The sequence below is a fragment of the Clarias gariepinus genome, chromosome 3, assembly GCF_024256425.1.
Source record: "Clarias gariepinus isolate MV-2021 ecotype Netherlands chromosome 3, CGAR_prim_01v2, whole genome shotgun sequence".
In the NCBI taxonomy this organism is placed as follows: domain Eukaryota; kingdom Metazoa; phylum Chordata; class Actinopteri; order Siluriformes; family Clariidae; genus Clarias; species Clarias gariepinus.
Window position 1 is genome coordinate 31,416,199 of NC_071102.1, and position 60,948 is coordinate 31,477,146.

Consider the following 60,948-nt stretch of genomic DNA (forward strand, 5'->3'; position numbering starts at 1 on the left):
GGCATACGTCCATGAATGATGATCCAGGCTGAGGTGATCGTGCAGCTAATGGAGCATCAAATTCTTGAAATATGGCAGATAACTAACAGGAGAGATGCATCTGTCTGTGGGAATTGTATACACAATCATTTAGCAACACCACTTGCACATTTCAGGCACTCGGCCAGGAGTTATTGCCACATCCCCCATAGACCTGACCTCGCTCCAAGCCATTTCTACATGTTTGGACGGTTAAAGGAGTCCCTGGGAGGCCAACATTTAAGACGTGAAACAGGCAGTCTGATCATGGCTCTGGTGTACTGAAATAATTTTCTATCTTGATGGTAAAAAAGCATTTATGAAAAGCTAGAAGAAAGGCATTAGTGAAAATTCACAAAAAAAAAACAAAAACAAACATGACATATTTAGATTTTGATTATTTATCATGTATTGATAGTGTATTAACAGATCAAATAATGATTTGTACACATGTTGCTAGGCAATTTAGGATTAATTTGCATACATGACATTTAAAAGGTTTCATTTTTTCCCGGATTAGCAATATTATCATACTGAAAGTCCTAGGTTGTTCATACATGAGTATTTAATTTCCCCTCTTATTCACTTCACTACACTAGTACCTGCTTTTATCTGATTTCTCACTGCCTGTTTTTCATTTTATGCCTATTTTTAACTTCTTTACATGTTCATTCATTTATTCTTTTTCAGTAGCCTTGTTAGTCTGTAGTACAGTATATTATGGATAAAATATTTTGCCCAGCTTCCTCTTAAATACCTCCTTTATCCAGTATTCTAACAATATCTACAATCTTGTATATTTAGTGCAAATTTATTTATCATTTTTGTAATGATTGCATAAGCATGAACAGTTTTATTCATTTGTAGTGATGTGTAGTTTTCAGATTTTTGTGATTTATTTAGTTTCAAAGCATTTTTTTAATAGAATCCTCTGAAGTGCTCTGTGTTCTTACTTCTCCCTTTCATAAAGTATATACATTACTTTAAAGCCATGGTTATAAGCACTTTGTCAGAGATATCCATTCCCACATCAGTAATTTAATCATCAATTTATCTCTGTATTTAGAATTTTGTACTTTGCTACTTAGACAGGTGTGCTAGGTACTGGAATCTATGCTAGTCTAACCTGATGTTAGCAAAGAAAGAGGTTAGTTAAATATAGCAAATTAATGTTAGCAAGTGAATAAATCTTAACAGTTCAGGTTAAACACATATTTGTCTTACTGTACCATAATTAAGCATTAATGCAGTTATACTAAATATCAGCATAGATGTAATTCAGCTGTAATCACAAATAGTGCAGGGAGTCATGCATTTAATTGTTTAAGAATTTTATAGATCTTTGATTAATATTAAAATTAAAATTTTGTACGCAATATTGGTAAATGATTTTGCTTCTTATACAGGAATAGATCCCATGGAAGCTACTCTACACTTACTGATGGCTAGCTGTCATAACACACAATGATTTGGGCATTTGTATGTTCCCATTAAAGGTCCAATTGATGAAACTGGCTTCTGTTCTTTTCATCTTTCATAGTATAAGTCATAGATTGCATCCATGAGAATTTTATCATTTGCAATGTCACTATACTGTTACTAGAATTGAAATTTTAAAAGGGTGAACACATGTGAGTGGATTGATACACACAGACGCACACACACATACACACACATAGTGCTGTTATACAGTACTTAATATTGGCTCTCTTGGAATACTGCTTGAATAATTAGATTAACAGGCTTAAATTCCACACTGTAATCTGGTGGTTCAAGAATTAATGAGCGTATTTAAAGTGCAGCAGTTTTTGTTAACCTGAAAATTCTATTTAACCACCACACACACACAGACCAATTTCCCCTTTTAAGTGAAATTATAGACAATATAAAGCAGGCCAATTAGACCACATGAAACACATTTTGAAAGGCGTCATATGGCATGTTCCCTGCCTGACAATGTTAAAAGCCCTATGTGACATACGTCACAGCAGTATTTTCTTAATTTGTTTTATATCAATTTGTTCACCAAATGCAATCAGAATGGGTTGAATTTAAAATATGCATAACCTTATTAAAATAAATGTTTTTACATCTTTAGAATTGTCAAATAGAATGAAACTTATTTCAGTAAAAAAAAAATATATATATATTACCTAGGTCTGTCATGTGTTACTCAGGCCCACCACCACATTGAAAATGATGTCACATGTATGCACTGGGATGTTGATTAGATGTCACTTAGGGATCTCAAGGATAAAGCTGAATAAGGACCTTTCAAGAACATTTACATGGGATGGGTTCTTATGGGCCACAGCTTCTTTAGTTCTTGGTCTGGAGGAAATTAATATGAACAACTGGGTGCTCTTTTATTAGAAAAGTTTCCAATTAGAAGTATTTTAGGAACTAAAGAGCCCTTAACTTTTTTTTTATTTCAATTCAATTTTATTTGTATAGCGCTTTTAACAATTGGCATTGTCCTAAAGCAGCTGTACACAATCAAAAGAATTATTTAGGCTTGTATGGAATTTGAATGTGTATGAATCAAAATGGTCAGATAGTCCCTGGTGAGCAAGCCGGGTCCGACAGTGGCAAGGAAAAACTCCCTGAGATGGTAGTAGGAAGAAACCTTGAGAGGAACCAGACTCAACAGGGAACCCATCCTCATTTGGGTGAAACAGAGAGCAGGAATTGATCTGCATTCATACAGTGTGTTAGTTGGCAGGCAGTTCAGCATAACAGTTGATGTCAATTGATGTTAATATGGAGTCCAGTTAGTTATTAAAAACTCAGGTAGACTTATAGGAAGTTCCAGTCCTGAACTATCGAACCGTCAAGTCCTCAGAGAAACAGCTGCCAACACCAGTCGAGGCCAGAAACATCTTCTAGGTAGAGAGAACCATCCCAGATACGATACACATCCTAAAGAGACACACGGGGCATCCATGTGACGAGATCGTAACTATCATAGGAATCTATTTTTATTAAAAAATTTTATGAATGAACCTGTATTAGGCAGCACAATGGCATAATGGTTAGCCCTGTGGCTTCATACCTCCAGGGTCATGGGCTTGATTCTGTTTGCATGGAGTGTGTATGTTCTCCTCATGAATTGTGGGTTTCCTATGGGTACTTCGGTTTCCTTCTACAAAGACATGCCGAATACGCGAATTGGTGTTTCCAAATTGCCCATAATGTGTGTGTGTGCTCAAAATCTCCTGGAATTCTTTATATACCCTTTAGGGTCTTTAGCTTCGTGAAGAAGTTCTCCTTGGAGCCCTCTCTGGTTCTCAGAGGGACAAATTTTTATTTTTATTTTTATAAAAATTAAAATTTCTTTTAAATGTTTTTACTTATTTTTCCTTCATTGAGATATTGATTTATTGCTGATTAACACATTAGAATATAACAACTCATGTTGGATAGCAGTTTCCTACATTACCCACAATGCTTTTCTTTCTGGTGAAAGTGCTGCAGTGGAATTAGGCCTTCACTTGATCTCTACATAAACATAGTGATCCTTTACTCAGTACAGGTCTCTCACCTTATCACCTGCACAGGTTGTTCTATCAGCGCTATCGTGCTTGTGATTTTATAGATCATTATCTAACCAATTGCATTCTGGGACTTTGAGCCCAATGTTTGCACCAACGCTTTACTACAGTACTTCTGCGCTGGATTTCTCATTACTGTATATATATATATATATATATATATATATATATATATATAAAATGTGTTTGGCAAATTGCGAGTGCTTCAAGATCTTAACTACAGAAGCATTTGATGTTAGGTAACCTGACCATCCTCCTTTATGTCCCTTGTGACATCAGTGCGACATGCAACCAGGACGTCTCACGGAAATAGAATAGAATAGAGTCCAAAAATAGAAATGAAAAAAAAAAAAATTATGTTCAAAATTATATTTATATCCGAACACATTTCGCGTGTATGGAGGTTTTGGCGCAACTGTCTTTATGCTTTTTAGTCTTAAAAGCGTGTTGATGAATTGACACCCTCATGAGAATGTTATAGTTCTAGGATTATATGATTATATTTTTTAAGCTGATTTATTATTAAAACTTTTTGAATTTACAGAAAGGAAGTCTAACCTCAATTCATCACGTGAATATTTCAGAAAATAAACGCACATCTATCTATCTATCCATCTATCCGCTCGATTCTTTTCTTTCTTTTTTCTTTCTTTCTTCATTTCTGCCCAATTGGCGCCTTAGCGCGCGGCTTCTTTTTGCTTGTTTGTCAGCACAACAAACACCTGCATCCGGAGACAGAGCGGCTCTGCGTGCGCGGGCGAGAAAGAAAAAGCGAGCTGCGCATTTTTTTTTCCGTCCGTCAAACGCTTCTTTATTCCCCGGCGCTCCCATAAGCACGCCGAGCTTAACGACTCTCTGGATGACAGCGAAATGATACGGTGTGTGTGCAGGGAGGAGGAGAGGAAATCAGCCCGCGTGCCGCCACCCCGCCGCTCGGCACCGCGCGCACAGCAGGTAGCTCCATCCATCCCGCGGCGCAAAGCGCAAATTACAAACAGCTGTTGCACTATTGTTTAGAGTGCTGTCTTCTATAGTGCCACTTTTTTTCTTTAAGCATCCTCTTTGTGTGTGTGTGCGCGCGCGCGCTTGATGACATGCAGGAGGCTGCTAAGCTGAACAAACCACAAACACTTTTCCAGCAAACGGAGACAAATCATAAACCTAACCGATAATCATTTTGGAGGAAGTTAGCTTAACCAAAGAGTTTCTTTTTAAACTCAAATTCTAAACACTGTAGGCTGTATGTTTCCTGAAAGTTTTCTGAAATGACAGGCACTCTTATATACAGACACCTGGTTATGTGGATGCTGCTCGGCCACATTTACTTTTTTTTTTTTGGCTTACAGAAATCAGTGAGATACCAGGCAGAGTTTTGCCCAGTAAATAAATCTACAGTAACTATGCATAAAATTTTGGTAATAAAGTCCATATTTTTCGTACAAATTTATTAAAACAAAATGTACAGACTTTATTAAATAGGAAAATGAGCGCAAATCTTAAAATTTTAACATAGGCACCGTGGGCATCAACCAGTTTCCTCAAACAGTCGTGGATGGAATGCACTGAAGGTCGTCTGAAGGAAGTTGTTTGGGATATTGCTGAAAACCTCCTGAATCCATGCCTCCAAGTCCTCCAGTGTGCAAGTCCTTTTTGCACAGTCACACAGGAAAAATTACATGGAGTGACATCTGGACTTTGAAGGCCATTCATGAGGTCCCTGTTGTCCCGGGCAAAGTCTAGAAAAATGTTAGTCTGACCACGTGCGCACATTAAGAGCAAAATGGGGTGGTGCAACATCCTGCATGGAAATAAGGTTGCCAATGCTCTATAGCCATTAAATATTAGCTAGTTAATTATCACCCACTGTATAATCAAGACTGATAAGTTTGTGAGGAAAATGACACCTTCTTCTTGTCCCGTTAGGAGTCGCCACAGCGGGCTATTTGTCCCAAACTCTAACTCTTTCTACCACATCTTCCTTTGTCACTCTAACCTCCTGCATGTCCATAAACCTCTTTCTGAGCCTTCCTTTTCTATCCAAGCGTGGCAGCTCCATCTCTTTCTTCTCCTGATATACCCATCATGCTTCCTATGTACATGTCCAGACCATCATAATTTAGCCTATCTAACTTTGTTTCCAAATTGTCCTACTTGCAGTGTCCTTTTAATATACTCATTCCTAATCCTGTCCATTCTTGTCACTCCCAAAGCAAATCGCAGCATCTTCATCTCTGTCACCTCCAGCTGTGCATCCTGTTTGTTTATCAGCGGCAACGTCGCCAAACTGTACAACATTGTTGGGCTCATCACCATCTTACAAATTTTCCCTTTCATTCTTGATGATACCTTTTTTTTACTCAGTGCTTGAGAGTAACAACACACACAACTGCATGCACAGCATATGATCCCAGATAGCAAAATTATTATGACCCACTTCTGATACAAATCTACCACACTGGTGTGGCCCATATACCACATGGAAGATGCCAAAGGCACTCCTGACCAATTATTAAATATTTATAGATTGTGTGAACAACACATTATGACACATTTATTAAACACATTATTACCTGGGCAGCTGACTTAAAAACCTTTTAAAAAACCTTTTAAAAATCTTGTCTAGAATATTAAATGTATTATTATTATTTAAAATGTATTATTATTATTATTATTATTATTATTATTATTATTATTATATAGAGCACATCTTTGCTGGACATTTCTCACATAGATGTGGTACCTTTAATCAGTTTCACAAAGTTGTCTGTAACAAAAATGAGGCCAAAAAAAAAAAAAACATGTGGGGAATACTAAGTACCCCTTACTGCCAGGGGCTACTAATCATTAGCTCTTAATTAAGTAATCATCAGCAGGCATCCAGACCTGTTTAAAAGCAAGTTTTGGCAGTTTGCTGCTGGTCTGAAGCATTCAGGTGTGTGTGTTAACGCAATGCAAATAGGGAAAGTGTCAGGGTTGACCACTAGAGGGCGCCGTGTGCCAAAAGACTTTTGGACTCTTGGACTTCATGTCCCAGGATGCACCTCGGTCAGGTGATGGTGCACTCAACTGAACCGAGTTGGCTCATTAGTTTCTGTCAAAATAGTTTTGTTCTTGGTTCAGTTTTTGTTACTGTTGAAATGCTGTTTTGTTGGAGTTCTGGTTTGCCATAATTTCTAGGTTTAGTTTGTTCATGTTTAGAGTTTTGTGTTTGTTTATGTTTGTTTATTCTTATTAAAACCTATAAGTCTTAACCTCTGCGCTTATGCCATGCCTGCAACAGCAAATACCACACAATTGTGACAGAACAACATTTTCAATTTGGAAATTCCACAAGTGGGAAGCACTCAAGACTGCTTGAATCCCATCAAGCATGGGGAGAACATGCAAACTCACAAACTTACACACAGGGGCGAGTATTGAACCTGGCTGGGAATTGAACACAAACCCGTGCGACAGTGCTAGACAGTAAGCCACTGTACCACTGTTGGAAATTATTTATTTTCAACTTCCTATTGCAATATTACGTGGTGTACTATCTACAATCCAAAAGCAGTTTTCTTAAGAAGAAGAAGATTGAAAAAAAATGGAACTCAGTTAAATCCTAACACCTTCATCCCAAGGTCAGATCATGAAATGCTCAGAGAAATACAAAATGCTCAGAGAAATACAAAAAACCCCCAAAGCTATACAGGTCAGGGGTGGATCAGTGGTTAAGGCATTAATAGGCATGAATGTTAAAGTCCATGACAGAACAATTAGAAGAAGATTGAACAAGTATGATTTGCTTAATAGGATTGCCAGGAAAAAAAAACTTTTCAGTCTAAAAACAACATGAAAGCATGACAGAGGTTCACAAAACTGCATCTGAACAAACCACAAGGATTCTGGAACAATGTTTAATAGAAAGATGTAAAGGGCTGATGATTTGACCATAGCAGAGCTGTGCATGAGCAAATGTCAAAAAACATCAATGTGATCTCCTGTCAATAAGGCAGGCTGAATATCTTATTTCTAAATCAAGACATATGTCCTATGAGCATGGGGACAAGGCTGGGCGAACACTTGCTCATCAGCTAAGACAAAGGATTGCCAATCAGTCCATCCCTGTAACCAACAATGAGCAAGGCTTAAAAAATACTGATAGCCTTAAAATGTATGCTTGTTTCCAAAATTATTATCAGTCACTATATACTTCTGATTTATGTGTCCATCTTCTTTCCCTGGAGGCTTTTTTCAATAATATACATATCCCTTGCTATAGATCTAGTGACGGTTGCTGAATTGGAAGAAAATCTCTCACGGTGGAAGAGATAGCCTCAGCAATTAGATTTATGCAGAGTGGCATATCACCGGGAACGGATGGTTTCCCAACAGATTTCTCTAAAAAGATTTCAAAGCAGCTTTCTCCTTTATTGTTATCAGTTTTTGAAGAGTCACTTTCAGTAAAATCCCAACCACCAACCAAGCGTCAGGCAGTTATCTCATTAATCCTTAAAAAAGACAAGAACCCTCTCGAGTGTAGCTCATTCCGTCCAATCTCCCTTCTTAATATCGATGCCAAAGTGCTTGCTAAAGTCCTTGTACGGTGTTTAGAGTGGGTGTTGCCCTCCATCATATCACCTGACCAAACAGGATTTATTAAGAATCTTTATTATTTTTTTAACATCAGACGACTTTTGAATATTCTTTATGGCCCCTCTCCACCTGACACACTGAAGGTAGTTCTCTCATTGGATGCGGTAAAGGCATTTGATCGTGGAATGGGCTTATATCATGGATAAAACTTTTATACACGTCTCCATGTGCGTACTATAAAACAGCATATCTGCTTATTTTGAGCTTCAACGCGGCACGAGGCAGGGATGTCCTCTGTCTCCACTTCTATTTGCCGTCGCAATGAAACCACTTGCTTTAACTTTAAGACAAAGTGCCGATATTCAGAGTATTCAACGGACAGGATTGGAACATAAGGTTTCGCTTTATGCAGATGACATGTTATTATACTTGTCACAACCCCTGACAAACTTACCTAAGTTAGTGACTCCACTTACAGAGTTTGGCAAAATATCTGGCTATAAAGTTAATATCCAGAAAAGTGAACTAATGCCTGTTGGTGATGGGGTCAGTCTGTCATCTTTAAGCTCAATTCCCTTTAAAATTAGCCCTAAAAAAATTTTAATACCTTGGGATTTGGGTTACGCATGATCATAAAGACTTGTTCGGAGCCAATAATCCACCTCTTTTATCCAATCTAAAACAAGATCTAGAGCGTTGGGACCACCTCCATCTTTCATTGGGTGGAAGAATTAATACAATAAAAATGAGTGTATCGCCCAAGTTTTTGTATATTTTTCGAGCTTTCCGTTATTCTTAACAAAATCTTTCTTCTCCAAATTAAATAATCAGATTTCAACTTTTATTTGGAACAAAAAAACCACCAAGAATTTAAAGAAGTATCCTGCAGAGACCTCGTACAAAAGGAGGGATGGCACTTCCAAATTTCATGTATTATTACTGGGCAGCAAATGTAAGAGCGCTGATGTTCTGGTTAAATAATGACATTAATCCCCCTGTTTGGACAATTCTGGAGGGGGCCTCAGTTAGGCCCACTTCTCTAGTAGCATTATTGTGTTCTAAAATACTATTTATTTAACCAGTCTCTAGTTTGACCTCTAATCCAGTTGTTATACCTTCATTTAAAATATGGAATCAATTCAGACTATCGTTTTCCCTTAAAGAGTTACCGCAGGCTGCCCCAATTGCTAAAAATTACATGTTTGTTCCATCTATGATGGATGATGCCTTTAAAGTTTGGGCTAGAAAGGGTTTGGTCTCATTGTCCGAACTTAATATTGATGGAAATTTTGCATCCTTCAAACAGTTGGTACAGAAATACTGTTACAATGATGAGACGGCCTACCTGGAGGAGATTGTAAATCTGGAGAACTGGTGCCAGAGGAACAATCTCCTCCTGAGCGTCAGCAAGACAAAGGTGTGGACTTTAGTACAAAGCTGAGAGGAACTACCAGACCCCCGACCTGGTTTGGAAACAGCACCATGCAGGACAGACGAGCTCTACAGAGGGTGGTGCGATCAGCTGAGCGCATCATCAGCACCAAGCTCCCTGACCTGCACTTGATCTACAGCAAGCGGTGCTGGACCAAGGCCAGAAGGATCGTGAAGGACCTCAGCCATCCCAACAATGGACTGTTCTCTTTGTTGCCGTTTGGGAAGTGATTCCACTCCCTGAAGGCCAACACACAGAGACTGAGGGGGAGCTTCTTCCCGCAGGCGATTAGGTCTCTCAACCACAACACAACACAGGAGTAATATCTTTTAAAACATTGACATTGACTTGACAATCATGAACACATTCATGCAATACATATTTATATATCTGACCATTGCACATGACACTTTCTCAAGTCACTTTTTATGCATATTTGCACAGCCATTTCCACTTTAAAATTTATATATATATTTTATTTCCCTTCCCCCCTATATTTCTATATTTTGTAATATTTTTATTATACCCTTACTTGTACAGTTTATTTTACTAGTTAAATTTTCTTTCGTATTTCTTTTTATTAATATTTCTTTCTTATATATATATATATATATATATATAGTTTTTTTTTTCTTTTTAAGGTCACTGGCGGTCGTACAAGCATTTCACTGCATATCGTACTGTGTATGACTGTGTATGTGACAATTAAAATTGGAATTTGAATTTGAATACAACATTCCCAAATCACATTTTTATAGATACTTGCAGCTTTGGAACTTTGTGGCATTGAATTCTAATAATTTTCCACTATTCCCTCCACTTTCTTTATTAGATTCAATATTTGAATGTAAATCAGTCCAAAAACAAATTATACACAGGATTTATGAAATGCTTAATATGTATGATCCAACACCCTTAGATTTACTCAGAAATAAATGGGAGACAGATTGAGATGAACCAATTTTAAAGGAAATCTGGCACAACATAATACAGGGAATTTTCTCATCATCTATTTGTCTTAGACATGTTGTAATACAATTTAAGATTGTGCATCGTCTACATTGGTCAAAAGTAAGACTTTTTAAGATTAAAGCTGATATAGACACCACATCTGACGGATGCAGGCAGGCTCCTGCAACTCTGCTGCATATGTTCTGGACTTGTCCAAGACTCTACATGTACATGAAAATTAAAATATTGGCCTTCTGCTCCCTTTTGGCTAGGAGATAAAGTTTGACTAAATGGAAAATCCCTGATCCACCAACATTTAGCCACTGGATAAGAGAAGTGATGTACTGTCTTAAACTGGAGAAAATTAGGTAGACAGTTAGAGGGTCTACTGGCACATTTTATAGTATTAGGCAGTCTTTTTTAACTTTTGCTGAGGGCATAAACGCAGATAATATTGTACTGGACATAATAATTTTTTATGAACATCTGATTGTTATGGCATCCTTGTGTTTGACTGGTGTTGGGGGGTGGATGGGGGGTTTGGTTTTGTGTTCTCTTTTGTTGTGTTTTTTTTTCTGTAAAAACACTGTTTTGTTTTTGGCATCATTTTTGTTAAATAAATAATGGCACGGTGAGCAAAAGTTATATGTTGTTTGTGTGAGGTTGTATTTGTTTAATATTAAAAGCTGCTACAGATGATTTTTATTATGTTTCAACACAGAAACATACAGAATTAAAAGAGTAATGCGTACTAACGTTTGCACATGACTGTATTATTTTGTGTGAAATTGTGCGTTAAATTTCCGTTGTCTTATAAAGGCCTTTACAGGAAAAAGGTCTTTATTGTGAGCTGGTTCAATCATGTGCACTTACAGTTTTAAAAACATTTTAAATGTTCATTTAAATGAACATGCTATTATAGTGACACTAATAATGAGTGTGTTACTGTGTTAGTAGTGTATCAGATACAAAAACAGAGTGGTTTTGAGGTGGTGGCTAACCAAAACGTTCCATCTAGCAGCAGCAGCTATCATGTGGAGATAGTGGAAGACACACACACACACACACACACACACACACACACACACACACAGATTAAAAGCCATCCAAATGTCTAACTGTGGTTAAATGGTGTCCCCTAGTGTTTTGTACATATACTTTATTACATAGGGGAATAGGGAACTTTTATTCACAACTATAAAACATTTTATTCATTTGGCTTTCATTGGAACATCGGGCAGTATTACTTATTATCATATGTAGCTTACAGAATAAATAAAGAAATTAGTCAGTCAGTCACTCAGTCATGATCTATACAGCTATATCCCGGATTGCGTGGGGCCTGGAGCCTATCCCAGGAAACTTAGGGCATGAGGCAGGTCACACCCTGAACAGGGTCCCAATCCATTCCAGGGCACAAAAACACCACAGGCAATTTAGGGACACCCATTAGCCTATCAAGCACGGGGAGAAGATTCAAACTCCATACACACAGGGGCAAGAATCAAACCTGGCAGGGAATCGAACCTGTACTCTGGAGGTGCACAGTGACAGTGCTTAACACTAAGCCACCATGCCGGAGATGGAAACTATTTAAAGTTATTTTCAACTTTCTAATGCAATATTACATGGTGTATTATCTATAACCTAAAAGCAATTTCCTCAAGTGTACTTATAAAGAAAGTTGAAAAAAAAAATGGAATTCAGTCAAAATGATCCAGATTTTTACACTCACCAGCCACTTTATTAGGAACACTTGACCCCTGTTCATTCATGCCTTTAAATTCAATCAGCTGATTATTTGGCAGCAGTGCAATACATAAAACCATTTGTGATCTCAGCGACTATGGCTAGTGCATGGCTGTTAATTACAGGTGAGTTGGTTTAAGTTTTTCAGAAACTACTGATCTCATGGGATTCTTATGCAAAAAAAAAATGTAATAAATTGCAATCGTGCAAAGGGGGAAAGCAACACCAAAAATCTTGAGCTGGATGGGCCACAATAGCAGAAGACCACATGTTGTTTCTCTCATGTACTGTGTGCCACGAACAGGAATCTGAGACATTCCACCAAAAATGTCATCTGGTCTTTTCTGGCCATTCTCCTGTGCCCTCTGTCATTAATAATCAGTTTCAGCCCCCTGAAGCATTAACAGTTTTGTGTGTGAAAATCTTTAAAATACTTTACCCAGTTTTTACCCTGGTTGTGGTCACTGAGATTTTACACTGTATGTATAGCTGTATAGAGGTGTTCCTAATAAAATGGACGTGTGTAGTTTTGTTTCTAAATCCTGACTTCCTGAGCTGTCTTCGAAGGCCCTGACACACACACGCTATGCATTTTGCTAAAGATCACCTTTACTCACTCACTCATTGTCTATACCACTTTATCCTGTTTAGTGTCACAGGGACCTGGAGCCTATCCCAGGAGGCTTAGGGCACGAGGCGGGGTACACACACACACACACACACACACACATACACACTATGGGCAATTTCGAGGATCACCTTTACGCGTGATGAAATCAATAAACAAGAGCGCCCTCTGGTGGATTGTTACTTTAACAGTCATTAAAACACGTTGGGCAGGTGAGCTCTCTATCACGTGATCCTCGTGACTCTGACGTCGCCGCGAACTTTTCACAACAGTTTATTTCCCAAAACTTCCTTCTCCGCTAAAATGGACCGTTTGCGCTTCGTGTGCTGCTGTCTACAAAGTCAGTCCTCAGAGGAAGAGGTAAGACACTCAGGCCAGGTCTGTTTATTGAATTAAAAAGTGGAAAGTAATTATAATATTAAAGAATGAACACTCTTACCTGTATAGACTCTGTGTTTAATCAGTGTGCACTTGAGTAGACGTTTATTAAGGATCAAACACATACGTCACGAATAAAGAAGTCAGTGTAGCAGTTATGTGTAAAATAATTCAAACAAAAAAGTTTTATATTTATTTGCATAGATACATACATATACATATATATTTCCATAACCGCACCTAAGAAAATGAACACAGTTCAACACAGTGTTTCAAAGCAAGAAAAAAAAAAATACTCAGAGAATGCTTTGCTGTAAAATAAATTAAAAACTGTATCCTATCACTATTTTTCAGACGCAGCCTATACTTGGAGCGCCAGCATCTGCACGAACATTTCATTCATCCCATAATGGTAAGGCTGATTTAAAACGATCTGTCTTCATTTATTTTATAGAAACAACTCTATATATAGATAACATTTTATCTTATTCTGCAAACATGTTTTTGCGTATCTGAACACTAACACGACACACACAATGTTCTTGTTCAGATGGGCAGTGCGGAAGTGGCAGGGTTACTGTGCGGCATGTTGGTGTGCCAGATCTGGATCAGCGCTTTACCGACTTTGCAGAAACCTTTAACCATCAGCAGGAACACTATGAGTGTATGCAGGAAAAGCGGAGAGCTCTGCTGTACCGCTACCGCTGTGCCCCTGACAGCAGCCTGTCTGAGTGCCTGCAGAAGATTAAAGATGAACATGGTGAGTCAGAGCAGGGTGATGCCGAGCCTCCAGCAGGTGGCAGTGGGAGATCAGATTTAGGAGATTTAATATATTTTAAACAATCTGTTGTAAGCACAAGTGTTTCTTTTACATCCTGTTTAATGTATTTAATGGCGGGTGGAAAAAATGCATGCAGGATCAGGGTTCCTCTCAAGCAAAAACTAAGAGGGGTGAATACTTGTGCACACAACTGAGATTCTGATGTTTCTTTTTCCACACTTGTGTTCCCCTTAAGGCATTTTTTTATTTTATTTTTTTAATTAAACTTTGTCTGTCTTCAACCCCATCCAGACGAACACCAGATCAGTCTGCAGATGAAAGGCTTTGACTTCAGCTTGGCTGTAACACCAGACGATCCGGTGCCTGACAAGCTGAAGCAAACGCGGGAGAACATCAAGGAACTGTGTCAAGCTGTCAAAGCCATCATGGGGGCCGAGCTCAAGCTCGAGAAGATGATGACCTGGCTGTTAAACTCAGAAAAGAGCCTGAGTGAAAAGGTGAATACGGAAGCTAAGACACACCAGGATTCTAAACGACTGGGAGACAACTTAAAGGAGAATCTGCATGAGACGTCGAGAGCCAAAGTGCTCAGTCCTCGCTACAAGGAAGAGGCTGGAAAACTTTTCGACGAGGTGGCCCTGCTGTCTGGGGTCCAGAATTAGTTTCTCAGCATGAGAAACAAAAACGGACATGATTAGAATGAGTCAAGGATAATTTAGGAAATATATACAGTATAATCATGTACCTGTTCAATTATCCAAGCTGATTTGTTTAGATGTTGTTGATTTATTTTCCATAACAGCAGCTTGGAAGGTAGTTTCAGCTGCAAAAATCACAGGTATATATTAATGCACTTTTGTTCTATTATTGTTTCTATGGTAACAGCTTACACAGGGACTTGCATGAAAGAGCTCTGCATAGACATAAAAAATGTAACTGTTATGGTTATAGGCGGCACAGTGGCATAGTGGTTAGCACTGTGGCGTCACACCTCCAGGGTCAAGGGTTTGAATGCCGCCTCAGGTTTGTGTGTAAAGTTTGCATGTTCTCCTCGTGCTTCATGACTTTCTTTCAGATATTCATTCCTGTTTCCTCCCCCAGTCCAAAGACATGCAGGTTAGGTTAATTGGCTTTTCCAGATTTCCCTTAGCATGTGTAGGCGTGTTTTGGTGCCCTGTCATGGATTGGTGGTATAGATAGGTTAAGCGGTATAGAAGATAAATGAATAATATGGTTATGTTTTATGTAAGAAGACATATTTAATATTTATGGAAGGAGTCTCAAGTGTCAGCACTTTGCAACAGGCAGAGGATGTTGAGGAAAGAGGATTTTGCTTTTATATATTCCACCATTTTTGGAGAAGCACATTTGTGAGGTCAGACACTAATGTTGAATGAAAAGGTCGGCCTCACAGTCTCACTGAATGTGAATGAATTTATGTAGAGTTTGTCAGTAATTAAAAAAATATATATATTTTATGATAATAATCCTTTAATATTCCTTTTACTTATATAATTTGTTCCATCATTTGCTGTTAGTCTAGATAAATGAGTTTGAATATGTAATAGAACATTTACCACTTAAACCAGTTATAAAAACAATAACTGTATTTGCAATGTGTTTCAACAAGTTGTGCATCCCTGATAAAATAGCATTATGTGTTAGATTTTAATGTATTACTATTTGTGACATGATTTTATAACAATAATCAGCTTTAGGATGTTAATGTCCTGTCACGAAGTACATTACAGCATGGACATTACACGAAGGAATGTTTATTTTCCCATTACAGCATGTCCTTACATTATGTCTTGCATTCTAGGCTGAAATTGACTGACATTTGCATCTAAGAAAACATATAGAACTTTACAAATTCTTGGAGTTTGTGTAATAAATGTTAACATGTAGATTACAGCTTATGTATCATTTTAAGGACATGTACTGTATATAACAACTTATTTAAGTATGTTTGTGTAATTAGATAAGGAGATCATATATACATGTGTAATATTTATATGATTGTGTGTATGATTAACAAAATTAAATGCCTCTTTGTGGAAGAGGAAAGATATTGATTTTAGTGAATTAGAGTAGAATTTCTACTTGTTATTTTTGCTGAGTTTTTCCTAGTGTAGAGAAAGTAGGCTTATGATAATAAAAAGGAAAAATGAAATGTAGCTGATGCGGATGGCCGTCTTAGTGGTATTTGTATATTTCTAGGATGATTTGTGTTCCGCATGTACTGTAATATCCTTTTTAGGAAGCAAGTCTCTGTTATGGTCTTTGGCTTTTACTGTAGCTGGTCAGTGAGCAAAATATTGGCAAATTTTATATATAAATATTTATATTATACATTTTGTAATTTTTTAACAGGATCAACAACTGAGGAAATACATAATAAGCTGGAGAATAACATCATCTGCAATGTGCTTGTGTACAACATATAAGATTATTTCTATTTATTATTTACATTAGTGATCATATTTTTACTGTAATTATTATATACAGTATGTATATATACCGTATATATATATAGCAAACATATAAATTGTTCTATAAATGCACCTAAAAAGCAAATATGTTTGTCGTGGATGTTCATCCAGCAATTTGTATTGCTTATAGTAATATCATATGGTTGTGTTATACAGTATGGTTATCTGCAAAACTTTGCATCCTCCATGGGTTCTGGCTGAAAAAGGGAGCATACAGATTGTTACCTTTACAATTGCACTTGCACTGATACAAGGAAAGCAGAGATCATTCTTTCATTCATCTCCTATACTTCTTATCCTGTCATGGGAAGCCTGGAGCCTATTTTAGCAGACTTTGAGCACGAGGCAGAGTACACATCTGACAAGGTTACAGTCAATTGCAGCGTGCACACACGTTCACACATAACAGGCAATATGGAAATGCCATTTAGTCTATTCTGCATGTCTTTGGACTGTAGGAGAAAACAGGAGTACCCAGAGGAAACCCACCAAGTAAGGGAGAACATGCAAACTCCACACACACAGACTTGAGGAGAGATTTAAACCATCAATCTTGTGAGGCTACAGTGCTAAAACAACAAAAAATGTATATAATAAAATATCTTTTCTCTTTCTCTCTCTCTTTCTCTCTCTCTCCACACACACACACACACACACACACACACATACTATTATATATAAACTATATCTTTAAATCCAAAATAAGTTTAACAGAAAAAACATACTCAAATACAGAATAGAATTAAATAAAAAAAGTAAAAAATAAAGCCATTAAGCTTATTAAAATAATAAAACGAAAATAAAACGTTTCTACATAAAGTAGATAAAACAAGAGGATGCATTTTCAGTAAAATTCCGATTTCATCGTTTCAATTTCTTTTATTATACAGAGATTGTACAGAGCATTTGAGACATACTTATTAAAGTTTGCTTTTAATTAGAAATGATATTTATTCAGTGTCTGAAAACTATACTAAAATAATTTACATGTGCACACTAGCTTGTGTAACTGACTTAATAAAAAAAAACGGACACAACCTATCACATTGATGGAAATTTAAAAGTCCCGCCCTTTCTCGAATCTGATTGGCTGCTATTTGTAGCGACTCGCGTGCGCTTTATATAGTCCACGCCCATTGGTTCATCTTGTTGTCTATTACAAAAAATACCCGTAATCTAAGGTAGTTTGAATTGTGAAAGCAGTGGAGATGAACGCGGTGATGTTGCTGAATTATTGAGGCGGCGCGGTTGTGAAGTAACGGATATCTGTCTCTCGGTGGGAAAGAGAGCGAAAAAACCGACAGAAAAGAAGGAAATATGAAGATGGCATGAAAGTGAGTATTAGCTTAAGCACTGACTATGACCTTAGCTAGATGCTAACTCGTTAGTAGATAGATAGTGAGCAGTGAGCCACATGGAGCGGCTGCACCGCCCTAACTGCTGTTAGACATTTATGGTAAAATTAATAAAACTGGTGTGTACGATTAAACAAATAACGTTAATGAAGCTTTATCTCAATTATTGGGTTAAACTGTACAGATAACTGGCGAGTGTAGAAAGTCAGAAGCAGATGCTGTCATACAGGCGTCTATTTAAACTTCATAACTTCATGTTATTCTTTCTCCATGGGGTGTGTTTAAACTGAGTAAAGTGACCCTAAGTTTATATTATAGCCCTTTTTATTTGCTCAGGTTTAGTTCCAGAGCCAGTGTGAGCTTTTTACGTCTTTTAAACGTCAGAACTATTGGCACCCTGCAATATAACAAGCTTCTTTCAGGGGGATATTCACATATTTCTGCATGTTTTTGCATATTCATTGTTCCATCTTAAACACTTACACATCAAAACTTGTTACATTAACGGGGAAATCTTCTCTAAAACACTTTATTAAATAGAGGAAAAATTTACATTTATATACGAGATTGTATCTTCTATTCACTTTTATATCGAATGCAAACCTCAGATAATCAACAATGCACTGAGTAGTTGGTTAAGGAGGAAGTTACTTGCTTTTGTAGAAATCACCAAAAGTTTAATAAGAGGAACAAACAAAGTTGGAACAAACAACAGTAATCAGTGATTGGTTGTTGGGAACAGTGCTGGAATGATTTGGTTACCAGGTCGATGCTGACTGATGATTTGGTTCCTGGGAACAACACTGATCAGGGATGTGGTTACTGGAAATGACAGTAACTGGAGTTTGGGGCTAAGGAATGACTGGTGGTTGGGTCCTGTAAACGACAATGGCAGCCATATGACTCCCAGGTAAGGACGCTAGCTTATTTTTCGTTTCTGGTAATGACGCTGATTGGAATTCGGTTCTCAGGGACAGTGCTAATTGGAGTTCGGTGTTCCAGGGACGGTGCTGACCAGAATTCTCTCCCAGTTGACAGGCGTTCATTTCCCAGAGGACGACACCAATAAACAGGCGTTGGTTTCCAGGGGAACAATGATGAAGGGTGTTTGGTTCGCAGGGGTATGCTACTGATTGCTAATGGGCACCCTTGGTTTCCCAGGAAGGGGGCTGACGTGCGTTTGGTTCCCGGGGTCTGATGGCCATCTGGTTCCTGGAGGACGCTCCTGACGGGTGTTCAGTTCTTTTCTCGGGTCACAATGTCTATGGGTGTCCCAGGGGACGATACTGACAGGCACTCTGTCTGACCATTTTGTTATTTTATGTTATTTTTTGCAACAAATTCCTAAGCATGAGGTCATAACATCTTTTTCCGTTATTCTGACTAACACCCCCCACTGATATCTCTTATGAACTTATTTTTTTTAGCTTTTTATACATCTTAATTATAATTAATAGTAATCATAATTTACTTACTGTGCCTTTCTCTCGTCTACATGGTGTGCTGTTGTGGTCAATTGATCCTGTTTCTTTTTCCAGCTCAGCGGTCAGTTTTGGTTTGATTAGTACGAGCAAGTACTGCTCTGGGGTTAAAATCCAAACACTATCCGCTAAAGATTGTCAGACATGTTATTTATTTTGTTAGTGATTTTAAATGTTGAAGATTCCAGGGCTGGAGGCTTTACTGAGGGCTCTATCATCAGAGCTCAGTCTGACATCTGAATGCAGTGTGTGTTTGTCTTTTTTTTTTTTTTTTAGTTTAATTTAAAGTTATCTCTAGTTTCATCTGGTGGGAATCAGGCTCATAAGAATAGTTTCGTAATGATTCTTCATGCTTGCTGCTGGATATGAGGATATTTGTCTGGGGAAGAGAGGGAGAGATTATTTCTGGCTTTATATAACAATATCATCTGGAAATTAAATTAGAGAGGTGCTGGGCTTCATTACACATACTAAAATTATCACACCCTCCAGTGTGTGGTAAAGAGATTAGACTTTTGATGTCTATGTGCAGCTATTATTTGAAGAGTCCAAAGACATTGGTCTCGTCTAGTTAGCGTAGACTTCCTGTTAGCTGAAACCTGTTTAGCTGAAACCTGTCTCCTTTGTCCTCTTCCATCATCACCAATGCGTTTCTGTCTGCAGAACTGATTCTTACTGGATGTCTTTACGGTAGGAAATACATTTTCTTGTTTAAAATACTTACCCTCAGGCTCGTCCTGATATTTTGGAAACCGAAAATGCATTTCTCGTCATTTTTTTTATGGAAGATTTTTATGTCTTGTGTTTGTGCATTAGGCCAAACCAACTGACATTTCAGCGTCCATAAAGTTTTTCATCCTTTTATATTATATGTAGGTTTTATTCACTGCTTTTATCCAGGGACTTTAAGCAGCACTGATCTACAGTACTGTGTGTGCATGTCTGAGACAAGAAAGAAGGGTGAGTGTTCTGTGGAAGAGTTGGGTTTCTAGCTTCTACAAAAAGCAGTGTTGTGTAATAACACCAATAATAACAATGCAGAGGCTTTCGAAAGTGTCGCAATATATGAACACTTTGCGAAATTGTGTTGCATTCTCGCAAGAAAATGAGCACGGTTAAGAAATTTATTAAGTAATAGTGTGGCTGAAAGCCAAGACTAAACTGACCTCTGTATTTTGGCGTGCATTGCAGCATTCGCTGTACGAGGACGAGAGATGGAAACGTGTGATAACGCAGTCAATAACACCTGCCGTCCCACACCTGTTGATAAGCAAAAAGGCGCCGTGCTGTTTAGTTGTAGGTCAGGCTAAGTCAATGAAAGTACAGGCAAAGTAAACAGTGAACTTCAAGGACTTAAGCTTTAATCTCATGTCCTGTAGGAATGAACAGTATACAGCACTATACAGTCTGTATGGCGATTATATTAAAGAAATGGGAACCCGTTTTACTATGACAGGCTGCTAAAAAAAAAAATTATGTACCAACCTCAGCAGCAACCTCATTTCCCCTCGTTTGTTCCAACCACTCAACATTCAGCATCAGCTGAATCAAGGTCAAGACTTTTGCACAGTACTGTCTAATACAATAATAAATGGGATCACGTTTACGTCCAAAGGTTTTTATAAAAGTCAATGATTAATAAGATAATGCCCCTCATTCCTCAGAGTCTCATGGTAACAAACACAGATTAGAACGGCATCTCACGGTTAAATTGCCAGATGTGTGAATTCAAAGCTTCATTGCAGTGAGTGTTATTAAAAAACTTTACTAGGATGTGCATTACGATGTGTGTAATTGTACTGCCTAATGTGTGTGCCAGGAGGAAGTTGGTTCTTTTGTTTATGCAGGTCAACCAAAGTTCAGTCCTATGTTGTAAAGGTCCCAAATTTTACTATTTTGGAGTTCCCCAGAGTGTGTGTGTGAATTAAACGCTGAAAGACCACTCAGATAATGCACTTTTCCTATTTGTGCCAAAGACTTCCCTGTGATCACATTGGGGGGTATCTGGTTTGCTTGTGTAAATCTCGATCAGTGCTAATATGAAAGAGAGAAAAATCGTGTTTCTGTTTTATTCTTATACTTTTTTAATTTATTTTTGTGCACACACTGGAGAAACATCAGAATGTTTCACTCACTCTCTGTCTATAAGGCAGTAGAGTTTTACTCGAGGCCTGGAGCCTATCCCAGGAGTCTCTGGGTACTGGGTGGGAAAGCACTCCATCGCACAGCACAAGTAAGCATGCGCGCACTTACTTACACTACAGGCAGTTTGGAAACGGCGGTTAGCCTACTGTGCATGTCTTTGGTAGGGTTGGATCCCGAGATCCGATGCCAATATGGACTAGGACTAAGCTTTTTAAAGCAACACGAGTGTCCATTTTGTTTTTCACATTCCACTTGGGAAAATAAGACTATTCCCGTGGATGCAGCGTGTGCGTGCAATATAGTTACACTTGCTCTGACGGTAGCAGGTAGCGTTACCTCGCTAAGCTAAATGCGCTTAAATTTACACAACTAAAGCTAAACGTTCAGTACAGTGCGCTGTATTTCGACGCAATGACCTGCAACGAATGTCTCTCAACAACTGCATGTAAAGGGGGAACACGTCAAGCCTAATGAAATATTTGAGGACACCAACCCCAGCAAAGTCAGGAGGTGTGTCATATTTTGCCAAAATAAGCCAATATGGTCATATTTCTTCAAAAGAAATAGCCGTCCAAACCTGCTTGGTCGTGTGTGAACAAGAACATCATACCAACAGTCGAACCAAGGCGGTGGTACAGTTGTGTGATGGTCTGGGGCTGCTGTGAAGCTTCAGGGCCTGGACGATTTGACTTAACTGGTGCAACCATAAATTCTGTGCTCTACCAGAGAATCCTAAAGGAGAACGTCTGGCCATCAGTTTATGACCTCGGGCTCAAGCAGGAGAAACGTCAGCAAGTCCACCACTGAAAGGCTCAAAAGCACACAGCACAGCACTGTGTATTTAGATAAGGTTTTGTATCTACAGGTCTGTAAATTGTACAAGGTTATAAAGACTAGCATTATTTCTAAAGTCCAGCTGCATATGTTGGATATACAGCGTCCTCTTTTTTTATTTATTTTTTTCCCCCTGCCAGGTGCTCTTACTTCCTCTGCTCTCGTCTCTTTGTTTGTCCGTTCACTAATACGAAGGGTCCTGGTGCTTTCTTCCTGCAGGCTGCCTCGTGATTCGGCCTCACATGAACCCGAACCTTGTTCCAAGCGGGCAATTTCTGCGTTTATTCAGATACTTTACGTCACTCGCTGAATAAGATTCAAGCTCACGCAGCAGCCTCGATGCTGCTCTATTCAGAGGGAAAAATTTCCTGCTTTTCTTTTGTTCTCTTTTTTTTTTCTTTCAATATTCCTGCTCTCAGACAGCGTGTAGAGGTCTTTAAGAGTTTAAAGCAGTGACCTCAGGGAGTGTTTGTTTTTGGGTCATGCTGGATCATTTCCTGCAGGAACCTTTGTAAGGAGGGGGATCTTTTAGAGAGGTGTGTGTGTGTGTATTTGTTTGTGTCAAGTTAATGCTATGCATCTAGCAGTGCAGGAAAAAGCAGCCAGGCTGGATTATTCTCATTCACACCCTGGCATTGCTCAAACCTTTTCCCCGCTGTGCTCTGATTGGTGCCAGTGCCTTCTAAGTGCTAATCTGAAGTCAGGTGGGTGGGGTATTGTGTGAGTGGGTGTGAATGTGCAACAGGAAACAAGTCTAGTTGAGCAGGGTTAGTCTGTGGGCGTGCTGTGCCATCTCGCGTCTCCCTTCAGCTGGACACGGTGAGCATATTTATAATTAAACCCTCGCCGCTTCTCTGTAGGAATCCTCCTGTGTGTTAGCGGCGCGAAGCAGTCAGGCTCTCTGGAGTACAGCGTGGGCGAGCGTGAATATTTCCATCCTGCTCCTGCGTGGTGGAATGAGTCAGGTTTTGATCGGCGTCCTCGCTCTGTAAGTATAAAGCATCTGGAGGAGAGTGCTTATTTAGGAGCCCGTGAAGCTCAAGCTCTGGAGTTTCCTACGTTCTGTTCGAGCTGCTGTCTCATTATCCTTTTGAGTGGCTGAAACAGCCTGCTGAGGGCACAGTCTTCCCAGTCTGAGGCTCAGAGCATGGGCTTAAGTGTGTGTGTGTGGGGGGGGACTGAAATGTAGCTTTCTGTGAGAGAAAGATTAGTATATGATGAAATGGCAGAGCTAAGCTTGTTCTCTAACTGTGTGTGTGTGTGTGAAGTCAGCGTGGTGCAAAGAGTGCGACACAAGTACGAGACTCAGGCTGAAGAATCTGGTGACGAGGACGCATTTGATTTCTTACTGTTGGCAGTTAAATAAAACTCCTCAGATTTCATTTGTATAAAAATAATTTCTTCTTGTCCTACTATTGCTGACTTGGACCTGTAATGGGTAAAGAGTAGAACACAACAGATGCAGACTGTTAAAGGAAAATTAATTAGTGATGATATGATGTGATGCCATTATCACTCTGTCGATTATTTTTCAGTGACGGCAATGACAGTTCGTTCCTAAGTGTTGGATTCATTATGCACTACATGAACTTGTCACTGCTAACAATCCTTTATTTGGTTAAAGAAAAAAAGAAAAGACGCAATAGATTCATTAATGTTGAACATACTTAAATGTAAATAATATTTTTACTGCCATTATAGTTGTTATGAACAGCCTATGTGTTTTTTGCTAAGAAATGTCTCACAGGAAATTTCACCATACCCGCGATCATAGTTTTATTATTAAATTATGTTTATAGAGCATCTTGCCTACAAATCAGTGTCTGTCGAATTTTTGACTAGTTTTTATTCATACTGACATGCAGCGATCTTTAGACCCGTTATAGACTCTCTCTCCTCTACTGTGTGCGTCTGCATAGAGAGTTCGTCTGCGAGAGAACAGGAGCGTGCGTGATAGTACAGTGAGACTGCATTCCCAAGTGCCTGTGGGGACGTTATTTTTTAAAGTAACTAATTACATTACAAACTTCCTGTCTTTAAAAAGTAATCAGTTACATTACAGCGTTACTTTCTGGTAAAAGTAACTAGTTCGAGTACTTTTCTATTGCAGAAAATGAAAAACTTTTTTGTGATTCCTCATGCATGCTGTTTTAGTCAAGACCTTTATAATTATTCTACCATTATCACTCAGCGAAGTTTGGCCCATAATCTTTTAACTACGAAGACCCCTATTTCACCTACGTGGTTTCGCGCAAGGGTCGTAAGTACGGTTCTTCATGATTTTCTGCGAGTTTTGGCGCTGTGATTAGGTTTCCATCTTTCCGTGCGTCGGCCCTCGCATAGTCAAACGGCATAGGTGGAAATGGGGTGTAACAGCAGGAATAACAGAGGGGGGCGGGGCTTGTAGGACAACTTTTACACACACACACTAACGGATTGGGAATGAGTACCGTCTAGATTTTCTGACTAATGGATTACATTTCTGAAAAAATAACTAAATAACCGAGTGCGTTAGATTACTCATTGCATCAAAAAAGTAATCGAAGTTCTTGTTACTTTGTAACGCGTTACACCCAACACTGCCGGCTGGACTATAACCTTCACTCTCGTGCTCTGTCCACACTGAACTTACATGCTATCAGGCAGATAAGACAAAACAACAGAAAAGATTAATTTGACATTTAAATAGGAAAAAATGAAAAAAAAAAAAAAAAAAAGACCTTTCCTTACATGCAGTCAGTCCAAACCCTGCCTCCTTTACATCACATGCTATCGATAGTAGAGATGGGGAAAATTTTAATTCAGTTACGCATCAGGATTGTTTTTTTTTTTGTTTTTTTTTTTTGGTGCAATTTGTGTATTGTCACACCGCCTCCAAAACGTAAAAAAAAAAAAATTATACATGTTTACATTTTGGATGGTAAAATTGTGCTGTTACTCCATAATTCTACAGGTGTGCTGATGTTTTTTTTTTTTTTAAATAAATTGTGATGCTTAAAGAATCACAACAAGAATTGAATTTAAATCAGCACTTACTGTAGGTCTTGTGATTACAGCGTATCGGGGGGGTCCCTGGTGATTCCCATCCCAATCCCTAATACAGAGATCGAGTCGAGCAGTGAGTTCTCAGTGAGGTCACACAGCTGGATGCGGTAGATTCATTATTAGATAGTTTTAGCATGGCTAAGTTTCTCTAGTTTAAGTACAAGTCACTACAAACTTTTTGTCCCCTAAAATTTTGGTTTGGCTCCTAAATATTTTTTTAGTAACGCTGGGTAAGGACTGTATTTTTAGAATGCAAACAAATGACAAATTAGTTTGCTTAAATTTAATCTTTGACTTTGCCTTTTGACGGGCTGACCGGGCTCTCGGAACAATTTAAAAGGGGTGAATTCATTTTTAATTTGTATACATATTTAACATAATATATTTCACTTTTAGTCCCCAAGTATAAGACTCTAACAGGCTGTTTCTTCTTAGAAAGATTTCCTTGACAACATTTTGTCCTAAGCTCTCAGAACATTATGATTCAATTATCATATTAAATATTCACGGCATATCATTCTATTTGTATATTCACATGCCTATATACAGTATAACTAATAGATATGGAGGGGAAAAAATATATTCAGCCCTGTATCACGTTTTTTTTTTTTTTTTTTTTTTTTTTTTTGGCAATTTAGGTATTATTACACTGATTCCAAAGTCTATTTATTGTTATTTATTGTTTTTTTTTTTTTTATGTTTCCGTTTGGGGTGGTGCTCTAAACTAATTACACATGGGCAGGTAACATAGCGTTCTGTGTGGTAGGAGTTTGCTATAAATTTGTTTGGGATTGTAACAAAATCTAAATAAATGAATATAAAATTTGCATATTTATAACAACATTAAACTAACAGAATTGCAATATAAAACAGATCGGCATTTAAGTATCGTGGTAATATCGTATCCGGTCATCTCTGATGATTCCCATCTCTAGAAAATTTTTTATGCATTTTTAAACCAAGAAGGGATTTGTACAAAAATTAATATCAGAGTAAAATACCTAAATAGCAGCAACAACATGATCTGGTTTCTTTAAATGTTCCATATTTCAGTATTAAATCCATTTAATTGATTAAAATCCAAGTAACATTTCGATTCACATGATCCCAGCATGTGCTTTCAGTATCTTAAGACGTTCAGTCCATGTTCAGAGCAGAGTCCGGATGAACAGGTTTGCCGTGGTGATGCTTTGACATGTTTATATGAAAAATGAGTAAAAAAGCAAACATGACACTGTTTGCTCTGCACTTGATTGCTGCTCTGTACCTGCTTGGTTACTATTATTACAAGTGGATGAATCGCTTTTCTTTTCCAGCACCAAACTAAACACCATGTCTGCACTGGGCTGGTCTTCTCTGCGTGGTTGGTGCTCACGTCTTATCTTCTTTTCTCAGCCTGTTAAGGAAGTGCGTTCTTGCAGCAGCTCAGCACTTTGTGGTTTCCGTGCTTCTTCCACAGAAGTAGTATTCCAGTAAAATAGAAATAAATCTAAATAGAGGTCAGTGGAAAAGAAGTTGCACAGAAATTATGGCACAAGTAGAATTACTCATTTTTTTTATTTTATGCAAATTTATTTGCAGAAGGTGTCTTGATTTGAGAATAGCTAAGGCTGCGGAGGAAAACTTTTTAAAAGTTTCAGTGGTTTAAAACTCTGGTTACCACACACTGGGTTGCAAACCACAGGTGGATCACAGTTGGGGCCCTTTATGGTTTATGACTGCAGTACACCCTTGAGCTAGTTAGTTTTCTACCACTGTTATGGTTTCTGGCATAATTTTGCTTGCAGTTAGAATGAGAGAAGAGAAAATATAATTAGATAGTGTGTGACCTCCACCTAGAAATGCATTTATTAAGTGTTGTTTGTATAGTCTAGTTTTATTGTTGACTTTTAAAATGAACATATTATCAATAGAACATAAATATGAAGTTGGGATTTATCATATGTATCCTACTTCAGAAATGCCTATCTTATTGTTCAGGGTAATAAAGTGACGTGTAAATGCATTAAAATTTATCAGTTAACATGCATTCATGCACATATGATTTTATAATGACCACTGAGAATTGGGTCATTTTTAAAAAGTGTGTCCCTTGAAAAAAAGTTTAAGACATCAGAAATTGAGATCTTTATGCATTTGATGTGAATCACCAGTGACGACCCGGTGCAATATTATCATGACACCTTGGTGTCGATCTGATTTGTACGCTAGTACTGCGATTTTAGAAATATCCTGATTTGATATAAATTTTTTTTTTAATTGTTTTTTTCACATAATTCTCTCCTACCACACAGGATGTTGTGCTGCCTGCCAATGTGTAAATAGTTTAGAACGCACCACCTGTGGGATTATAAAGGCACTGCAACATTTTACCACCTCAAATACAGAGGTTAAAAAATTAAGGAAAAGTAAAGAAATAAAAATGAAGGAAAAATATTATCTTGGAGTCAGTGTGGTAATACATTAATCTAGGGCTGCAACTAACGATTATTTTGATAATCGATTAGTTGGGCGATTATATTTTCGATTAATCGGATAAAACCTAACTGCTTCTTTCATTAGATATTTCGCTTAAAACTATTTTTAAAAAAAACATAAATCAGGGTATTATTTATGTATAAAAATAAACAATATTTTTTTAATAAATAAAAAAAAATGCAAAAGCCACATATAGAGTTAATAATGTTTAATTTGGACATTTTAAACCTTAAATGAAATGTAGTATATAATATATACAGTATATATATATATATATATATATATATATATATATATATATAGTTAAAAAATACACTGATATATTCAGTTGATAAGATATAAACAGCTAAAATAATGTAATTTTGTATAATAAAATGATGTATGCATAAGTAAAACCACAGTAAATTACAAGTTAACTTTGTAGTGGACTATAAAAAAAACTGTAGAAATGCAAAAAGCTAATAGTCACAAATATACTGTTATTTGCATTCGCTGAAAATCACAACAATCACTAAATGTAATATTCTACTGTTATTCACACCGTGTAAATTAAGCTGATCTAAAATAGCGCCATGTAACTAATCACTGTTGCTCATGAGGTGATTGCGCAATGTGATGCTAGCGAGTAGCACGTGAACAGATCTAGCGCGCGACTGTCCCGAAGTTAGCAAACAGTTTAAACTAAAAGCACTTAAACTATACAACTTTTACACGATGGAGATACAGTTTTTACTGACTCTGCTGACGTTTCGCTATCCGTAACACCAACACGTTTTCTCTTTAAGTGTTTGTGCATGACATGCCATGAAAGCTCGGTCTTGCATAGCGTGCAGGTTACCGTCTTCTTAGAGGCGTTTAATGTAAATCGCTCCCATACCTTGGAGGACTCAGGGCGCGCGCTTTTTCCTGCCGGCGCTTCTGTAACCTCCATCGCGTGAGCGGCTGTGTGTATTTGTGCATCTTGGGGTCGCGCTTCTCAGTAACGTGCGCAGCCCAACTAATCGATAACAGCATTCGTTGACAACGAATTTCATTATCGATAATTATCGATTTTATCGATTAGTTGTTGCAGCCCTACATTAATCACGATATGAGTCAGTAATGTAACTTGGTTGTATAGAAAATACAGAGAGTGAAGTACAGAGCAGGGAGGGTTGAGTTAGACAGTTGGTACTGGTATTTAGAGTCAGACTTACCCATGCATCAAACACAGTTTCTTTTCCATTTTTGATGCAATCTCGCTGTCAGAGCTCAAGTTTTTGCTCATACTGATCGAATACAGACATCCTCACAGTAACTAAAGCTCGTCTTGCTAAATTTCTCAGTGTGGATGTGTGGCCTGGACGCCTCATGTGTTAACACTGAGAGAGACATTTAATAAATTAATCCCAGCATTCTGAAATGTCTCTGGAATTTGGTTAAGAAGTAAATACTTCTGGCTTTTCATAATATGAAAGTGCTATCTTTGTGTAAACAGATTCAGATTTACATTTAGTTTCCAGTTTACTAGGCACACTAGGGGGGGATCAGTCACAGTGCTATGGTTTGAAAATTTTGACAAGGTATAATAAATGCAGTGTCAAGGTGTTGGATACGCATTTACAAACACAAGTCAATGGTAAAGATTGAAGCAGAGTCACAAACGCCACAGTTTTGGAGAGAAATTACCTCAAGGTGTTTGCCGTCATCCGTCCAAAGCAGAGATCATAAGCATTTGATCATAAGCATTTGAAGCACAAAAGTAGTTTTTGGTTTGATTTAAGTACGGAACCCACCCGGAAGTTTGTAATATCGCCTGACAATGCAGAAATTAAAAGAATGGACATGTATCGACTCGATTTGTCTTTCTCATCACTGCATGGGCATGAATTAATGGGCTGTTACGCTGCCGCGAGCAACAACAACAAAAGCGGAGAAGCTTACTGAGAGAGATACGAGATGCGATGTGTTTACTGATGTGTTTACATGACTTCTTAATCTTTGACAAACATCGTTATAAACCATCTAACGTTACAAAGGTAAGCATAATATAGTTTTCCGACTACGTACACAGTTTGCAACTAGACAATCACCTTAATCCATTGTTTATTATAAATGGGCGATTAGGAATTATACAGAGACGGATGTACACAGAGAAGAAGCCACTGTGACCCCACAGTCTGGTACGTTTGCGTATTTTGGAGCGTAAACAACTGTTTAGAACATGACGTCATCTGCAGATGTCTGTGCAGCACGTGGCGAGCTCGTCCTCTGAAACACAGTTTTATAAGTGTGATGAAGCAGGAAGGCAGGCGAAAGGGTCATTCTCGACGTTTTCCACAAAATATCAATAATATTAGGTGTAGTGTGTACGTGTACTCCTGTAACCAGGTGCATACTGCCTCCTGCTGTATCGGAGTGTGTAGGTACACAGGTGTACAAGGCAATCATGGCTAGTGTGAAAGCCCCTTAAATATTCCTACCACACCAAGAGGTATATCCTGTGCTAACTCCTCCAGTAATATAAGTCATGTCATTTGGTCCATCACTCGTTCTCTCTCTTGCCTTTTTTTATTTTAGGCTAAGCATCTCACATTGTTCTTACCGCAATTTCATTCAGATTTTCCGATCGAGGTGTTTACTTGATGCAGTTTGATTCCCACTTTATTATTGTTCAGATTATCAGTGGACTTTTGGGCTCCATATATGTAATAGTTACAACAGTAGTGGTTGCTGGAGGATAAATAGTTAAGGATTAGGTGTGGTGTTTTATTGCTTATCCGTGTTTTGTATGCAGTAGACATGTTATCAGAAATTTGTTTCCCTCCTGTTCTTGCCATTTTTTTTCCCCTTTTTTTTATAAAGTGATTAAAAATGTTTTTTTTTTTACATCTGTCTAAATTTTGCATTCACTTCACCATCAGCCATTTCCTGACTCATCTCTGTGTGTGTGTGTGTGTGTGTGTGTGTGTGTGTGTTTTTCCTCCTTATTTTTAATGCTTAAAGGTCAGACAGTATTTTTGTAGGATGTGTCTAATAAAGCTGAAAGAACAAGCAGCCTTGTCCCTGCCTTCTTGTAAATCAGCTAGCATAAGTCACAACGCATAAACACAGACATGGTCAAGGCGTTGGGTTGATCAGGCTTTTCCGGAGGACAGATGGCATGACCACAGTGGAGTGAAGGAACTCGATTGGCGGGGGGGGAAATCCTACATATCAGTTCAATTCAAAATCTGATTTTCACTGTCGTGTGAGCATGAATACATAAAACAAGATTGATCCTTTTGTGTCTGTAGCTTCTTTCCAAACAAAACTGGTCTCCTCATCGTTTAGTGGCAGTGCTCCTACAGTATACACACACTATCCATGGCAAGGCAGCAATGACAGGCAGTGAAAAGGTCAAATGCCGGGCCTTAATGAGGTCTCAGCTTGTCTCTTTTTGTTATCACGATCTCATCCGTTCTCATTAGCCAGCCTGCCAGTTTCCAAGCCTGAGGAGAGACACCATCGGAGCTGCAGATTGCCCCAGGCAGAGGAGGTGGCATTAGCCCTTTAAACCAGACACTCTTCTTTTAGTGTTGGATCTCGGATACTTCAACACGGTCATGAGGTTCATTTCCATTGCAGCTGAAAAATGTTTTCCAAACTCTTTAGTTCTCTTTCCACAAAGCACAAATGAGTCACAGTGGACAGAATGTTTTGGTGTGTTTTGTCTCTCAGTCACCATCTGTCATGAGTTACTCAGTGATTCCTGGTCTATCGAATGAAGTAGAGTCAAACATCAGTGCTGACACGTCACATATGCTTGATATTTTTTTTCATAAGCATCGGTTCTCAAACCTGGTTCTTCAGGGACCTCCAGGACTGGGGCTGGGGCTTTCTTTGATTTTATTTATTTGTTACAGTGGTGGAACTCAAAACCCACTTTAAGCAACGTAGATATCATATTTAGTAGGCCTGCACGATATATCGGAAAATTATCGTTATCGCGATAATGGTATGCGCGATATCTGTATCGCAAAGAGTTGCGATAAATGAAATTTATGTGCCAAGCATTTGTGTCCAAATATGACCAATCAGATGGGCCCTTACTTTTATTATACCCGCTTATATCTTTATACTTATATCTCTACACTTAATAGTATTTTCTTATTTAATTTTTGTTTAATAATGTTTATTTGTTTAGCCTGAATTTGATTTAATTGCATCAGACGAATATCTATTACCTGTTTATTTTAGTATTATCATTACATATATAAATGATTTTTAAAAAATGGCCAATAATAATAATAAATGCATTTCTCTAGGGAAATGTTATATCGCAAGAAATATCATTATCGCAATATTCAACAACAATATTGCATATTGGATATTTTTCTAATATCGTGCATCCCTAATATATAGCTTTTCAAGCTTTCTGAAGTTAACTTTGACGTAAAGTTGTTCTGTAAGTGGAAAGATCAGGAATAGAAAGCTCCAAGTTTCCTTAAAAAAAAAAAAGTTACTATAAACAGTACCAGTTAAAAGTTTTGATACCAGATTGGATTTATTTTTTAAATTCAAGAACAATACTGGATTTTCAAAACTATGTAATAAGTCACACACCAGGCATTAGGTAATTAATAACAACAACAGTACACATGAAGGTTATTTTAAGACATGAAGGTCAACTGTTCTGGAACACTTCTTGCAAGAACAGTATTATCGAGTGCATTTGAAAAACCAATCAAACACCATGATGAAACTGGTTCTCATGAAGACCTTCCCTGGAAGCCAAAACTTACCTCTACTGTGGAGAGGTTCATTTAGAGTGATCAACCAATTAACAAACAGCACCTTAGATTAGAGCTGTTATAAAGGCTTTGCAGAGCATAAGTGGCTGACACATCTCAATATTAACTGTTCAGTGGGGATTATTGCATATTTGGACGCCTTCAGCATTGTTTTACAGTGTAGGATGCAAAAAAAAAAAAAGGAAACATCAAGGAATTAAAAGGCGTGTCCAAACTTTTGACTGGTAGTGTGCATGTTTTAAATAACCTTTAAGCTGCAGGAGGAGTGATTTCATTCCTTAAACACTGAAGCATCCTTCTTTGTAAGGCTTTTCCGTGCGAGATGAGTAATGCTGCTGTCTGTCTGAGATTTCGAAGTTCTGAGCACCCCGAGAGATCGAGATCAGTCAGGTCATTAGCTCCACACTGCGCTAATTGGCCGATTTGCCAACGTACCCAGAGAGACTTGGTGTAATTAGGCCTTTGTAAGTGTGTGTGCTCTGTCATCAGAGTCAGAAGAAACACAGTAAAGACTGTGTCTTCTGGGTAACGACGCATACACACATGCAGCAGGATATGATGCCTTTTGAGGCCTTTTATTTGAAGAAGGATGTGGAGCCTACTCAATGTTGGAATCGCTGGAAGTGTGTACAGTATGTGTCCGTCGTACACCGTAGCGGGACGGACGTCTATGCTTCTCTTCCTTGTAAGCTTGGACACGGGGGAGCTTTATGTTGCTGATGTAAGTAGTGAAGAAAACGATAGTAAATAGGAACGAAGTACTCAGTTCGCTTTCAGGCAAAAGAGGTTTAATTCCGCATAAATGTCTGTGATGTTGAATTAGCTTATCTAGTATTCAAAATCATAGCGTTTCCTGAAAACAACCAGCATCATTGTAACAGGTTTCAAACAGCTTTTGTTAAAACTGGAATATCAGATGTTGGTATCATGGATAATATATTTTCATGCTATGATGCTGTTTGCGGAAATAATCTCATCTTGCCACTAACGACAGTTTGGTCATTTGCGGGCATCTAGAAGCCACCAGTGTTTTCGTGCATGCTAATTGCTAATACTAGCTTTTTTTAGTACACTCACTCGAGGCGCTAGTTTTTCTAAACTTTTTCTTTCTTGTGTCGCTATACACCTATAATGAGAGGTTGCATATAATACAGTAAGGGTTATAGGGTTTTCGATACATGGATCGCCACTAAACAATCGTGATACTTAACCTATTTGATTTATTTGTTTCTTTTCTTTTCTTTTCACTCTATGGTTGTGTAGCAGACTGTTGCTTCAATTGAACAGGGCTAAGAGGAAAGGGCTTTTTTAACTGGGTGACTTGTTTTATGATTAAAGCATATACTTTTTGACTTGCAGAAGCTTTTCACAGCATGCCTGTATGTTCTCATGTGGTTAAGTAGCGGCACGTTATGGAAAAGTTAATCCGTGGTGGTAATGCATGGCAGAGAGTAACTCCACCCGGTTAAGACCATGCCGTTTAAAAGCTTCTTCCAGTGACGTGACCATGATGTACCTCGCTATCGTGAAACATTTGAGTCTTCAATCCTGGTGTGTGTTAGCTGATCTCAGGCAGGTCACAGCAGAACATTGCTGTCACACTTGGGTGTGACCGAAAACGCCTGAGCTAGGTTGGCTCAGCCCACGTTTACTATTGCGAGAAATTGATTCTATCCTGATTCATCTCAACTCAGGGAGTGAACCAAGCATGATGTGTTCTGTAATTTGGGTTGCAATTTGTGTAGCTCATGAAGCAAAGGTTTGTTTCCTTTTTTTTCCCCATGACTGTATATATATATATCAGTGGTTCTCAAACATTTTCTGTCATTCCCCACTTAAGAGGGTGGGCGAATTTTCAAGCCCCACTTGTCAACAAAATGATAACGAAAATGGCCAAGTGTACTATTTATTGAAATATCAATTTCTAAACCAAAAAAATCAAATAACGCCAAGTTCAAAACAGATAAAATACACATGCAATTGTTATAACAGGCTTACTTCGTCACTTATCTAGAGCTTTCTTTCAAAGAAGTCGAGTGGCTTATTAACGTGACTGGGGCGTGTTGTTTCTAAGTGTCTTCCTACTTTGTTGGGTCTCATGCTGTCTGCTGCCAGCGGTTTAAGACACAAAACACACACAGGTCTCTCCTCTGCCCCCACCATCACCACCATGAATCCAAGCGCAACATAGGCTTCATCATAGGCTTTTTAGTTGATTCGGCTGATGATGCTGAATCACCTGCTTTTTTGGGGTTCATGTAACAAATGTATCCATTGACGATATTATGCTCACTACATACAGTATGCTACTGACCCAGTGTTATGCTCTAAAATGCCCCCCCCCCCTGCCACGGATTGCCTCCCCTACATAATCTCTTTCAAATAATATATTAGAACATAAATTCATAGATTTATGGTTTACAAATTACAAATTATAACAAACAAATTTAATTATAAAATAAGCAATATAAAAATGTTGTATAGGGGAAAAATATATAAATTATATATATTTTTTCATATAAAACATGTATATTTTTATATTGCTTATTTTATAATAAAAATCGTTTCCTATAATTTTTCACCACAAACAATATTTTAGTGTAATTTGTAATAAATAATTTGTTATTTGTACATTGACAAACCAATCCGTGGCAGGGGGGCACTTTAGCGCATAACACCGGTTTGTGTCTGCGGTAAAGTAAGTTTTATATTCGCACCCCCAATTCAATAGCTGCGTAAATAAACCCGCGAATAAGATACCCAGATATATTTCCTCTCTACATTGTCTTTCAGCTACATCTGCCTTAAATTATACAAGTTTAAAAGCATAAACACCATTATTCTCTACAGCGCAACGAGTGATTTAGGGATCATCGCAAAATGCCGCACACCAACAAAAAGCGTAGAACGATATTGATCTTCCCTTCTGTTCAGCGCCTGAAGGATCAAAAAGCAATTTGTGACCACACTGGAAACTAGAAATGCCAGACTGGTACTGCCTGATAAAATATTAATTTTTAACAAAAATACAGAAACATCAGCATACACATTGGAATAAAATGAAATTACATACATAATACCGAATGTTTCCTTATATATTGTTCCTCTGCAATTAACATGCCGACGTTAAACCGTTATTGTTGCGCTATGGTTCCACTTTTTCTCTGATGTTATTTTAATTTACTTGTATTAATGATCCATTTCTTTGCATGTGATTGTTTAGTTTCGAGTGTCCGATCTTTATTGTCAATAAAGAAAAGCATGAATTATAATAGGTACTTTCCTATTATTTTCCACTAATTCCCTCCCGTTCATTGCGCCCCACCTGTCATGTATGTATTCCCCACTAGAGGGGCGCGCCCCACACTTTGAGAACCATTGATATATATGTTTTCATCAATGATTGAAACTAATGATTAGTTTGTTTTTTTTGTAAACTGACTTATTAGCAGTTTAAAAGCACTCTCAGTGGCAGCAGTTCTCTGGACTACCTTTAAGGTTAAGTATCTACTTTTGGTCCCAAAAAAAGGCATTGTGATTTTTCTTATACTTAAAAATGAAAAGATTTATGATTCAGATTAACATGCTTCATCCAAAATGGCTGCTGAGATGCAGTTACCCATAGCTTAGGGCAGTTTTTCTTTTTTAATCTTTTTAAGATGATTCGGTTTGTGGTTTAATCATGCCCTCTGTAATCCCTCATCAGTGGCTTTATGCTTTGTGTGTGTGTGTGTGTGTGTGTGTGTGTGTGTGTGTGTGTGTGTGTGTGTGTGTGTGTGTGTGTGTGTGTGTGTGTTTTAGGTTGTCAAGTATTATTATAATTTTTTTTTTAACACAACTTGACAGACCGCTTATGCAAAGCAGTTTTCATTCCTGCTTTTCTTGTACGCAAGGCCGACACGCATTTACCTGTCATGAACGAATCAGCTGAGCTGACGAGGTGACGAGAGATTAGAGGCCAGTCTTCTAGAAAAGGAAAGGAGTTAAACACAAATCTCTTTTCAGTCTCTCTTTATTAAAATTTTTATCTATTATTGTTCCTTCCCGGTCACCAAAACAGATCGTAGGCGTTCTTGTCATCGCTCGAGGGATGTGTATCGAGGGTGAGGCCATTGCATGCAGAACAAGTCGTGATGGTGCCAGACTGAAAGTCTCTGATGGAGACCTGGTCTGCAGGTTTAGAATATTTGTCCATTTAAAAAAAAAAAAAAAAAAAAAAAGAGTAATGAGAATGAGACAGCAAATGAACTTGAACCAGATATCAGAACTGGATGTGTTTTTCTTAAAGAATGTCACCAGAATGTTTTTTTGTTTGTTTGTTTGTTTGTTTTTTTGTGCAGGTCATCTGCTTAAATATCATAGACTGTTCTCTAAAAGTGCAGACAACTTCCTTCACCTCTAAATAATCTCAGATTCCTGAATACTTAAGTGTGCACCAAAAAATCCCCCAGAAAAACCCTTCATGATGTCACCTACTGGTTGGAAGACCAGTTTTGAAGCTCATCTGTGGGAGCTCTAGTGCGGGAGCCAACTCTGTCCAAATCCTCGGGTAATCTGTATATCGAAAAATGGACTGTTGTAAATTGCATTACAGTTTTCGTAAATGGAAGTGCACCTATAGTGACCAAAACTTTTTTTGGGGTATCAGGCTGCAAATGTTTATTATTGTGGTAAAGTTGCACATTTTAACATGGCAGTCTATAAGGATTGACTCACATTTAAAGCCAACCACCTAATGGTCATTTGAGGAACTGCACATTTTGGCATTTAAGATTGCGATTCAATTATTTGTCTTCCAGTGTCAGCATAGTGAAATGATTGTCCCCCCCCCCACATATCCCAGTTAGGAAGCTGATAAGTCTAGCTCTCCAAGATGATCAGCTGATCAGAGATTATCTGCCATCCTGGTATTACTGCGTTAGCATGCTGATAAATCTCCTGCAGTAAGCAGTTAATACCTTTACTGAAAACCGACCTGTAGATGGGGAAATCAGTTATCCTGTTTTAAAACATGCATGAATATTATAAATTTTTTAATTTTTTTTTATTATTTTAAAGCTTTTTCATTAGTGTAGCATCAGCATTATGTGTGAAGAGTTTAGTTTGAGAGAGTTTTTAACACATGTGCGAGTCTTAAGACTAGCTGTCAGTGTGGTTTGTGTAAAGGCATGGGCGTGTACGGTTTGAGCGATCCCATGCAAAAAAGGATTTTACCAATTTAAAATTGTGTTTAACAGAATGGGGGGGGGGATGTTTATGGTAGTCCCTCGCTCCCATTTCTACTCAACAAATGACTTCATTTCTTACATGCATTAACTTCACCACATCGTTTCCTGTTTCCGCTAATAGCTGGAACTCACCAGCGCTCATTAAAAATGGAAGAAAGTGTGAATGATGTTTTGTTTTGTGTGTTAGCGTGTGTTAACCAGCACACACTACTGTTAGCTCCACCCACTAGTTAGTGCTTATTTTTTGTTTTTGTTTTTAAAATCGACCTTTAACACGTACCAAAACCATACGACTGGAACCTTTGCTATCGATGGCTGTGGGGACAAATGCAAAAAATGTTCAGTTCACTTTAACCCAGTACTTAATGTACTAATCCCAGAAGAGCTGTAGGATAAAATCAATAACCCTCCCTCCCTTTTTTTTTCAGTCTCTGCCTGCATCTCTCTTTTCTCTCTTTTTTTTCCTGCCTAAACATCTCTTTCTGTATCTCTCTCTCTCTCTCTCTGCCTGCCTGCATCTCATTTTTGTCCTGTCTTTTTTTTAAGCCCCTCTGTCTGTGTGTCTCTGTCTGTATGTGTGTTTCTCTCTCCATTTATTTCTGTCTTTGCCTACATCTCTCTATTTCTGTGTTGTTTCTCTCATTCTCTTTCTTGCTCTCCATTTCTCTTTGCCATTTTGACATTTTCTCTTTCTGTGTTTTTCTTGTTTTTGTCTACATATTTTTGTTTCTCTCTGTCTGACTCTTTCTGTTCATCCTTTTTGAGCTCTGTTTCGGTCTGTTCAGTCTCCATTTTATCATATTTCTTGCCTTCTGCAATTCTCCACGTCCGTTTTCCCAACTGTCCATTTTTAGGCTTTTCTTTCCCTTCCTCCTCGCTCTCCTTCTTTTTTTCCCTCTATCTGTGATTACACTACCGTGTAGTTATATACACTCTTATGTAACGCCAGTGACCCAGGGGAAGCGCTGCTGTGAGACTTCTCTGTCCACCCCCTGTTCTCTCTCTCTCATTCTCTCCCTCTCTCTCTTGTCATGGTAAGAGGGAAAGAAGGTAAGAGCAGGGTCTGAGAGAGATATGAGTTAAAATACATAAGGATTATGTTCAGTTAGAGGGAGTACATCTGCCTGTCCTGCTGTGAGAGTAACGGACTAAGAGGACACAGATGTATGTGACATCGGCGTCTCGTTCTTTAGTGTTCAGCTGCGAGTCTCTGTATGTCTTCGCTTGACTCCTCATGACTGTGTCACATCTCTGCCATCAGCACGCGCTTCTACAGCTTGTCCATCTCTCTCGACATCGTCCTTTCACGGGTACGTGATAATTTGTTGAACGGTGTGCATGTATGCGCGCGCGTGTGTGTGTGTGTGTGTGTGTGTGTGTGTGTGTGTGTGTGTGTGTGTGTGTGAGAGAGAGAGAGAGAGGATCGTGTGCTGGCTGAGTGATGCTCTGATGCTGCAGGTAAACTACTCTCATTATAGCTCCATTTCATTTCACTGCTCCCTGGAGAGGAAGTCTTTGTGTGTGTGTGTGAGTGTGTGTGTGAGTGTGTGAGTGAGTGTGTGAGTGAGTGTGTGAGTGAGTGTGTGAGTGAGTGAGTGTGTGAGTGAGTGTGTGAGTGAGTGAGTGTGTGAGTGAGTGTGTGAGTGAGTGAGTGTGTGAGTGAGTGAGTGTGTGAGTGAGTGTGTGAGTGAGTGTGTGAGTGAGTGTGTGAGTGAGTGTGTGAGTGAGTGTGTGAGTGAGTGTGTGAGTGAGTGTGTGAGTGAGTGAGTGTGAGTGAGTGAGTGTGAGTGAGTGAGTGAGTGTGAGTGAGTGAGTGAGTGAGTGAGTGAGTGAGTGTGAGTGAGTGAGTGTGTGTGAGTGAGTGTGTGTGAGTGAGTGAGTGTGTGTGAGTGAGTGAGTGAGTGTGAGTGAGTGAGTGAGTGTGAGTGAGTGAGTGAGTGAGTGAGTGTGTGAGTGTGTGAGTGTGTAAGCAGCGAGCACCTCTAATGCTGTTAGTCTAGATCTGATTTTTGACTTTACCTACTGTGTGAGTGAAAAATGGACTCGAAACATTAATGCGGTGCAGAAATGTTCCTGGTCATATCTTTTTCTGTTTCTTGGAGAAAACATTTGTGCTTCTGAGGAAACTAATATCTTTCTTATGATGAGGCTAATTTTATTAATTCATTAGATGCCCATTTGTTGACATTCTGTATAGTTATATACAGAACTATAGGGATGTCGGTGGTTAACAGGTTTATTGCAGATTTTTATTTGGAATTAAATCAATAAAAAAAAATTACGAAACATTAAGGTTTGTTTTACATATAATTGTGTGCGCACATGAGCTCAGCTATCCTTTCTAGCCAGGTTACATGCTTACTAATAACTTCTTTGAAGAGTTTCGTCTCTGCGATTCCTTCTGTTGGACATTGTATTGAGTCGACCTGCTTACTATCCACTTCCCAACCCGCCATCTTTAAACTGATCGCTGCAGGTCTGAGGCACTTTGACTTTGACTAATCGTTCAGTGACCACGAGAGCGCTTTACGTTCACGCATGCACTGAGAGGCGGAGCTATTCACAGATGTGTCTGTGTGAGTGAATCAATGCTCCGCGGTGTTGACTTGAACGCAAGTGGCGTTCAAGTCAAACTGGGACCTTCTATGAGGTTTCTTATGACTCTGTGAGCATGTTTCTCATAATGAGACTCCTTGCTGGGGAGCGTTACGTGCTGGGAAGGGAGGCACTCTACCTTTTACATCGATCATGGCGATCATTCAAGCCAATCACGGGCGTCTTTGAGCTCGGATAAGATTGACCTCTGAGTGTGTTATGGTGCTCACAATGGTGCGTGGCTGTGGCTTTGGTTGGCATGTGCAATGCCCCGATCCTTGAAAATTGACAAATAATTTTTTGCCACCATGTAAAGAGTGAACTCTGCACACAATCATTCACCAATACCACTTACACATTACAGGAACTCAGCTGGGAGTTACTGCCACATCCCTCGTATAGTCCTGACCGTGCTCCAAGACATTAGAGGAGTTCCTGGGAAGCGTTTCAGACATGAAGCAGGCTCCGACATACTAAGAGAACATTCTACCTAGATGGTATCAGAGCACAGGTCAAACTCTGATTATGAATTATATAGAGAAATAAAGGCAGGTTTTACTTATTTGGCATCAAAAGTCTCAGTTTCACTTGAATGCCTGTTGTACAAATGATTTTTTTAAAGCATTTCTTATGTCACTAATTATCTATTGGACCTCCTCACTTGTACCTTTTTTATATGTTGATGTCGATGTGTTTATTGAGAACACTAGAGATTCCCGACATGTATTCTGTTCATGTTTGATAACTGGCTAATAAAATGCTATGTAATCTAATGTGTGTTTTGGGTCATATATATACTGTATGTGTGTGTGTGTGTATATATATATATATATATATATATATATATATATATATATACACACTGTATATATTTATATTCGGGTTGTCTGAGAAGCACTCATGGATTTAAAAGATTAAGCATTTATCATTCATGGCCTAAGATCAGTTTATGTATCTTGGAGGTCCTTGTGTGTGTGTAGTGTTGTAATGTGTATGTGAACGTTGATTTGCAGACTGAAGTTTCTTTATACCAGATGAGGAACAATGCTGGCGATGGACCAAGGTTTGGTGGAGGAATGGCTGTCTGAGTTCAAGGTGAGTACTTAAAGTCTGTTGTCGTCCCTTCGTCCAGGTTGTGTTGGTGTACAGAAGGCTAGATGCCTGGAGCATACCCGTCACTTTGGGGCGTACCTGTCAGTCTCCTCTCATAGCAGCAGTGACTATTAAACATGAACTCTCTTTTGCTTTTGCTTTTTTGCCTCCTGGTCATTTCCTTCCTTCCTTTTCCTCATCTCTATTAAACTCTATAATTCTCTCTCTCTCTCACTCTCTCTCACACACACACACACACACACACACACACACACACACGCACTTACACCCCCTCAAGTGCTGATCCCTCTAAAGTGTTCAGCAGAAGGATCCTCTCTGTAGGCATGGAGGCGGAGCGGGAGCTTGGCTTCATAGCAGGCATGTTTCTGATAAAGAAAAGAGAGGGAGGATGGGAGAACAGAGTGGCATATTGAAATGAGATCCTTTGGAAATCCCCTGAACCCCCACAGCTGCCCTGTCCATCAGGCCTGTCTCTACACGTCTGCCTCAAAGCCTGAGCTGTTGGGATCCGCCTGGGCAGACTTATGTAGGCTTAAACTGTGTGTGTGTGTGTGTGTGTGTGTGTGTGTATATATATATATATATATATATATATATATACTGTATGGGCGAGAATGAGGGAGTGGGGACATGGGCAGGTATAAGTAAGCAGGTGGGAACATGTACTTGAGTGAATGGACATAAATGATGAAGTAGGTGGGGACATGGACAGGTGTAAATTTGTATGTGGAAACATGGACTTGAGTCAGTTAATAGGCAGAAATGAGAAAGTGGGTGGAGTCATGGGCAGACATGATTGACTGGGTGGAAACATGGGCAGGAATTAGCAAGTGGGGCAGAATGAGGAAGTGGCTGAGAGTGTGTGAGATCGGGTGGGGACATGGGCAGGAATGAGGCATGCCTCGACGCACAAAAATTAATATCACCCACCTAACTGTTAAAAATCTTAATTGTGAAAAGGAAAATACAATTTTATGTAATGCCTCTTAAACCCCTAACTGCCCCCTGACTGTGATCATGAGCTTCATTATGTCTTATTTTGTAGGCTGCCTTTAATGAAAAATTACCAAATAAACCAAATAAAAGTGCAAACCAATGAAGCACTTAAACCCTTGCCCTGTTAACAAAGTTATTTTTCTCCTGATTGAGTAAATGTTGTACTCTCTGTGACCTTGTGTGTGTGTGTTTTTTAGACGCTTCCTGAGACGGCCATCTCCAGCTACGCTGCGTCTCTGAAGGAAAAGTCCTCTCTGGTCCCTGCTCTCTATAAAGTTATCCGAGAGAACTACAGCGATGTAAGACTCCAGCTTTTTTGTGTTTGTCTCCTGTGTTAGTCTTCTGTTTGTGTTTTATGTAAGAAATCAAAAGGGAGGGCGGGGTGGATCTTTAAAATGTGCCTTGGGTTTGTGTGTGGGCTTTAGTTCTCTATTTCCAGACTGGTACCAGCTGCAACTCTTCGGGGCAAAAGTTTCCAATTTAGTCCACAGTCTAGTTCAGTGAAAGAGCCATAGTCATGATGTTACCATCTGCATTGTCACGCACGCACGCACAAAGCCAATTTGATCAAACTGTTACAGAGGCAAGCATGTCTCAAGCATTAGAGGATTTATTTTTAACAGTAAAAGTAAAAATGTTACACTGCTGGGTTTTATATGAATTGGTCCCCTTTTTTTATTGAAAGAATAATTTATAGATGTTGTATCTCCATAGAATTTGAAATCTGAGTGTTGAGCAAGTGCGGTGAGATCAGCTGATGCATTTGTCTGCCTGGGAAAACCCATCTCATGGTGAAATTTTGCACTACAGATACTTTTGAAAGCCACAGGTTTCCTTGAGTTGCACGAATCTCAACCACAAGTTCTAGTAGTTTACAACCTGATTATACATTGAGGTGAAACAAGAGCAAATACTATTTAAAGATTCCTGTCACACTGTGATGCAGGAGCATTGCACACGTTTCTTTGACTGCCGGTGTCTGATTTTAAACTTCAGTTGAACCGATTATCAGTGTATCACTGTTACTGCAGCACATAGGCTCGATCATAGTGCGACGTTGCCATTGTGAAGTAATTAAACTTAGCTTAGTTAACTTGCGCGTTGTGGGAAGACTAATAATGAGTTATAATAAGTATAAGTAATAATGTTTTCGTGTCATTTAGGTGAAACATGGCGAATATAAGGTGTTAAAGTATGTCAAATGAAGAACAACACAATGATTTGTCCTTTGTTATTTTTTATTTTGGCTTAATCTGTAATAAGGTGTCCTGTTCTTATGTAATCAGTAGGTATGGGAATCGACAAGGACCAACCGATATAATGTTATCGTGACACCTCGGTGCCGATTCTGTTTGTATTTCAATACCAGACAACCAGATATCAAAAGAATCGTGATAAGTAACAATACAACTGAATAGTTTTTTTTACATTAGCTTATGTATCGTCAACATGTTTGTATTACTCGGCAGTAGCAGCAGTAAAAATATTTCCAGTGTCGTGCAAAATAAACTGCAACATTAACAGGATTCAAGACTAATGTGGAACAAGCTGTGAATGATGTGAAATGGAAAATGAGGACTCACTCTCTCACTCTCTCTCTCTCTCTCTCTCTCTCTCTCTCTCTCTCTCTCTCTCTCTCTCTCTCTCTCTAAGCAAGACTGACCTTGCTTAGAGAAGCTAAACTGTGAACATGCATCTCATTGCTAATAACTGTCGGTGCTAATGAGGCCCTAATTGGGTTCTAATATTAAACCTAGCATGCTGTAAGCTGTGTAACACTGAGATGCTTTTGGGGAATTGCAGAGCGGTGTAATGATGTGACTTTAGTGTGGGCTGCCAGTCATTTAAATGGGGAATCAGGTTAGGCTTCCAGTCTCATCGTTGTGTGTGAAAAATTACTGATATTCACAGCCTCTTGTGAGTGCATGGACTTGCAAATCCATATCATGCCCACTTTATATCATGAGATTGTATTCTCTCAGAGTTGATGTTATTCTCTCATCAAATTGCATTTGTATTGGTTTATTTTAAATACAGAGAGTGAAGCAACACTATGTTGGGATTGGTAATTTTTTTGTTCTTGTTGATGTGAGTTAAACAGGTAAATCCCTATCGTTCTAACACACAGCTCTTGGAGTCAGTATGCCACCAGCTGTTTGAGTTCTACCGAAGTGGAGTGGCTGGTCTTCAGCGCTTCACCATGCAGTTCCTGCCTGAGCTGGCGTGGAGTTACTTGTCAGTGAGCGCCGGACGGAACCCTCACCACAGCGGCTGCATCGAGGCTCTTCTGCTCGGCATCTACAACCTGGTCAGTAGAGATGGGGGAACACAAGGGTTAAAAGAGCTTAACTTATTAATTAGTTTGATTCAGTCTGATTTACATGGTTAGGAATAATGTTTCTACTTTATTTATAAAATCCTTTTTTTTAATTAATTAAAGTTAAGCCAGCTAGTTAACCAATAAACATCTGTTCTTTTATATTCCGTTATTTATCAAAAGGTCAGTTAATACAGGTACACTTATGGTATAATGAATTAGCTGAAGAAACGCCTATCAGCTGTGGTTACAGCTTGCTTAAAAGGGCACCTGGTTTGCAAAATTCACTTTTTAAAATAATTTTTAAACATTCAGGTGGGTCTCAAGTGTGTTTACAAAAAAAGAAAAAGGCGAGAAGAAAACATTCACTGTTTTATGATGTTTTCCAATTTGTTTTGGTTGGGACTTAATCAAGTCAATTTGATTTTTGTGGTAATGAATTCCCTGCGCTGCCAGTGCTGACAGAGGGGGGGAATGTTGCATGAATTCTGATCTAGTTCCGTTCTTATTCAGGTCGCATAAGTGTGTATCAGGTATGTATTCGATCTAGGACTATATAGCGAAGTGGCTCAGAGCCGATCTGAGAAATATCAGAATTGTGCGTTCAGACATCCCTAAAAATCAGGTCTGTGTTATTTCGGGAACAAAAATTTAAATCAAGTCCCTTGAGGCTGGTGATGTGAATGTAGCCATAATGTCCCAAATATAGCTCAATGCCTTAGATGAGTAATGAGTTTCCAATTAAGCTACTAAACATTATACGCTTAATAAATAAATATTAAATTTTGGTCATCAACGAAGAAAACTGATGATAATCATACTTGTCTGAGACGCATCTTTGTTTTCTTCCATTTTATTTTATGTATGCATAAAGCCTCTAGTGCTTAAATCCAAACTAAATATGGATTTGCACATCTAATGTATTGAATCCTTACTACAAGCATGTAATTCAACTCTGTATATGCCTTAATTTAATTATTGTTTCATTTAGCTCGCTTCGGTCTGAGCCAAACAAGCATTAAAGCAAGACTAAAGCATAGCTGATTAGATCTAGTTTTTTTTTAATAGACCAGTCTGCATTAGTTGGGAAGGGAACCCCAGGAGGAGGATCTCCATGTCTGTCTGGATCCTTTTATACTCGCTCCCCTGCCTTTTTCTCTCCACGGCACTCTGAATAACAGAGTAGGTCAACTGCCAATCACTCGGCGTCCACAGTGTCAGGAGGCGTTTAATCATCCTGACATTATTGACTTCAGAGTCACCCCTGTGCCCTAAAGTAACCTGGAGTTTTATCAAATAAAGCTTTAAGAGGGATTTGTTATAGTGTGGGAATGCCACTTTATTCAGCCATTCTCCCAGAGAGAGAGAGAGAGAGAGAGTGCTCTCATCTGCTTGTTGAAAGCTAAAGATACTATCTCTTAAACACACACAGACAGATGAACGATGTTATTTTCTGTCTGTGGAAATGTTCGCCTTTGGACTTTTATGCTGCCTTGGCCATGAAGGCTCACTCTGTCCCCGAGGGGAACATTTCCTCCATTAGATTCTGCTCATTCACACACAAAGATGCATTGTTTAAGGATTGTAAAACATTAGCGATTTCATCAGCGCTCTTGAATGCCTCAGTGAAGCTGGTACCTCATTGAGAACAAAATGGAATCAAACTAGGATTAGTTTTCTGATATTTATACTGTGTTTTTGAGATAACTGGCAGCTAAATTTCAGTGAATAAGAAAACATCATAGCCAGTTTAAATTATGTTGACAAACATGCCTGGCAAAAAACAAAGCTGCTAGGGTTAAATTATTGAGCAGCATCAAGCAAAGAAAACAACTAGGGAGATTTGTTGTTACTGAAACTGGGTGACTTCATTACATTATCAAAACCTGGAAGGATGGTCCTGATCCATCAAATTTGTGTAAGGAATGCGGTTAGCATGAATGGAGATCACTTTAACACTTGTGAAGTTGCAATAGAAAAACAGTAGAAATCAGAGCTATGTTCAGTATTGACAGTAAGGGCATTTACATTTTTCATATTAGGATTAGACTTTGGATACTTAGAAAAGGTCATGTGGCCTGGTGAGTCCAGATTGAGCCTACTCCAGAGTGATGTACAGGGTAAGAAGGGAAGCGCATGAAGCGAAGCATAGCGTCCACTGTACGAGTTTGTAACAATCAAATTAAGCTTGATTTAAACTTGAGTTACACTTATATAGAGTTCTTTACCTTAAGTGCCAGTGGTGCTCTAAAACCAGAGAAGAAGAAAGACAACACTACAACCATTAAACCAAACCAAAAGTGTATTATACAAAAAACTAAACCAAAATGTGCACCAAAACAAAGAAACAATATTTATAAAATATATAAAAATTAAATAAGTGTGTGAGTATGGGTAAAATTTCCAAAATCCAGGTTATTTCAGCTGTGTGTGTGTGTAATGGGAGAGATGAATCGGTCTCACCGGAAATAATGACAGAAAAATACCGGGAGGCCGATCTTGGACCAAGAGTGCTCTTCCAAAGCTGTCCAGTCGGTGATGATCCAAATTCACGCTCCAGTGCGAGAGCTCAATCCCGGCACCAATACACAAAGCATACACAGGCAATTTAAACCCCCACATACCGCAACTTTTTTTTTTTTTAATCATTATGCTTGCATACCTTAGCCTATATAAAAGTGCCCTTTATGTGGCTGCGCTACATGCTGATGTCCTGAATGTACTAAATAAACAGGTTATGACATCAATAAGGTTTTTCATTTCCTGATAGAACTGGCATATTCCAGGATTTAAACTGTTCAAAAAGTTGTTCTGGCAGCGAGGAATAATTTTTGCACATGAACTGACCACCACAGTGTTCTTTAAGGTGACTCGATGAAATCTTAGACCTTTTTTTTTTTTTTTTTTGGGCCAGAAAGTAAATAGTAACGCACTTGTTTTAACTCGTCATCATTTCCATAGTAACCGCTTCCACAGGGACGTTGTGCATGAACACATTCCAAACCATATGCAGTCATTCATTTGTTAAAGATTTCTTTGAGGACCTTGAAGTCGTCCTCAGGGTCAGATCTTTTGTTACCATCAGACGTGAAGCTGGTCTTTTACATTTTCCCCTTGAAAAGCTTTTGGGGACAAGTTACTAGACATCCTTTTTTTTCCCCTCTTCCCTTTTTTTCTATTTTCTTGACAAAAAAGAGAAGTGAAAGGGGAAAGATTTTTATGGCTGATGCAATACAAATCCTAAAAAAAACTTTTTTTTTTTTTTTTAACAAAATGAAATGTAATAAATGTATAAAAGCTTTTTATAGTTTTTAATAGATAAATGTTAAAATTGTACAGTGGCTGTATAAGAAAACAAAATAACAACACACAACAAAATAACACAGAAAACACAACAACATATCCAGATACAAAATACGAATTAAGAAAACAAAAGGAAAAATCACTCCGGAAAAAGGTAGGTATAGTTTGCGAATGAAATTCTTATTGCTGATTGGATGAGACATCTGTCACTGAAGACATACAAGCAGTACTATGAAGTGAAGTCAGAATACTTTTTAAAGCACATTTAACACAACTTAGTTGACCAAAGTAATATATAATACTGAAATGAATCCTTAAATGAAAATGCATCTAAATGTCCGTGTGGCTGCAGTACTTCCTGTTTATTTTGAGTGATGGATGTCTTGTCCAATCAGCGATGAGAATCACATGCTTATGTGTGGTTTGCAAGTGAAATTCTTATTGCTGATCTTTAGTGGCAGATGTCTCATCCAATCTGCGGTAAGAAGATCTGCTGATTGGACAAGACATCTGTCACTCAAAATATAGTCTGTATATATGAAGTGCTGCAGCCACACAGACATTTAGATGTATTTTCATTTAAGGATTCAATTCAGTATTTTAGGATTATATATTACTATGGTCAACTAAATTATGTTAAATGTGCTTTAAAAATTATTCTGACTTCATTTGATAGTACTACTTGTATGTCTTGAGTAACAGATGTCTCATCCAATTAGCGATAAGAATTTCATTCGCAAACTATACCTACCTGAAGGTCATTTGTTCTGGAACAGTTCTTACAAGAAATGTGTTGTCAAGTGCATTTGCAAAACCCATCAAGCACCGTGATGAAACTGGCTCTCATGAAGACCTTTCCAGGAAACCAAGACTAAAACTTCTCTGCTGCAGAGAAGTTCATTTAGAATTACCAGCCTCAAAGATCACCAATTAACAGTACCTCAGGTTAGAGAACTTTTAAGGCTGTATAGAGCAGGAGTAGCAGATACAACTCAATATCAACTGTTCAAAAGAGATTATTGCATATTTCGGGTGCCTTCAAGCATTGTTTTACAGTGTAGATCGAAATAAAAATCAGCAAAGACCATGGAATTAAAAGGTGTGTTCAGATTTCTGAAGGGTCATGTGGTATTAGTAAGATCATTTGTTTACTTTGCATTTTTATGTGTTGTGATTTAATTTTTGTGGTTTCTTGCCCTTTAGGAAATAGTTAATAAAGATGGTCAAAGCAAAGTGTTATCCTTCACTGTCCCCTCCTTATCCAAACCATCAGTCTACCATGAGGTATGTTCAAAGAGGTATACTTTATCTCCATCTTGCAAACCTCTTTTAACTGATTCTCGTCATTGTGTGTGTGTTTTATTCCATCTCTCGTAGCCTTCTGCCATCGGCTCCATGGCCCTAACCGAAGGAGCTCTAGCCAATCACGCGCTCAGTCGAGTTGTTTACAGTGGACCGCACCTCCAGAGAGAGACGTTCACAGCGCAGAACAGGTGGAGCTGCTCATCAAACATTCAAGTGCATTCATTTGCTCCATCTATTATTTAGACCTCATTGAGAGTGGTTAATGCAGCCTTCAGACTGTGTGTGTTTGGGTGCATTCATGAATTTCATTGTTTTAACACCGTTTCAGTTTTGACGCAAAACATTTTTTACAATGTACATCCATCAAAATGTGGGAAACTTCCAAAAGCAAAGTTTAAATAATGGAGATATAATTTTTTTCAAAAAAGGAAAATAATAATAATAATATTTATAATAAATAATTTTTATAATAAAAAAAGTGTGCGCCCTAACAGTGATAACATGCAAGCCTCACATATTTAATAAAGAAAGAAAGAAAGAAATACAATTTTATTGTGCACTATGTCACTTCTATATTGTCAGTGTTTGTTATGGCTTAGATGAAAAAAAACATTCACTGTGCATACAGATTAAATAATATATAAGAAATATTAATTTTAATCTGCTGATGATAAATAAATCTGAAATATAACAATTACACAGTGGCTGGAAGTTTAAAACTCACCTGTGTGTATGCATGGAGTGTGCACATTCTCCTTATCCTCGATGGGTTTCCTTCAGGCAGTACAGTTGGGTGGGTGTTTCTGGACCCTTTGGGTTGGCACTACTAGGGTCTACCCTGCTTTTTTCCCCAAGGTCTCTGGTAAAGATTTCAAGCCCCACTTCATTTCCATGTCTGTCTGATGTTAAATGTAAAATGTGTTGAGCAGCAGTGACCTTTTTAAATTCATTGTATTGTTATAGTGGAGATAAATATTTAATCCTGCTGAAATAAATTATGTAGACAGGGCTATACATTTACTACTAGCTTGGCTAAATATCAAATGGTATGAGCTGAATGCAGGGCACCACATAGAGCAAAAGTGCAGGACAGGTGGTCCTCCAGGAGCGGAGTTGAGAAACACTGACAGTAGGGAAAATCATTGTAAATGGAAAGTTTCTGGGCATTTTTAAATAATGTATTGTTGATGTTGAGCTTTTGAGTTTTTCATTTAGGATGTTGCATCTAAATGACCCCTTACCATAGGACATTGCATAATTTAGTGAACTGTTTGTAATTAATTACGTGGCTTGGGATGGGAAAGAGAAATATATATATATATATATATATATATAGTTTGAACATTTCTGAATGATGTTTCCTGTCATAGGTTTGAAGTGCTGACGTTCCTGCTGCTTTGCTACAACGAGGCTCTGAGCTACATGAACAGTTCTTCCCTCAAGTCTCTGTGTCAGCTCAGCTCCAGGTCACACGCATGCTCACAAAATTTGTACTCTTTTTTTTTTAAGTTTTATTTTTTGTCTGTGTAACATATTGTTTTGAAAGAATTGGGATAATTAATGTCTGAATAAAAAATCCACACTATACAGAAGGTGTAATTTCTCACAAAAGACAATTTTTAAAATCTGTTTAATCTTCCAGATTTCTAAAAAGCACTTGTGCCGTGTCCAACACCTGAAACACTCAGAAGTGCCACCACAGATAAATCCTCTCTATCCGCTTTCTCCTGATCCTCTTACACACTTAAAGCTGGGAATGCCTCCAAGCTCCCTGCGTGGTCCTGTGAGACAGTCCTAGGCCTGCCGATAGTCTTTTCCACCATCACACATGCTTAATTAGCATCGCACCGCAGAGTACACCAAGTCCTGAGCGTTCTACAAGCTTGTGCTGTGAGAACAGGAAACACCTCACACTCCTCCGCTCAGGAGCAGCGCGCAGCCAGACAAAGGTCTCGCTAAATGACCGGACACGTGACTTGACATGACACGTTCTGCAGGTTCTTTTGAAAGATGCCATGAGAGACAAATAGGAACGGGTTACAAATCTGAAAACATCTGTAACCATCTGTTAATGGAGCTGTTGATAATTTGTATTTTACTAATTACAGTGGTTTTCCTGATTTGTGTGATCAGACTGGGTGAAAAGCAGTGATGGAGTAAGGTTGAGTGCCAATTTATCGCAGGGCACACAAACACACACACACTCATTCACACACTATGGGCAATTTGGTAATACCAATTAGCCTAATCTGCATGTCTTTGGCCTGTGGGAGGAAACCGGAGTACCCGGAGGAAACCCACCAAGCACGGGGAGAACATGCAAACTCCATGCACACAGAGACAGGCCTGGGAATCGAACCCAGCCCCTGGAGATGCAAGGTGACAGTGCTAACCACTACACCACAGTGCCCCCCAACAATCTATTGTTATTCAAAATTTTTATTATAAAATTTCAATTCAGTTTTGTCTGTCAGAAGTCACTGCTTTCTTTAGATCAGATCTGGATTTTAAGTGACTTGTCCTAAAACATTTCAAATCTTAGAGTTTTTTTTTTTGTGAAGTATAAATTATGGTTATGTGGTGAAATAACAAGTGTCAGTGTAAACTTTTGCACCAACATGTATATTGCTGGGTTGTGGGAAACTATAAATTAGAATAGCAATAGCAGCAATAAACACGTTATAACTTATCCCAAACATCAGAGTTGTTTCAGTCAAGCTGTGACTTAATTTTTTTTTGTGAAAGTGTAACACTGACATTTACAGAAGACTTCGAGCACAGTACAGAGGCGAGACTTTTACCCTCTTACCTGCAGTAAAACATTCAACAAGGTAACGCCTGGTCCTTAAGAATCAACGGATAACTTGTCAGCAACATGCGGAAGAGAAATGTACACACAATCCTTTATCACTGCTTGCTCATTACAGGAACTTAGCTGGGAGTTATTGCCACATCCCCCGTACAGTCCTGACCTTGCAGCAAACCATTTCTACATGTTTAGGCCATTGAGAAGTTCCTGGGAGGCCAGAGTTTTAGACTTGAATTAGGCAGTGAGATCATGGCCCCGGCGTATTAAGACAACTTTCTACCTTGATGGTATCTAAGCACTCTGGGATTATTTAGAGAAATAAAGGGAGTTTTTACTCTCATAACTGTGTTCTGTTATCCCGCACAATCAAGTCCTGGTTTGATTTGAAAACCTTGTACAAAAGTTGTTTTTATTGTAAACCTGTTTTTTCCAGCATAAAATCTTAAGCTTTCATTTATTCAGTTTAACTTCCGTATGAACTTTTTGTTAATGTGGGTAAGAGAGAGCAACTGAAGTTAAGCAGACAAAATCTGCTTCACTGAGCCGATGTGAAAAAACGTTATTACTGCTTACGTCATAATCATATAGCAGACATTCAAGCAATAACTGAAAATTCACACCTATTTGTTTAGTATTCCCTCTGGACGTTACCGCAGTATTAGAATCGTACTCTGTGTAATCACACATGTCTCATTGTCTCTGCAGAGTGTGTATCTGTGGCTATCCTCGGCAGCAGGTTCGGAGGTATAAAGGCATCAACAGCAGGATGATCGTGACCTCAGAGTTCCTGGTCCAGTTGATCACTGGCATTCACTTTGCTCTGTGAGTGACACTTCTCTCCCCCCCCTTTTTTTAACTGTAGCAGACACCCTATCTGAATCCAGAGTATGCCTTAGTGTGTGTCGGTTCAGGCTGGTCAAAGTTACAAATCTGTATATTACATATGTTTGTTACACATATTTCTAGGTCTGAAACTATAAATCAGCTCACAATAATCCTTACATAGTTAAAGGTGGCTTATTGCTTTAAAATCATAAATGAAACACAAGGGAGTGTGCTGTTACAGGAACATAATCAACTCTAACTATAGGGTGTGATGTGGCCTGACACAAATAAAAGCTACAGTAACTGTTGCTTCATTTCTATAACAGCCTGTTTCCATGTTTTATTCCTCTTATACCATAGCAGTAGTTTATAAAAAAAATGTTTTTAATATAAATGAAAAAAGATATGATGTTTTTAAATAAACATTTGATTGCAATTGTTTTGGATTATCCCCAAAGCAATTTAGTTACTATTATTACTTAAGGTGTAAGGATAGATTGTAAGTCATTTCTTTAACTTCTTTTTTCCTTTGACTTTGAGAAGTAATTTAACAAAAATGTAATAATAGAAATGTAAACTTTAAAAAAATATATATTGTTGAATAAGTTTACTTTTACAGCAACTTTACTGCAGATTCCTCGTGTAAATGTTAAATAGACGTATCCTTACAGAAAACTTTACTGTTTCGATGATTATACATTTTAGACTCACATTGTGTGCGACGTCTCAAATGTAAATCACTGTAAAGGTGGTTACTATAGAAACAGTAACGTATTAGAACAAATGCATTAACATAAACCTGTTATTTACCTTACAGCTGGTAAATAATATAAAGAAATAATAATCATATACTGAAAATTATCTTTAAAAAATCCCCAGTGGATCCCCAGTCTGTTTCGTCCTTTCATGTTTGTTTTTTTTAAAGCACAGAATTTAGGAACAAAGGCTTTATGTGGTTTCAGCACAGGAGATAATATCTTTTAACATCCAAGCTCATATTTAGTTATATAACGATTTTATTGAATATTTTTTTCTCTCCTCCTTGTCACTCTAGGTATAACGGAGAGCCTGATTTGGGCTCCAAAGCTTTGGATGACGTTCTGTATCGAGCTCAGTTGGAGCTTTACCCAGAAGTCTTGCTGGTGGGTTTATTTTGTGTCTTTTATGACACGATTATAGAGATCTACACCAATGCCTCCTAATTACTTATCTTTTTGAATGCATTTATATATTTTTAAACAAAATTGTATTTTTCAAAACTATGTATAATCAAGAGCACAGTACATATAGTGAAGGGTTTTGTGCAGGCGGGGACGAATCATACAGATATTAGATATCACCTGAGCGATATTACCAGCACTCGAGAGCAAAGGGCTATCTGCCCCTTCGCCTTGTATAAGTTCACAGATGCCTATGATTGGCTAGTGTTTTTATGATCAGTTTCAGAGTCTGGGCACATCACTGCTTGAGAGTGTGCACCCAGTCCTCCCTCCAGGCAGGAAAAGGCTCTTTTTTTTTTTTTTTCACTGTCCTTAGACTGATAAACGTACATGTCCAGCAGATAACTACGGACAAAATAATTGATATCTTGTCACATGAGATTTCTTTTAATTGATATTTTTATTTTTATGTATTATTTGCTTTTAAAAGGTGGGAAACGCCATCAAGTCGTCACTCAGTGGTGCTGCTCTGAAATCCAATAAGGAAGGTACTCGGTCCATCCAGGTAGAGATCACCCCTACTTACTCACGAATCTCCAGAAACGCTGTCACCAGTCTGTCTATCCGCGGCCACCGCTGGAAACGGCACGGTGAGGACCAGGAGCCGCTCATGTACCCTACAGCGTAACCAGTCGTTGTGCTACCCTAATAATTTACACACACACACAGGGAGAAAAATCCAGCCATATCCCATCCCTCATCTCAGCACAGATATCTCACTGATGGTCTCATGTCTCATCTTTATCTCCTGCCGTCATTATCCGCTTCCATGACGAGTTAGGCAGGCTTTCTGGCTGTAAGCTGTCTGCAGCTGGGCTGTATAGAGATGAGATCTGGTTCTGGCAGCTGCTGAGTGCTATTGGAGTCTGTCCTCCAAATGTCTCCTGCAACAAAGCACTGAAGTAATTACAGCCTTGTTTCTGTAAGCCATCTTAGCAGCCCGTGCCACAGAAAGCTCCAATTAAGCATTGCATCGCATGCAGCACTTTCTTTTTTTTAGTTCAAGTTTTATCTTAAATTTAAAGGCTTGAACGCAAGATGTTTGTGTGTGTGCGCACGTTAAAAAATAAAAATAAAAAAAAAGACAAAAATGCTTAAATATTTAATATCCGATTGTATTTGGATGATAGTGAGTAAACAGTAACAGGAGTGTTACATACTGAAGCAAGCCGAAGTAAATTATAAAGAGGAAGATTTATTTAAATTTTCCTAGCCACCAATATATTTTTTATTCTGGACTCTTTATTTATTTATTTATTTAGTCACCGTATATACTCTCTGCATAGGATAGAACAGACTAGTATTGTATTCCCCAGTGTTTTATTCCCACTCACGCTTGCGATAGGTGCAGAATGCACTGCAATCTGGAACGAACCGGCTTCTGAAGATGAACAAGTCGAGGAACTAGAAATTTGATCTGTTGAAACGTGATTAAAACAAAAAATCTTTAACTGCCTAAAATAAGTGCGCTTGGAAATACGTTGTAAGCACTTAGTGTTTCTTAATACAAACTTTTTTTTTTTTTATGACTTTATTATTGAGTCGTTACAAAAACATTTCTGATTTTAAAACATCCGTATGTCGCCACAAAATGAAAAGTTACAAAAAGATTTTTTGAAATAGGCCAGAAATAGAAGAACCATAACATGTATAAGAAGCAGGAGAAGTGTGGGTGGTTCTGCAGGATGTTTAGTAAAACTTAGTAGCTAATTTCCTCATAGACATGCACAAATTGTACCTGAAACCCTGAGGGTCCTCAAAGTGTTCTCACGCCAAATAGTTTTTTTCATTCATTTCATTTTTAAATTTTCATTAATTACTATTTACTGGGTTTTATAGTTTTGTTTTCTTTTTTTTTTTCCTTTTTTAACACTCAAGTATCATTTCTTTGCCATTTTCACATTTTTTCTTATGATTTTAAGTGAATAAGTTGTTTTTAGTGTTCATTTCAGCCATCATATGTCCACATGTGTCTATATCTGTGTTTGTGTGTGTCACTGTCATCCCATTCAGAGTCTCAAGAGAACAGTATAGACTCTCCAGACTCAACTCCACTCGGGCCCATCCCCACCATTAGTGTTACAGGGGTGAGCGGCGAGCGGGTGGCTAACGGCGAAGCATTACGTGGCAGGACTGAAGTTGAGACGCTTGGTGGCGCCAATGAGCTGGGGCTGGACCCTAGAGGTCAAGAGGTCAGGCGACAGAAGTCTCTGCGGAGGCACGTGGAGGACGGAACGCCCTCCACAGGGAGGCTCCAGTTCTAGAGCCCCTCGGCCCTCCACACACACTATGACCTGATATCCCTTTCCTCTCCCTTTAGGCCCAGAGGTACTGTGTGGGCGGAGCTGTGTTTTAAGTTGGCATGGTGTAAACTTGTCCCACTTTACCTTGGCCTGGAGATGCCACAAGGAAATAAAGTCTTGTTTATAAAAAGCACCTAGTCAAATTGTACAGCTTTTAAGCAGCAGATTGTCATTTCTAAAGCCCTCTGCTGCCTGTGAGGTAAAAAAAAAAAAAAAAACTTTTACCTCACCTTTATGGTAAACCAATTTCTAGAGGCAAAAGTGAGCAGTTCTGCCAGAGCTTATTTCTGGTTTCGAAAAATTAAATAAAAGCTACAAATGTAGAAACAAATCAGACTGAGTTTATGGAAATTATTAGAATACTCAAGATTATTGATATCAATAAATATTAAATTTTTTAAAGTTAAGATTTGGTTTAGAGATCCAGTTAAATTTTACAAAATCCACCTTTAATTAAATTTACCTATTTGCATAATTACATTGTTGGTGCTTTATAAATATCATAGTGATTTCCTTGTGTGGTTCAGGGCAAGCTTATCTGCCTTAGGATTTTGACTAAAACTTTTTCTAACACTTTCAAAGTATCCTGCATCCGTGATCCGCTTTACCATTTCCCATCTTTCACCTCCATCGCCGGTCCTCTGCATTCTCTCTCCATCACATCTCACACTGGCCGCCAGTTCCCTGAGCCGACTAACAACTTCACAAGTTAGAAAATTACACCTCAATCCTTTCAGCCAGTTAAAAAAAAAGCCCTGTGAAAAGTAATTTAGCTGCAAAGCTTGACTGCAGGGTTGCTATGGGAAACAGTTGCTGTGTAGATCGACTGCAATAACCGGGGCAGCTCTAAATAAGCCTGCAGTCTCTTTAAAGCAAAAACTTGGGTTGGGTGTGCAGAAGCCTTCTTCAGATTTCATAACGTGTCTAACGCGCCTAATCCTCCTGTCTGCAATTATCTATCTGATGGGTTGTGTTTTTTCTTTCCTGTCCCGCACTATCCTATGTCTGGTCCTGTCCTATTCTTTTGGATTTCTCCTCCACTTTTCAGTCTTTTCCTGTCTTGTCCCACTCCGAACTGACCCAGCCCCTTTTCATTCTTGTCCTATCTTACAAGTATGTCCTGTCCTGTCCAAAATTTCTTATCCTAACTTGTCCTGTCTAATACTATCCTTATTTTTATATCTATTCTCTCTCTCTTCTAACCTTTGCTTTACTTCCCTTGTGACTTGCAATTACATGACCATGAATGAATAAATTTGTGATGTTTAATGATTTACCAAAGGAAACTAATCACCTAAAACTGTTGTCTTTAAAGTACCACTGAACTTACAAGCAAGCAAATGAGCAAATAAATGGGGGGATTTCTCTTGAGTGACTAGTTCTGTCTATAAATAAATGTTATCATATTTAATAAACTACTAAATTTACTTTGGGCATGTAAACTGAGACATTTTTTCAGTATAAAATAAACACGAGGTATTTCAGAAAACCCTGTGTACGAGGTATGTCTGGAAAGTATGCAACCATGTAATAACTGAGTTGTGTAATAAACCTTAAATTACCCTTTTAGTTCTTAAGCTGGCAGTCGGTTGCAGCCCATTCTTAGATGTTTTGCTTGTTGCAGACCTTGTGGATCACTTTTCAACAGATTCTCGACCATCTTTTGTAGTGTTTTGTGTCAGCCTTTTATTTGTGCTGCACCCGTTGCATCGTCCCTGAAAGCCTTCTGAATCCAAATAGTTTTTACAGAGGAATGTTCTGCTTAACACAAAATTTCATTTAGATAGGTTGCTCTACTCACTCAGTCATTTTGAATGCAACGACCTCACTGTACACATGCTCACTCAACTGCATCTAATGCTCCAATGACTAGTACGGTGATGTCATTGTTCACACCGTTTCAGTCCATTTCCCTTGATGTCATGCACACCTTCGTCATGATATTAATAATTGATGGACTTTTTCCAGACAGACCTTGTGTGTACTGTGCTATATACGGGTAAATTCAAATCTTTCTCCCTGTTTCCGAAGAGGCTCATTTGGACTTTAACTTTTAAGATAAAAAAACGTACTGCAAACTATTCGGAGTAAACTGTGAGCATTTCCGGGGCTTTTTACTTTTCTCCAAATAAACTGATTGCACCAATGCTGCCTAATGCTGGTTTAATGGTTTTGAAGGGACATGTTCTGTGGTACTTTGAGATACCAGGTGATTATCGTTTCTGTTTTATAGTTATTCACGGGGGAATACGGTGTAGTACTGTAGAGTTGGTATGTAATCATTATCCTAAAGATGAATGGCAAGTTCAATCCTGTACAAGACTATTCGACTTGACCCAATGCTACAGTAATGTCGTACTGAATTGAAAAATTCTAAACATAAAGCTGAGGTGTACAAGTCTCTCTTCTCTTCCTCCTTGTACAGACGCAGTGGACCTGGGTTCCCCGGAAGAGCTGATGGAGATCTCCGAGGTGGACGAGGGCATCTGCACACAAGCTGCCATGAAGGATGGCAGCCCCCCGATCATCGTAGTGAGCAGCACCAACGTCACGCCGAACATCGGAAAAACAGCCGGCAAGGGCCTGCGGCGCCTAACGGGCAGCAAATCCAGCAAAGACAAGGAGAGAGAGAAAGAGGGGGAGGTCTCAAACAAGCAGTCGTGCGGCCGGGCCATGAGCGAGAACTTGGAGCTGCTCTCGCTCAAGCGCCTGACGCTCACCTCCAGCCAATCAGTGCCTAAAGGAGGTGCGCTAAGCCTCTCGCGTACAGCCAGCGCCGCCTTCTCTCGCTCCTTCGAGCAGGTCAGCAATGCCTTGGGCGTGACCAACCGAGCGTCAAGCCCCGCCTCAAATCACAGCCCCAAGGAGAACAGGCACTCGGCATGCAGCCTGCAAGAGGAAACCTACGTAGAGCACCTGAGCCCGGCAAACATCAGCCTGCAGCTCGGCCCCAACGCGTGACCATGGTGATGACCCGCTCTCAGACCTGCCGAATTTTGAGCCATACTTTCCACTGGTGTCCTAAAAGTACTCGCTGGTTCTTTCTTTGAGGACTCAAGAGACCACTCCTGCCCTCTGGTGGCAAAGTAAAACTGTTGCACCTTAAAGAAACTTTTTTTTTTTTTTTTCGATTTTGTGGCATGTCTTCATTGAAGCTGTGTTTGAAAGTGTGTGTTTAAAATAAATCCACTTTTCCCCATTTGTACATTAAACTTGATACTGTGGATCATATGTAAAAGTCTGAGATATTTTTGATGCTGTAGTGTTTTGTCTTTGGGGAGTGTTTATGAACAAGTAGCTTTTCATCCAAACAAGGTATTGAATATGTATGCAAAGGATCATTCCTTTGCTTTTAAAGTGTGTGCGTGTGTGTGTGGCTGGTAGGTCTTAAAGTAAATTTGGGGTACATTTTCACTGCCTTCCCTTATGTACTGGGCTTTAAAGAAAGCCAGCAGTATTAAACGTACACTCCTGACACTGGCAATATGTTTTTTTTTTGTTTTTTTTTTCTTTTCCCCCAAAAAAAGAGAGAATTTAAGACAAAATGTAGTATTTGTTTACATGTTACAACTTCTTCATGTTGTATTTCTGAAGCAATAGCATTATTTGGCAACAGAACCTGCCCTTTTTTATTGACATTGATATTTTTTGTACATATTTTAAGCAGTGCTATTGCACCGAAGCAGAATTCAGTATTAAAAAGACTTGAAGATTGAAGAGTTTATGGGACAGCCAAACCTTTTTCTTTTTTTTTTTTTAAATCCTTTTCTCATCCTGTTCAAGTGTGGTCTTTTCTCCTTTGGGTGAGTTTTGTCATTATTGAAAACGAGCTGTCGGAATGTTTTTAACAAACAACTCTGGCACAACACTGTGGTATTGTAATTAATTTGTCTGTCTATTTTTGGAAAAATAAAAGCCATGATTTGTTTTTTCTTTTCAGTTTTGAAAAGGTTTTACAATAAATATCTGTTCTGAAACATTATTTTAGTTTGTTTCATTTTTAAATTAATAAATTATAATGGTTAAACAGTTATGGGAGCTCTGCATTTTTATGCATGTATTAACCGTTCTAAACTTCTTAATACTTCGTGTCAAAAACATGACTATTTAAATTACTATCACTCAAATTTGGGATCACTTGCAAATATCTTTTTGTTTAATGATTTATGTTCTACATTCTACAACAATACTTTTGAAACTATGGAATAACATGCGTGATTAGGTAATTATGTAGCGACAACAGTCGGTTGTTATTTTAAGACACGGCGG

At 38.5% G+C, this 60,948-nt stretch overlaps 2 protein-coding genes across 6 annotated transcripts; both read left to right on the forward strand.

Annotated features, from left to right (window-relative positions):
* Positions 1-13,170: 13,170 nt before the first annotated feature.
* si:ch73-345f18.3 (uncharacterized) lies at positions 13,171-16,182 on the forward strand. The gene is made up of 4 exons (XM_053493111.1): positions 13,171-13,264; positions 13,637-13,694; positions 13,833-14,042; positions 14,355-16,182. Exons 1-4 carry the CDS (start codon positions 13,208-13,210, stop codon positions 14,723-14,725), a joined length of 696 nt encoding a protein of 231 aa, XP_053349086.1. The 5' UTR covers positions 13,171-13,207; the 3' UTR covers positions 14,726-16,182.
* Positions 16,183-17,745: 1,563 nt separating this feature from the next.
* hycc1 (hyccin PI4KA lipid kinase complex subunit 1) lies at positions 17,746-60,661 on the forward strand. 5 transcript variants are annotated; one of them, XR_008357776.1, is made up of 12 exons: positions 17,746-17,889; positions 41,502-41,583; positions 42,795-42,896; positions 44,726-44,905; positions 49,421-49,501; positions 49,595-49,710; positions 50,893-50,988; positions 53,037-53,153; positions 54,211-54,298; positions 54,807-54,966; positions 56,390-56,704; positions 59,105-59,311. XR_008357776.1 is itself a non-coding variant. In XM_053492046.1 (12 exons), the coding sequence occupies exons 3-12, from the start codon at positions 41,533-41,535 to the stop codon at positions 59,638-59,640; spliced, it is 1,527 nt and encodes a 508-aa protein (XP_053348021.1). In that variant the 5' UTR covers positions 17,746-17,889; positions 23,231-23,358; positions 41,502-41,532; the 3' UTR covers positions 59,641-60,661. The 5 variants fall into 5 exon arrangements, 4 of the variants coding, with proteins under 4 accessions (XP_053348021.1, XP_053348020.1, XP_053348023.1 ...); XM_053492046.1 differs by lacking the exon at positions 56,390-56,704 and adding an exon at positions 23,231-23,358 and having other exon boundaries at positions 59,105-60,661; XM_053492045.1 differs by lacking the exon at positions 56,390-56,704 and having other exon boundaries at positions 59,105-60,661.
* Positions 60,662-60,948: the final 287 nt, after the last annotated feature.

Bases quoted from the DNA above. Each gene is read 5' to 3' on its own strand.
- si:ch73-345f18.3 (XM_053493111.1), top strand. From the start codon at position 13,208: ATGGACCGTTTGCGCTTCGTGTGCTGCTGTCTACAAAGTCAGTCCTCA. The intron at 13,265-13,636 runs GTAAGACACTCA...ACTATTTTTCAG, and splicing joins GTCAGTCCTCAGAGGAAGAG to ACGCAGCCTATACTTGGAGC. The intron at 13,695-13,832 runs GTAAGGCTGATT...GTTCTTGTTCAG, and splicing joins ATTTCATTCATCCCATAATG to ATGGGCAGTGCGGAAGTGGC.
- hycc1 (XM_053492046.1), top strand. From the start codon at position 41,533: ATGCTGGCGATGGACCAAGGTTTGGTGGAGGAATGGCTGTCTGAGTTC. The intron at 41,584-42,794 runs GTGAGTACTTAA...TGTGTTTTTTAG, and splicing joins AATGGCTGTCTGAGTTCAAG to ACGCTTCCTGAGACGGCCAT. The intron at 53,154-54,210 runs GTGAGTGACACT...TTGTCACTCTAG, and splicing joins ACTGGCATTCACTTTGCTCT to GTATAACGGAGAGCCTGATT.